Genomic DNA, 72,089 nt, shown 5'->3' on the forward strand with positions numbered 1-72,089 from the left:
TAATGATTGCTTTCCGAAATGCGTTTCGAGCTGTGTGGCCAAATCCATCTTCTGTGCCAGATAACGATACAATTTAGCCTGCTCGTAATAAAAAAAAGCTCACCCGTTTGGCAGTGGCGTTTTTAGTACCGTAGCATCCAGCACCTTCCACCCTGGAAAGTGACGAGATGTGGAATACAAATAGTGCCGTCGTTAAAATTCGGAGGATTTTTTTTGCTGGTAATAGAAAACCTCCCATTTTGGACCATACCCATTCGAAACCGAAGGGATTTTGGGTGCGTTGGCCATGAAAAACAAATAGCTCCACCGCTCGAAAACCAACCAAACGAGCGTTTACTTTCACTGCCACCGGGAACTTGCTGCTAAAAGCAGAATAAGTGTTGCAACAATAAAAATAAAACACTCCAGTAAATCGGGCGTCCGGTGGAAAATTGAAAGGAAACCCATAAAATTCGATCGCTTACGGCTAGCCGGCCGTTAAATGATTCTAATGAAAAGGCGACGAATGGGGGGAAAAAAAGCTCAACGAAAAAAATTTACGCAGCTAGATTTTGATGGCTCTATTAAGGGTCATCCATTATGGTGTGCAGTGTAAATGGGGGAGGAAAAAAGAAAGGACAAACAAAACAAACTTCTCCACGGGTGGGAAATCGCAGCACAAAATCAACAAATGGCGTTGAAGTGAATCGGTGCCGTGCTAACGCATAATTAAGCAAGCTTACAACCAGAATACGGCAAGGATTAGCACCTAAAGGCGGCAAATGTTTGTACGGATTTTTTGTGCATTGAGAATGAATCTTGTGCGATGCATTGTTGTCTATGAAGGAGCATCGTTTTCAGTCCTTCTTCTGCACTTCAATCTTGTTTATTTCGACAATCAATCGAAACATAAATCTCAAAAAGCCCCCGTAAATGAATTGGACCATTTATTTGTATTCATTGCGTTACCCAAAACAATCTGTTAGGAAACATTTCCGAGTACCGCAATGGTGACTATTTCAATTTTTATTCAAACAAAAAATAATATTTAAATTCCCTTGTTCATGTCTAAATTGCGGTACCATGCATTGAGTGTGACGCATAGAACCATTTCCTATTCTAAACCACCATGCAACTGCATTCTTAAAGCTTTATTCAGTCATCAAAAACCCGCTCTCGCTCTCGTGCCTCCTTTCGTGGCCCGTTCTCCATGCCGATGTTGAGTCAAGTGGCATTTGTCGAAGCAGTCGGGCGGAAAGAAATACAGCTTCAATTTTCTGATTGTACAACCGCACAACCATCACCGTTGTGCTGGCAAATACCAACATATTTCTATTCACCGAACAACATGGCACTGTGTTTGACTCGTTCGGCTGATGACTGCTGTACTGGGTTTGCAATATCCCGCACAAAGCGTTTGTTTTGTTTCTTTCCTTTTTTTTGGAAAAAGCAGTAAAACAGGAGTGAAAGAGATCGAGAGAAAGAGAGAGATAGGGTGAGCAAGGGCAAATATTTTTCACTCAAAAGGGAAAAACCTTCCCCAAACGAGCCAGTTTCGTGCACAGTTCAAAAGGCAACGTCATCTCGAAATACCCAACCCAGGTTCATAGCCACGCACACATACAAATGTACGGCAAGGCACTTTGCTGCAAACATTCACAAATGGCCAGCACCGCAAAACGATCCAACCCTTCCTGTCCGTTATGGTGAAACTGTGCTGGGTTGAGGCTGGGAAATCCCAAAGCAATTAAACCGAGCCGAAATCCGTTGATGCGTGTGAGTAAACATAGTCGAACCGGGGTAGTTCCGGGTTGTTCCGGAAAGCTGACAGTCATCGGCAGAAGCCATCGCCATTTTTTTCTCGCCACCCCCCGATAACTACCCCTCCCCGCACCGGTACAGTGCACATTTTGTTGCGGTTATGTTGCCATGTTCCAACGGCAAAGGAATGCAGTTCATTTGTCTCTTTTTTTTTGCTTTGCTTGCTATTGCAACTATTCGGTTTGGTCGGATGTCCTCGAATGTATCGGAACCGAGAGCTGACAGACAATCATAGTCCTGGGTTCCCGGGAAACGGTGTTCATTTCTTTCCATACCCCTCAGTTCTGGCAGCACGCTCACTCGCCTATTATCACCGTCCCGCGGTTCCGATTTCCCATTCTTGCGCGTGGTACAAAGCAATAATAATAAAGACCTTCGGTTTACCAGTAGAAGGATTGCTTCCTCGTGGGAAATTCGCGAAAAACCATAACCGAACGTGCTCCATATTATCCATATAACCCCAGTTTTGGTCGCAAGTTGTTGGTGACATCTGTGTGCCTGTGCGTTGGTTGTGGATGTCCAGTTAGGTTGCTCTTGCAGAAATTTCCCAACCCGCAACCCAGCTTAGAGGCTATATTCAGGCTTTTAAACTTGTGCGCTTCTCAGTTCTGAGTTTATTTCTTCATTTTGACCTGCGTCGGGATCGGATCCCTTGCGTAGCATAAGTTTGTCCACGACGAACGGCACAGACAACCTGGTAGCTTCAGTGCGCCTAAGCAAACACGGCAAATTGCTCTACGGAAGGTGGGTTCGGATTTCCGTTTATCTTAGCACTCCCGTGCAAAGTCAATCCGATCACCGTGGAAGCAGGAAAAACGGATTATTTTGCTAACCCCGTCGAAGTCCGCACGAAAGTTTACGCTAGTCTAGTCGAATCGGAAGAACTAAAGCGATGTTTTAACGGCTCCATCAACAATGCGAAACAGTGAAATGCGTTTTCAAACAAACAAACTATCTCGCTGGCTCGCCTAAACCCAATCCCGGTCGGTCGTTAAAATTTGTCTTCGCTATAGTCTTGGAGAACTCACTGTTACCGTCCCGGGGAATCGGATAAGATAAAGTCATATTTAGGCTAGATGAAGGCTCCTCCATCAACTCCTCGAATGCGTCCCACAACCATCATTTGCCGGGATGATTTCGGTTCACTTTCACTGCGTAACGGACAAAGTTTTGCCGGGCTATCGTGCGCACTGCTATCCAAATCCCATCAAAACTTTTCGGACGAAGGTTTTATTGACAGATTAGAACGTTGGCGTAACATTTACGGGTGCACATTGCGTGGCCCAAATCCACGGTGAGTGGTGAGTGTTTGAGCATAAGCTGAATATCGGTTTAGGTCGAGAATGGGATGGCCAGCCAGGCGCTACTTGACGGGTCAAGATTGACGTCTACGTAAAAGCGGTCTCGTTTGCCAGTATTAATGTTTCATTATTTTATGGCCAATTGGTATTGATGCCCTCCGTGTGGGTGTGGGTCATAGTGTGCGCTAGCTTTCATGAAGGGATGCTATAAATCTAAATTTTTAAAACGTTCCGGTAGGTAAAACCAAATCATGTCATAACAGTTTGGCAAGTTGTTATTTTAAATTGGGACATCATCAACGGTAGCATTTTCCTTTATGAATTGTTAAAGTTAGATCGGCCCGTGGAGAGGCAGAGAACGCAACAATGTGCACTGTACACAGTTCAATTTATGCCCAGATAGCAGATCTGTAATATCTAACAGAGAGTTCAAGTTATGTCCCAACTCTCTAGATATATCAAACCAATACAAATTCTCACCTTTTGAGCTTAGAAATTGAACCCTCGGGTTTGGAATACCCTCGAATAAAGCAATGAATTGCAGTTTGAATGATGAAAAATCTTAACTGAAAAGCGGGTCACTCTATTCTGCTTTCTTCGAAATAGTTTTTGTTTCGAGAAGCTCGACCACAGAGCATATTCGCGATAGAACATTACTGACGCATGTCTAGTCTTATATTCTCGACGTTTATACTTCAATGTATCAAACGGTGGGTGTGACACTGTTCCAATGCTCTGACCAATCGGAATCAGTTATTATGCAACTGCACGCACCACAGCTAAAAATTAATAAATGTAATGGTGTATTTTTGTTATAAAACGCTGGCATCTTTTTGTATAGTTGATTTGGTTAATTGGTTGATTGGTAAATAAGGATACAATAATACATTCATACAATACGATACAATAATATACCATGTATGATACACATGGCTTAAATAGGCTTAAACTTCTTATCATTAAGTTGTGTACAACTTTTAAACAAACTAATGAAAGCTCCACAACATAGTTTTCCATTACTTGATCATTATCATACATCGTCTCCCGAAACCAATACAATCAATAAACATCAGGCCACAATATAATTACGAATTATTCGTGCATACCATTTCCCAACCTAACCGCAATCGCCGCAGCCTCTTTTGGACTGGAGCGAGCAACAACAGTGAGTGAATTATCACGGCTCGTCTGATTCCATGATGGCTCATTTTGGGGATCTGTGTTACGTAAATCACCAATCAGACGTGAACATGGTCATGTGACTCGGCTTGCGCAATCCGAAGCATACCAATCACTAGACACAAGATAAAAGCCGGTTAACGTTATCACCTACCGAGACGAAATAACCGGCCCCTCCCTCCCTCCCTCCCTCTCCAACTTCCCTCCAAACCGTTCGGACGTTAGATATATGTGTATGTGTGCGTGGTTTTTCTTTCGCATTTCTCCCGTTGGGAGTTTTCGGGTTAGCGTATTTCGGTCATTAGCTTGCACGTTCACGTCACCGGTTTACGATCGATGGGGCTAAGAATGCTCTAACCACATTCCGTTCATCCCCTACCGACATTCCAACCCGGACAAAGGTTTGGCCGGGTCCCGGGCGCATGTTGATTTATATCTTTGATGCAATATCCTTCCCCTATGTTGCGCTCCTTCCATCCGCTACTTCCCACGGTGTGTGATCACCGAACCTTCGCAGAGACTGTATTGTTTCCACCGTGTTTCGGATGTGGTTTTTCTCGGAACTCGACCCGGTTCCTTTATGCCGTTCGCTCACCACAAAAACCACAACACATTATTGGTTCTGGCTGGATGGTTTCGGAAGCTTTTTCCCTTTATGAACGAACTGTAGAGAGAAGCAAAAAAGAACAGTAAGGAACAGAAGGAAAATCAAGTGAAAGAAATCGCACAAAACAATCGTACTTCCCGGATGGAACGACCAGCAGCAAACATTCAACCAATAAACAAAACTGCAAAAGCGAACCAAACGACATGGACATGAGAAAGGAAAAAAAGAAGCAAAAAGGCTTCCGATCGTTGCGTTCGAGAAAACCGTATGCCGATTTTCCCGGCTGATTATGCTGGGTAACATTCTCGAGGAAGTAAAGTTTTTTTTCCTTTTGCCTTTTTTCTGGTTAGTAAGACTGATTTCATGTTGTTTTTTGTCCCAAACGAAATTGCTATGGATTGGTTTCGTATGTACATATTGCATGCGTACTGTGTCGATTTGGAATGAAGTTTTTTTTTCATATCTGTGGACCATGGACAAGTAGTATTTGGAAAACATTCTTTATGTTTGGTATCTGCATGTTTTTTTGTCTGAAGATTCAGTTTTTTGTGCTTGTTAAAGCTGTAACTCAAACACAGATGTTTGGGTAGTATCCTTAATTCTTATCCCTAAATCACTTTAGTAGATCGTATTAATTTAATATGAAAGTAGGAAATTGAACAGAAACAAATTCTTCATTTTCAGTTACATCATCGTTATTAAAATTATGAACAAACCTTAATTGAGCTATAACAAATCTAGTGGAAGTCAGTATAAATAAAAGTCGCTCAACAGAACGAATACAAGAAATAATAAAATGACATCATCCAATGTTCTGTCATATCACACCCGTCATACATGTTACCAAACTCTCAGCTAACTATGATCATCCCACTTCCGGATGCTGACCTCTGCAGCTTAACTCCAATGGCAGACCACAATTTTTCTTGTCCATCCCCACCACCATCGAAGCACCATTGTACGACATCACGCAAAGCGAGCTTGGTGTTAGGGACGTAACCATGTGCCACATCCGCTACGGTCGGTCGGTCGGTTTTATTTTCAGTCATAATTTTTCTTCCTTTCCAGGATGATCCTTTCGTGCTTATTGCGGCGAAAGATTGGCCATAGAAAGTCAAACCGTACCCGGCGGTTGGCGTCATCCCTGGCATGTCCTTAGGTTGGCTGGAACGTGTGCGATGATTTATGGCTACGGTACAGCAGAGGTAACCAATGCCGGGAACTACTTTAAAGCATTTTGCCCAACGACCGAGACTGAGTGGCGAAGCAAAGCGAAGGAAGTATACACAACAGTGTCACATTCTATCTCATTGTACCCACAAAGCGTTCCGGGTGTGGAATATTTTCCACACTCAGGCGATATCCAGTAACTTGTGCCAACTGCAGGACTCTCCGTGTTGCCATGTAGACGCGACAAAAAGTCAACACTAGGTAGAGGCGGATCAGTTTCAGCGCGTTGAAGACACGCGTAAGATGAGAACTTACTGGCCAATCTGTCAATCTTTCTCAAGGTTCGGGATGAATAACGAGAAGAGATAAATTACAGCACGTTCAACAATGTTGTTGGTAGTGGCATGAACAAGTTTTGGTGAGCAATCTCAAGATCTTTTGTTAAAGACTAAGCTACCTCTTTCTTCAAGGGAGTTTGCATATTTTTATCAAGAAAAAATGAACAATTCGATCGTTCACATACAGAGAGTTACTTTTAAAGATTTCCAATTTTCTGCCCAAGCTTCTTGGAAAGATGGAAACATAATTTTTCTTTCCAATAACGACTTGTCCAGACTTTCTCTCGTCTTTGTAACCTCCTTCCTGACCTGCTTATATTTCAGTCTTGTGCGAAGGATTAGAGACTGGTGCTGGTAGTGAGCATCACTCCATTTCCGGTTTAATCTATCTCTTATTTCCTACCCTTCACCGCCACACACGCACACGCGCCTCTCTGCAGTGCCGCGCACTTTCTACGCAGACCCTAATCCCTGGGGATTAAATTGTCAAGTGATGAATGGTGTGCAATATATTAAGTCGCTGCCCTCTGTTGGTGGGGCTTCTTCCGGTATTCCGTCCGCGGGAAAAAAGGGAACCCGCCCGCTGCCCTATTGGGTTTTTGGGAATATATTTCATACGCTGTGTCACCACTTCGTACCAGTTCTAGGGCTGAAACCTTCCCACTTCGCTATCGGCATCGTTGGGCGTAATCACGTAGAAGAATGTGGGTAAAAAAAAAGTCTACGACGGCAACGCTCCTACAGTCGTGGCCTTGGCAACAGATAAGTTTGCTCGGTGTTGCAGGAAAGATTCATTTTTTATCATTACGTACGGTGTTGGGTACGTTGAGTGGACAATTTGACAGGACAGCGCGTTGACAGCACGAAACGATGTGGAGATATGTTTCGTTTTGTCGTCTTGCAGTGCTCTATTAGTAAAAGACGGAAGCAAGTGAGATGAAGAGAATATACCTTATGAATTATAGAATAGTATTTCTAGTGATTTGGACACTTTTTATCCTTTGTTTCATAGAACGCAGGTAATTTTGATCAGAACAACAAGATGGTCCCAATTGAAGTGTCAATCTTAGCTTCTAGATCTAATAACTACTTACAGCCAAATACATCTCTTACATCCAATATCAATCAGAATTGCTGAACTCTAGCTCTCGCCAAAAAAAACACCCTTATTTCACTAGTAAACCTCTCATCTTAACCATGTAGAACATAATAAAAATGCGATGCGTTGAAACATCCGTTCAAACTACAAACTACAAGAAGGGTGGAAAAATCTTACCACACGTTCTCTGACGTTCTCTCGTTACCGTTACACAGCGTTGCATGAAAGGGCATAAGCACGTGTCACTTCAAACCCGTAAGGAACCGAAAATCGACTACAGTGTCGTTTAATCTCTCGCCGGTAGAGAGATTCTTTGGCTCGGATGAAACGGAACATGGCACCTGCTTCTAGCAGACGTTCGTTAAGGTGAGTTGTGTAAACGCTTGTCATTTGCAACACTACCATGTTCCCATGTCACTGCTGTGCTGTTACTTTTGGACGGAACGACCAGGAATGCGTACATGTTACCCATAAAACCTCGCTTGCTACACACGGGGTTCAATTTCTTGTAGTTCACGCAACAAAAACCCCAGGAAAGAAAAATCCGAAACCTATTTGCGATAGGTTTTTTGGCGTCCTGAAAGCGTCCGGTTCGGTACGTTAGCTTTCGGTGTTCCGAGTCACAGAAATACGTACGCAATTATCCATACCTGTTTCCAGCCCAAGTCAACCGGTCGGGGTAGCCCAGCGGGAATGAGAGAAGCTTTGCAATTTCTTAACAACTTCCTGGCAGCTCTTTCGGTGACTGTTCTTACAACGACAAGCAGACCAGGTAAATCCCCAACGAGAGAAACCTCACCTCACGAGCTATTGCTTCTCGCCTCCACACCGCTTAGCGACGTTTGAGAAAATCCTTGAAGGAAATTGATAAGGGATAAACGTTCGAGTGATCGGAATTGGGATGCGATGAACGAACGCCGGTGTCGTGTTGAGCAAAAGCGGCTTACCGATCCGATGGGTGGGTTTATCGTGCAGATGAATCGTGTACTTTAGTGGGGCTGGTAAAGAAAAGAAATCCTAACGACTAACGAGGAGTGGTGCGCACCACTGCCTCAACTGGGTCCCTTTCTTTACAAGCCGAACGAGACTTAGTGGAAGCCACGTTTTGGCTCTGCACTGTACCCAGTGCCACCCACATGCACGTCACATTATTCTTTATTTTCATTTAGGCTTAATCCGGTTCAGCCTGCAGGGAAGGGTTTGGGTGCTAGGGTGAATGGACGCCGTGAGGGCTTTTCCGCAAGTTCTCTTTTGCGAACCGTTTATTTAGTAACTGCCTTTCGTGTGGTTAGGTTTTTTTTGTTCGAGGCGCAGCCCCCTCTCCTTCCCGTTCCTACCACCCCCTTAAGGAAGGGGGGTACTGTTGTTCGCTCTTTAGGCTAGTCTTTAGGCAAACGGTGTCCGGGGTCCTTCTTTATTGCACAAACTCGCCCTCCTTTCAGCCGCCGATGCGACTGAAACACCGAGCGACGAGTTCATAAAGTCTTTAGCACCAGGGGCAGACGACGATGGCGTAAAGCAAGCAAAGGCCCAGCAAATAAGTACGGCACGTGTGTGAGAGATGTTGTCTCGGAAGCGTAAATAAAATGTGTAAATAAGATTTGTTCGCTTCGGGTGTGCCCGAGGTAAAGTGTCCCAGGAAGCCGGGCGAGCAGAATGCGGCTTACGGGTTCCCCGAGAAAAGCCTTCCGGACTCAAAAGACTAACTCTGGGCTGGGCTTTCTTGCACCGTTTGTTTATTTTTTTTTTGCATTCTCAACACCCATGGGTCCGGGTCCTTTCCAGCTTCTTTCGCAAAACAATACAACAAGAGCGGTTTGTTTAACAAGGAGAACAAGGTAACAGTGAGGGAATAAAAGCGAACTACAAAAGCGACTGAGAGGGCTTTTGTTTCAAAAAAGGGTGGCTTCCCCCCCACACACAAAATCACAAGCCTCCCTCCCTCTTTTGCATTCCCACATAACCGCTTAAGCCTTTACGTTAAGGATCACTCCCAATCAATGTGAATCGGATCAAATGGAAACCACCCAACGGTGGATTATACGGCATGAAACGGTACGGCATATACGTGCGGCAGCAACTGCAGCCTTTGCGTACTTCCGAACGTCATACTGACGGAAATAAAAGGACAAGCGTGAGCGTGTTGTGTGGAATTGTTTGTAACTCTTTTTGCTCCTTTCGTTATGCTGCCATTCAAAGCGAATCTGATAGAGGACGGTGTGCAGTGAATGTATACTGCAGATATTTGATCCGGGGTTTTGGTTTGATTTTCCACGTTTTAAAGCCCACGTAATATGCTGACTGTAGATAAAGCATATTGAATTTTACCGTAACGACGCTCCGATACAGTTGGGTTGGTTTGAAGGTTTTGCTTCAACGAGATTGTTGATAAACTTAGACTTGAGGGTTGGAATTGTTTTGATGATTTCGGAATGGAACAGTCCTCAATAAAAAACCTCGATTTTTGTTATGTCATCAACCAGTCATTTTTTTAAGAGAAGACAATATCCTTTCTGCCTACATTGGAGAGTGTTGATGTCAGATGTCATTATCCACAACAACGTCAAAAAACCTCATCAGTAGCTCGTTTGCCATCGAAAAAAAAGGAAACAACAGCGGCAAAAGGTACATCGACGTTCAACTTTATGATGCGTTACCGAAATCAGTTCCTACAGAAAGGGGCTCTCCGTTTAAGCCCACATCATCTAACATTCGAAGCTCCCAAAATCCCAGAAAGCCGTACCCATCAAACCGTCAAATTGTGGAAGATTATGGAGATTAGGATAATTTTCATATTTTTATTCACCATCGCACAAAACCATCCCCGGGGCTAGGGTGGGACCAGTTTCTGGCCCATATCACGCCCAGTATCATCCATTTGTTAACTAAACGGAGAAGGTGGAGCAGACCTTGCTTGCGACTCCCTGCTCATGGGTGAGGTTTGCTATATGGTTATTGGAGGGGGTTTTTTGTTAACCTGTGCTTATCCGAATACTCCCAGCGGACGGCCCAACATCCTAAAACAACATCTGCCGGGTCGGGCGGACAATCGGAACAAATTTCGGGTTCATCATGCAGTCGCTTTGTTTGGTGGTGTGGGAGGAAAAAAAAGGAATAAGCTTCAGTGTTTTTGGGTACCGGAACAGCATCCCTTCGAAATAAGGGAAAACGAACCTTCACGTAGGGTTATTGGTGGTAAAATTAGATTTGTTTCGGATTTATCCACCTCTCACCTCGTACGGCTCTGCCGAAGATCCACCACCGGAGTTATCTAAACTGACACAAGCGTTTCAACGATAAACTTCACATATGGCATAAGGATGCGCTGTGTTAAGTGTCATGGACGTAGGTGATTGGGGATTGTTTTTTTTTTTGGTCGGAAGTTTGGTGCAAATTCAAACACCCCAACCCGAGGCCGGTGGTATCATTTTGCTTTCCGTCACGTTATGAAGTCCATTTTCTGTCGGTCCGCCTACGTACCAAAGTTCAGCAAAACTTCATCACCAAAATCCTGCGCGGCATGTGTTCACAGGACACAGTCATAGGAAGCGCATAAAAATGAAAGCGACGCAGACAAAAAAAAAACACCCCAGTTCGTTACGAGTTTTCACATCGTTTTCCTCCTGGTTTTTCTGTTGGCCCCCCACTACCCATTCTTCTAAATATGTTTCACATTGAAAATCCTCCTTTTTGGCCATGTTACACGATCATTGCTTCGTTTTGCTAAATGTCACCGGATGTTTTGCGTCATTGATAAAGCTTTTTTTCCTTTCGCTGTTAGATTGTTGCCTGGTCGAACTTCTGCAACCAGGCTACCCAAAATTCAAATCTGTACATGCGAACCGGTGGATAACAACATCCCACGCTATCCCACCCCATATGGACATGCCATAACCGAGAAAGCAATCTAAAGCTAGTTTGTGAGATGTTTGCAATGCTGGCAGTGGAACAGCACGCAATGAAATGACACGTTTCTGTCCAATATCGAAAGCTCAATAAAAAATCAACTGTCGTAAACGGGCGAAACGTTCCATATGTCCTCTCGGTATGGAATGCTGCTGTCGTATGTGTATTTGTTGTGATGTTTTTTTTTAACTCGTTTCCGATTTGTACATTTGGTCATGCTCACATGGTTTGTTGTTTCCGTCGACTTGCTTTAAATGCTTGAAAATTTTAAATTATGTGTTGTACAAAATATAAGCAGGACCTAAACTGCAGTTTAATTGCTTGATTGTGGTTTAAAAACGAATTATAGCATCTTTTCGCTACAAATTGCACACCTTTTGTACAAAGCAACCTTCGAATTTCGTCCATTAAAACCGTTTCCGATAAAAAGTACAAAGCACTATGCTGTTCTGCATGGTACACACACCTTGCGCTAATGAAGCGTTTAGGAAATAAATTTTCCTGAAGCACACCATGGCAAAAAGGTTTCCCCGGCAACGTACTCACTCGGAGAAAATTCAATTAAGTTGGCCAAAAAATAAACCGGTCCAACCATCCAGACGTCCGCAGCCAGCAGTGATCAACATCTGTGGACAGGTTTTTATCGTTTCTTGGCAGCCCGGTAGCTCCCCCCCCAAAAAAAAACGGCCCCGGCATGGATGGCATGGCTTGTGCAAGTGTTAGCGGATGCAGAATAAAATGCTCCAAAAACAGCCCGTCAACCGAAGTATGTATGCAAATATAAGCCGCTGCTCAAACGTCCGAGCAGCTTCCACTAATACATAACTCCACAACCCGGTGTTGAGTTGTCTTATTTGGAAAATGAAACAATAGCCCCACATCCGGTGTACAATTCCTTCCTAGTAGTGGTCCACGTTTTACGCCACTTCATGTCTAGGGTTTTTTTTGTGCTTGGGGTTTTACTGCTTGCAGCTGCAACACGGCAATGCATCAGCATAAATATGTTTCAGTCCTGACCGGCCCCGAACATCAGCTCACAGATGTGGCCCTGGTACACGGAACTGTGCTGCATGGTGGAGTGTGCATTGCGCACGTACATAGCGACCACCGTGAGTGCACCGAGTGCAGTGTAAAGCTGGTTATGACTTTTTCTTCCAACCCGCCATACTTACAACTGCTTTCTCGAGTCAAAGATGTACAGCGTGGGAAGGTGTAAAAACAGTGCACCGTAGTAATAGAGCAGCTTATTTCTCGTGAATGTTTCATTGCAGCTCGTTTTAACCCGTTCATAAAATAACACTATCGGTGTTTTTTTTTGGTGTGTGTTAGTTTGTAGTCGCAATGCCGGGAGAAGCATAAAAAATCGTTACTATTTCGTTCCAGACAGGAGCCAGGTGGTCGAGCGTCCTTTCGAGTTTCGATTGGCGTTTTTGGGTAGAATGTGCAGTACGGAGAACTTTGAAGTTAGCGCTGCTAGGTGCTTCTTTCAGCTTGGTGAAGTTTACTTTCAACATATTTCCCAGTAATGTTTTTCCTGTTGGAAGGTATGAAGTTTGCATGTAAAAGTATTGTTTTTTGCTCTCTCTTTCTCGCTCTTCGTAAGTAACCAAACTATAAACACGTAAACCGTTCGTGTAGTGTTGTCGATAAAGTTCTAAGAAACAAATGTTTGTTTGGCACCACACGCAATTCTCCACTTAGTCGTTTAGAACAACTTAACTAGAACTTGCTCAAAGTCCTTATGTTAACATGTGTGCAAAAGCCCAAAATCGTTGCATTTGTTTTCTTTTTCTGTGTTTCAAGCTTTATGAATCAAGTAACAACATTGTTGCGGAACTTAGTCAACGAAATCCTTACGTTCCTGAGCCCCTTACATTGAGACTTTGTGGCTAATGTTTTCTAAGCTACTAAACAAAAAAGTTTTTAATACTTAAGAGACTTCAACAAAGTGGTATGTGGTGCAGGAAGTGGACTATGATTTATTGGCGCAAGCATTCGGTTCATAGCGACCCCCATTTGCATTGAAGAAATTTGTTTGCTTTGGAAATTTTGTCTTCGACTAAACCACGCTTCGATCGAAGGTGATACATGGCGTACCAACGTAGTGCACATTAGGTTTCACAACCTAAGGTACCTCGATGGGCTAGAATCGACTGAAGGAAGCAAAGCTCGACGCGTGACATAACCAGGGGCGTTGAGTTAATTGAGCCCTTGCATGAGCCACCATTAAGAAACACTTTCTATGTTTGCGTAGGTGCAACACACACCGACTTTCCGTCTTGCATGCTTTTTGAAACGCTTACAAAACGACACACCAGCAGCAATCTTCCTTGTCTGCTTTCGGAGGCGTCTCCGTGCTGACAACGTGTCGGTGTTTCATCTTGTCCATGGTGCGAAATGCGCACCAGACGGTTCGGTGTGTGTATGTGTGTGTTTTGGTGTAGAATTAAGTGCCTCTTAAGTAAGTAAAACAATGAATAGTAATATGTTTATGTATGTGCTTTCTTTACAGATCGGAACCCGCTTCTTCCTTTCTTCGGCTAAGGGAAAACATCCGACAGAAGGTAAGGGAAAAGTTTTCCATCATACCGTACCGGGTAGATCTAGGACGTTGGTTGTGTGATGCTCACAGGTGAAGAATTTAATGACATTCATAGTGACTACACGTTTATAGTTTGGCTCGGGTACCAGATAGTAGGCAAATTGTGCACAGCCAAACATAATTGGGGTTTCGAGGGCAAACAATGCATCATAAATTGTGCCTGTCATTAAAAGTTTGCTCGTGTAATGACTAGATAGCTTTAAACTTCATTTCAGCAATTATGGATGCTGAGGAGCTGTTTTCTAACACTTGATAAACATTCTTTAGAGTGCTGTGCTTAAATATCGCAAACACATTTTGCAAGGGAAGCTACTTTGAATGAGGATTTACAGGAGATGTTACCCACGAGCTTTTCTGGTGTGATGTAAAAGTACGAGCTTTGATGCAAGGCCTTGAAGACCACAACACATATTTGTAAACTATGAATTCAATATAATGACTTCATTACTTACGATTCACCTTTGGATTTATATCGACCGAACTGCCCCAACTCCTGGAAAGAATGGACATTATGCCAAATTCGAGGACTTTTGAGCCTACACTATATTAGTGTTACTATATTGTACATAATAATTACTTCAATCTACAAACATCGCTTTCTTTTGAGCTATAACTACAGCCTCACGTACACAGTCGCCAAAGGTGACATCCGTGCAAAATTTATTGACATGATTTATTGCAGCTTCCCTTTGTGCGGCACACATTTCACACCTAGATCGTAGACGTACCGTTGACTTAGAGGACACCCGGGACATTCAGCAGTCCCAAACTTGGTAACCATTCAGGAGGTTGAGAGTTCATCATGCCTGAAAACCGCCCGTTGCCACCACCAGCCGTCGGGCAAGGTGCAAATATTTACACGTCCGCTTTCGGAAACGTCAGTTTGATTATTCATTTCTCACCCGGGAGCAGCTCAAGATCTGTGCGACACAAAAGGGAGCCAAAAGAACAGTCTTTGAGAATGGTAAGAAAAAGTAAACTTTTTTTGCAACACTTTTTGGGTGCTTCTACAAAAGGGGAAAGATGTCCTCTGCAGGAACTGCAAACTTTCTTTTAAGGCCAATTTCCCACTGCTGGTGGCGCCGTACCGAACGATAATCGCTTCCGGTTTTTTTTACGCAAACATTGTCTTTTGTCTGCTTGAAGCCATAAATATATATATGTATAGTCAGTCGGCACCAACACCGCCCACCAGGATCGCCAACCTATTGAGAATGGAGCACACGTACGGAGGTCTAAGAGTGAGGAAAAAAGCACCAAGGAATAAAACTAATAAATATGCATGTCTTCCCGGGGTGGGACAATTCCCTGCACGGTTGGCAGGAAGAGGCTCAAGGGTTTGTTGAAAAATGAGCTACAAAAATCGCTCCGAACTCGGAAGTTTGCACTCCGTGGGGAATTGATACTGCTCGTCTGCTTGGTGTACCGGTCCTAAGTCTGCTGGAATGGTTCTGCCAAAGAAGTAGTCAAACGAGCTGCCACAATCGGATTTGTGCAAACGGTAGCTTAAAGGGAAACTGCCTCCGGATATCAGGATATGAGAATGTACGGGTGTGCTTTTTCCCACTTTTGCCCATGCCTTTCCACCTAAAACTTTTGTTCATGAAAGGCATGCTGGTTGGGTCGGCTTGCCTGGAATCGCGTTGGGTAGTGGTGTTGTGTGAAAGATAAACAGTCGCTCCTTCATCACCGCTACACGTCTCCGGTGCCGTATGATGAAGTATGGAGCGCTCCGGTTGAAGGTGGAATGTATGAAAAAATATTTAAATTTCATTCCCAAACTCGCCCCAACTCGTCCCCACCATACACCGGAGTAGAAGTTTTCGAACCTTGTTCTCACCCAGTGTCACAGTACCCTTTGCTTTGCAATCTGCTCCATGCTCCTCCATAATGTCAGCCTCGACACGAGTCTAAGTCTTAATCTTTCGTTTTTCCCTTACGAGGCATTTTTGTGGTGGTAATGGTTTGTACGGCATATGGTTCTTTGTGTTGTCTTGATAGTTTCAACACACCAAAGCCGGGGGGCTCTGTTTACGCGATCAAGTGCCACGTGACGAAACCCCGGAAGGACACGTCGCTGGTTCGTGGTGAATGCTACGAAGAAGCCGCATGTCTGTTTTGTTTCGTTAATTCAATTGTTTTATTATGAAATTCAATTGTTTCTCTCAAGGTAGTCTCTCCCTCCATTGAGGACGGAGGACGGAACAAGTGGCTTCAAGATCGCGCAATAGATACCGAGCGTACTTGTGGTATTTCTATGATCCCTGAGGATGCAGGCACTTGGGCGAATGAGCAGCACGCACCTGAAGCTGAATAGAAGCAGCCGCTTCTGTGCTTCAAAACAACATTTTACCATCCAACAGCCTTAAGGGCTTGGTGCTCTTTTCATTGTCTGAAAACGAGCACACACACACACACAGCAATACGCTTTGCTTATCCACAAGAGGCAAGACACGAGTTTGCTCGGAAATGGATACGCCCTGTCGCTCTTGACAGGTACGGGTGTAGCTGTCGATCCCTATCGACAGACAAACTTCAACGAATCTGCTACACCGATCCTGCTTCAATCACTCCTCAAAAGCTGCCCCGTGAGTTAGACAGCATGTACTACTACTCAGCGTCTTCTATTCACTTTCCCATCCACCGAGCGGATGCAATGGTTTCGCTTGTCTCATTATAATCCACAAATTGCACCACCTGTCTGGTTCCGGGACTAGGTGATGCGTTCCCGGTCGTCTTGCCGGGTTCCCGAAAGCTAACCGGCGATAGCTTCACCATCACAGCAACTCAATCACGGTATCCTGCATCTTCCACTTCACGGACTTCACTGCAGCTGGATGCTTCATCCTGAAACGATAACAAATCAAATTAAATTTCTTCCACATGCTCCAGGTGTACCTCTGCTACCGGTTACCGGGAACGAAAGAAGCAGAGTGTTATTTTAGACACCATTAGCATTGTACGGATGCTTCTTCTTGAAGAAGCCGAGCTGCTGCTGCTGCCACTGCTACCAGCTGCGAGAACATGCAATTCTCGCACCTGTGTCCCTGTGCGCATAACCGGTTGCCATTGCCCGTAATGCATCGTTCTTCTTCCGGCTTAAGGCTTCGCCAGCCTCTAACGTGTTTAATTTTGCAATGTCCAACGCTACTCCGTGTCCGTCCGTCCGCTCAGCAAACCGTCCAACCTGTTCCTCTTCAAACGTGATTAGATCAGATCTATGACACTGATTCCGATTAGCCATTCTGCTTCTTGTCGGGCACAAAAACGAACCCTTCTAGGGTTTTGGTTTCGTTCGTCTTCGTTGCCTGTGCAAAGAACGCAATGTGTGTTGCATTAGTATTCCCCGCCAGGAGTGCTGGCACGTTGTGGACATAAAAGAGGGTCTACGAACGTATTCCCATCAACGCCTGCTGCAATCGGAGGGTAATTGTTTCATGTTTAAACTAATTTCCGACACCCTTAAGTGGGGCTCTGCCGGATCGGTGACACAGCGTACGGTGGATCATCATTTGGGTCAACGGGCTATCATCGATCTGCCGGGAAGGCTGTGGCTGTGGACATTATGAGATATATTATTCCCTGCTAAATTGAATCACATGCAAACGATTTCAACATCTCCTTACGAGGTTGCTGCTTGGTTGAGCAGGCTTTAATGCTGTATGTTGTTTTATGAATGTGTTGTTAAATGCTCTTTAAATACACACTTCATGCATGGTGACAGTTTTCAATCCCCTGCGTCCGGGCCGCTTTTATAGACATACATAGACTGCTTTGGTGGTATTTTAATCTGCAAGAAACAAAATTAATGGATAGTAGAATTTATTGATGTTACAAAATATCATTATCGGAATTAAGTATCATTTTGAGGTAGTATGTTTCTCACACAAAGCTGCACATAGATAACAATATGCACAAAGAGAGCAAGAGAGCGAGCACCAAAGCTGGAAACGAAATGGCGAGGGAATCGTTCCCTGTAGCATATCAAAGGACTTCACCGCATAAAGAAGTCACATTCCGAGCTTTGTGCACCAGCGGTACTTGTTAAATGGCTGGAAATGTTGCCATCCGCCTTACCATTCGCCCATAAATTAGAAGATACCTAAGGCACTCAGGTGACCTCCCGCCTTATCCGCTTTCGCCCTCGGTAGCCCCACACGTTGAACACATTAAAGGTAATTTACAACAAATTTTATTCCTTTCTCTCTCTCCTTATTCGTTCTCTAGTGCTGTGTTAATGCTTTCGTTTTTTCTCACGTTTGGAGTTTCTTTTGTTTCAATCCACATCCGGTAAACCCGAAGTATGCACAGGAATCCCTCCCCAGAGACCGGTGACGTGGCGAGGTTGGTTCGCACGGGCCGGCCCTAACTCTGACCGTTGTCACCTACGTGCCAGTGCTTGGCGCTGGATGTGTAATGCAGACAAATACTAAAAAAAAGTCGTCCCATGCTTGCTTCCTAACCGCAAAAGCTGTAAATAATTTATATCAACCACTTTGGCCACGGTCTTTTCACTTTTTTGCTCCCCGGGTTATTGCCGACCAGTGCTTCCGTTTTCGCAAACCACCAAGGTGGTTTTATATCCCTAGTCCCGAAACGAACCAGGATGGTTTGTGGGAAGTTCCTACAGGTGATCCCAAGATCCCAGCGGCGGGGTGGGGTAGAAGGTAGAAGAGTTTTTAGCTATGGTTGGTTGTACTGGTTTTTATTTTTCTTAGCTCTGGCGGTATCATTGCTACTTGTTAACCGCAGCTAAGTTGGGCTTGCCTTTGCAGGACTACGATGATGCTAACGATGTTCCCGGGACTTCTAGTGCAAATGTGTGCCACACCGGTAGTTATCGTTTGTGCAAGCGGGAAGTTGCACTTTGCTGGCAACACTTGCAACAGCATAGAACAGGGCTGGACATTTCTACCTTTTTTGTGGTTAGTTGTTTGTTTTTTCTTCCATACTCACAATGATGCAAGTCTTTTAAAAACGATGAGTTTTTCCCCACTTAGTGGAGAAAGTTTTCGTAATGTGATGTCCAGTAAGTGGAATGAAACATGACCTTGCTCTGAGAAGCAAGGATGTGTACCTGAAAGTGTTTGATTTCTTTTTGTCATTATGGATCGCTATCGTGATGAATTTTATATGAAGGATTTTATTAAGGGAATTATTAGAAAATTAAATATATGTCAGAAACAAAACTCAATACATAATATATTTTTAAACATTGGTCTTGCTAGTCAAGTTCGCATATCTACGCGAAACATGCTGTGTTTTGTCGACTTGAAGCCGAAAAAATAAAAATTTGTTAAAAAGTCCGAGTTATTTTATTGTTTCTGATTGAGACTCAAATGCTTATATAAAACAAATAAATTGAAAAACGTGTCAAAAGATACGAACAGCAATAAGTTATAATTTACAATATTAATACTAACTGCCTTTCGTAGGCCTCCGTAAAGAAGATTTCTTTAGGAAAAAATAACTGTCGCCCGATTAAAATCACATCTTTTAATCCCTGCCAACGGTATCAATCGATCATGTCGCGTTCAATAAAAAGAAATAATATTTCCACATCAGTAAACTTGCACACATGATACCATCTCCTAAGCTGCTTGTAAGAACACTGCAAAATTTCGATAATTTCGCAACCATGTTTACTCGCTTTTCATTTCCATCCATTCATATGTCACCGCCAGCCAAGTAAGCACCCTCGCTAAAAAGTCAACCATTTTTCATCTTTTGCAAATGATGAAGATGTTACAAAAAAAAAAATGCAAACCCGAAAACGATCAAACCCAGACGATTAGAGTGTTCAAATATCTTTAAAAAAAGAACTCTTCTTTCCTCGTTTCGGTGGCTCGGTGTCGTTGTTCTTGCTACGCGGCATACGGCTTCAGGGCTTGTTGGGAAAAACACATTTCGATCCATGTGAAAGGAAGCATAAGAAAAAGTAATAACGCCACGTAATCATTTCCCTTGATGGGACGTCAACGTTTGACTTTCTGTGCACCGGTTTCGGCACACGGGCGCGAAGAGGAGGTCTTTCCGCTTTGCAACAGTCATCATCCTAATCGTCAAAACCACATGCTTGCTGTGCGAGAATTCGTACGGATTTGCGGATGCTGTGCCAGATTGGTACGGTCGGCCGGAAGGAAGTCACAGGCTTAATAGGCAGGGATGTTTCTTTTCTGTTTTATCATGCACGCCATTCAGCATGAAAGGAGGTTTAAAGAACAGTGGTTTTGGATGATGTTGTTTACATTTTTGTGGCTCCTTGGATTTTGCAGCTAATTTAAACGTAGACAAAAATCAACGGTGAACGAGAAATCTGCATATCATCGGTAGAACGAAATGCGGACGAAGTCAATTATGAATTGGGATATGCAGAGGAATTTCAACTTATATATTTAATAAGTTGTATATTATAATATTTCCTCAAAAGAACAAAGGAAAAAAAATACTTTCAAATTGTATGTCAGATTATCAGACTTTGGACATAAAAATTAACTAAATGAGAATGCATAACAAGCAAACAAAAACTCCTAAAACTCTTAAAGGTTATCCGAACAGGCAACTTCCGTTAGTTGAAAAAATTATTTAAAGTACACTTTAAACAAATAGCATTTATTACGGATGGAAAACAGCTCTCTAAATGTACTCAAAAATGTCAAAAATGTACTCAAACAAACTTATAACTTTTAGCGCAAAACATCAAAACCATTCGCTCGGTTACTGTTTATCATGCTACTGCAACATTCACGAAATGCAAAACATTAAACGTAATTGTGCAGCTATGTGTTTGAGCCTTTTAGGAGAAACAAACGTCAAATAAATCCTAGCTCGAACAACAATCGAACAGACGCCGCCATGTTTCATACAATCGCACACTGCACTTGCAAACTCGAACAGACTCGAACAGTGAAAATGCTGCAATGTACAATCACTCACTAACAGTAAACTGTATTGGGACGAGATTGAGCAACTTCAGGCGGAACGTACAGACGAAAGTGTGTGTGGCTGGTCGGGTGGAAAAAGGACGAAGAAAGTTTTCCCATTTTCAAAGCGCGTAATTTAAAGCCCTTGCAAAACGGGGTTTGGTTGCCAATGGTTTGGGTTGCAAACAAGCTGCATCAAACCGCCATGCACACAATGTTGGCCATCCCCCCCGTACACGTTGCATGCACGGTTCCTTTCTTTTATTATTTTGCCCTGCGTACGATGCACGGTGAAGGGTTGCGCTGCACGGGAATGTAAAAGAAGTTGTGCAAATAAAAACTAATAAAAAAGTTTTTTAATTGAAAAGTGATTTTCCACTTGGTTTCGCTATGCCAGTTTTCCTTCCGATTCCTTTACGGGTCACTTTCCACCCAGGTTCACCGATCGGAACAAAGATCTTTAGACCCCGTAAAAGCTGCGAGCTTGCGGGAAGCGGTGTGGAGCAGACAGTAATTGCAAATGCGCAGGGAACGGATACATTTTTTCTCCTCCGACCCTTAACAAACCACTCTTCCTTCCTGCGTTTGGCGTTGCGTTTGGCGAAGCTCATCCTACGTCGGATGCGGCTAGTAATGCAGCTAGTTCCGTTGTTCATTTGCCCTTTTATGTGTTGTCAGCGGCGCGTTCTATGGTGGCAATGTGCATTTTACACCCCCAGCTTCAGCTGGAAGGTGCCAAGTCATTTGGTGGTTGAAAGCCCGGAACGAAACTTCTGTGGACGTGGAAGCGCAAGGGGAAATTGTATTTTGCACCTCGACCAAACGATCCAACCCAATGATGCCGTGGGTATTTTCGTGCGGGAACATTTTATGACCAGTAACCAGTAACATCACCAGAACTTCCACCGGATCCGGGTGCATAGAATATAATTAAACTTTAAACGAGTAGAACACGTCAACCTTCGGGAAGGACGTAATTTAGCGCCTTTATGCTCGGTGGTTGGCTGGAAGGAATATGGTTGAGAAAAAATAAACACAATCTGGTGAAGCTTATGTGACAAGCGACACGCGAGTAACTCTCTGTGGGTGTAAGTAATTGCGTGTAATTTTTAACCTTAACTTACTGGTCATGGTTGCACGTGGTAGATAAAGAAGCAAGACTTGTTGCCTTGACTTGATTTTGCCTGAAGATGACATTTTGCTACAAACGCGAATGAAGCTAATATGCTTAAGAAAGATTGAAGAAAAGTTTTAATGAGAGTTCACTTCTTTGAGAGACAGCTTTAGTGCAGGTTAAAGGGATTTCTTGCGAATTTGTGAACGGAATAGAACGGAAGAAAATGTTAATAATATTTTACGTTACATAAACTAACAGCAACAAGCTAAGTTACTTTTAAAACCGTGAAACTAAATTAAAAATGAACATAGTTTATGATCACGATTCCTTGCTTCTCTTTGATATGCTCTACGTGGAAGTTATATTTATCGCTTATTGAGCTAAACATCGTTTAGTCTGGCAATCTTTTATTGAATACCGAATTTCAGAATACCTTAAAAACCGAAGAGGAGAAGTACATTAAATATGACATCTGTAAAATGAAACCTATTTCTGAGAATCCAACAACAAACATTTTAAAAGCATCGACGACGATGCAATGTTGGATAATAAGACGTCAATGAAACTAGATCTAAACGATGCTTGCTTGGAGACTGTTTATTTTATTTCCTCTATTGAGATGATAAACAATGCCGGCTTCTGCATCGTGCTTCTGAAGAAAGTGAATCAGTGGTTCCTTTGAAGGAATTTCCTTCAGTTAGAGGTAATGTCAGGAAGCACCTTTCAAAAACTTGCACTTTCATAGTAAAGAAAGTGTCACAAGAAGTTCGTTGATCGTTGGAGCAACTTAGATTTGACATATTCTCCAAGAATTCACTGTAGTAAAGATGCTAGTTAAAGATAATATTAAACCCAATACCCCCCCTCGCCATTATCCCGGTGTAATCCAAATATGACAAACGGATCTTTTAGGAGCCTTTCTCAAACGGATGATCTTCTCCAATAACTTCTGACTTTGAGAAAACTCAGTAGATCGTGAAGATCACGAAAGAACGTATTCGAATTAAGTTTCTTAGAGATTCTTTTTTATGCTTTACACCGCCATGAAATTTAAACAACCATTTTTGCAGCATAATTTACAAAATGTCCAAATCTAAACAATGAATAGATCAACTTGTCTTCTGTTTTCATTTGGATTGTAATAAAACAAACGGCGCTGGGGAAATAAGAATTCAAAACAACCACCCTAAAGCTTTCATTGCTTCTCTCGGTGTCGGTATTATGGAAAGAATTTTAATCAAAATGTCCAAAGAAAAGCGCGTAACCAACAGAGCACTCTGGCAAAGCTATTTCTGGGGCTTTGGCTTGCTTGAAAAAAAATAAATATCCTAGCTAAAGGGTTGGTCTACTGTGCCGAAATAAAGCACTCCGCATTTGACGCGGTTGAATGTCGGCATTAAACTCACCATCCATCGCCATCCCAAAACCCGAATCCAAAGTAGGGGTGACAAAATTCGCTGAGACGGAACATAAAACAAAATGTGTGCCACAACAATGGGCGCAGAAAACATTCAACCACAAGCACTCGGCCCAGAATGAACGATCAACTAAAACCCCGTGGCGTCAAATAAAATTCCCATCGTCGCTCTGGCGCTGGTGAAAAGCTGAAAAGTGTAAAGCAAAAACAAATAAATAAATAAATTCAACTTGAAGGCATTTCGGCAACACAGGCGGAAGCCGTGTTTTCTTTTCTGTCGAAGATTTTGTGCTTGTTCCGAATTCTTCACCCCAAAACGATGCCCAAGCACGTGGGCAATGTTTGTGATACCAATTGATGCACAGGAAAAAAACGAAGAAAATACCAAATAAATAAACAAAAAGCAGAATAACAAAAACCAGTAAAAGGAACTGATAAAATAAACTTTTGCAAGGCATTCCCCGTACGGTGGGCTAGAAAGCAGAATGGAAGCAACTTCCGCAACGAACAATATTCAATTGCTGCAATGGTCGAGTGCTTTTGCTCCGTTCGATGAAAATTAAAATTGCTTAGATTTTTTTCTGCTTTCGCAACATTCCGAGAGTACCCTGCAGCAGAATCAATTTCAATTGGTCACCATTGGGTAGCGGTATTTGGTGCCACAAAGATAAAAGAAACAAACAAACCCAAAGCAAGCTATTTCCGCGGAGTGTGGAAGGAAGTGGATGCTATTTTCAGCTTGGTATTTAGAAACAATTGAAATTCATTATAAGATCAAATCGAAACAGTAGCTTAAGGAAAGCTTAAAGGCAACAGCGCGATAAAACCAACGCCCGGGAAAACAGACTTGTCCAGAAATGGTTTCCCCTTTTAATCGCCGTGAGGAACTCATAGCTGGGTTTAAAGGTTTTCCTATTGTAAAAAGCTACCGACAATGTGTATCGTACATCAAGAAGTTTTATTTTGGAGCGTACAGCACACTGAAGCGAGCTTTTAAATAATTGAAGATGATTAAAAACTGCCCTAATTGGAGCTTTCGTCTAGAATCGGTCGAAGCGTCCGCTAGCAGCCACCTAGAAAGAGCACCTAGACCATCGTAGGACGCATCGCTGACCAGGACTGAACGGAAGAAGACATTTTCTCGCCATTTAATTATGCATGGTAATGAAGAGCACATAATTCCTGCTTATCAGCCACCGTGTTCCCGACAGTCCTTGCACCAGTAGCCTGAGCTTGCAAAACGGATTTTCTTGAAGGAAGGTTTTGGGTCATGTGCCGTTAAATTTTAATATCAACCAAGTATCATTTCCATAGAAAAAGGTGCTTCTTAGCCTCGAGGAATCCATAGGTGGATTTATGTCCACCACATTTCCCTTGCATTCCAATCACCTCGTGAAACGAAATTAAAGCAAAAACCAAGCAGAAACTTCATGCCTGACAACGTGCTGGAGGTTTTGAAGACTGCGGTTACGGGCATACATTTTAAATGATTCAACAACCCGACCGGAATCGGCAAGTGTTTGTGGTAATGGTTAAACTTCCACCCGGTGTTACATCAACTGTTCGACGGTGGAACATTCTTGCCGAAAACAGCACCGACACCAGCACGACAGTTTTCCAACCCACTCGTTCGATGCTGTCAGATTCGGTTCGATCCGCAATGGTGGCTTGCTCAAAACAGGGAGCAAAACACTTTTCAGCCCAATGGGATACGAATTATGCATCAAAGTGTATCGAATCTGTTCTGCTGCCGGTAGCACTTGTTTTGGATTAAAATGGAGCAATAACTTCAACATCAGCTCAATTCGGCAGACAGAGTGGGAAAGGAAAAACTTTGCCCGGGCCCGAGCATTCTCGAAGCATCAGACGTTAATTTAATTTTCAATAATTGATTAACCGGATGAGCGATGAGTTTTAATGGCATTTCTAGTGGGATACAGCTAGTTGGTGCCTACAAAACCTGGTAGGCACGGCAATCCTTTTCGGTGTAGGATGGATGGCGTAGCCACTTTAATTGAAGTGTTGGAATTTCGGCTTTTTACGAACAACGCGCTCGAAACCTAAGCGATACTTGATCAAAGATTCATGACCGTTAGTATGAAGATTAATTACCGATACAAAGCGAAGTCTTCGCCGTTTGGATGGTGTTATGCTTTGATTGATGTGAGCTACACACTTGTGCAGGAAATTTAAAACGCTCCGCTTTATGATATTAATAGGCCGAAGGATAAGGGCCAGAAATGTTGCATGATGATTAAAATGTGAATTTGTAGTCTGTTGTGTGTTGAACTGGTTTAAAGGATGTATCATTGAAAATATTGAAATTGCCTCAATTATGGCTCTTTCTTTGTGATAAACAAAAAGATTTGATTGTTTCATAGTTAATCTTGGGTGCTATTTTGCAATGCTACAGTAGCTATTCTAAAGAAAGATAAAATTTGTGAGATGAAATTACGTCGTCAAAAAATGCCCATTAAGCCAGAACAGTTCCTAAGGTATCAAAATATATATAAGTCTTATGTCAAAAGACTATTTGATGTAGATCTTCTTAGCAAAAAAATTCTACTCCAGCTTGCAAGTTAACACGACATGGTTTAAAATACAATTGATTGATTGCAAATCAACCCATGAATTTTCACAGGTTGTTAAATTCACAAGCTACATAAATTAGTTTGTTGAAGATGCGTTTAAATTTTCTTTAAGATCTCTTCACAGATTATCGAAGAATAGTTGCATATAGATTGTACTATAAAAATGGTCTTTTTCGAGGAAAGTTTCACAAATCAAACCATTTGGAAGTTTGTGGTTGAGTTTAATTATGGAATACAAGGAAGATTTATTGAAATTTTAATTTGAATATGGATAATGATGTAATTAACCAACAGATTCATTGTGAATAAGACGATTGTTGTTACTTGCTGTAATCGCAAACTGAAAGCTCATCTCGCAAGCAAAAAGCAAACACAGCCACACATACCCCGATCAACATTCACCGTGGCCTCTCATGAATACCATCGTCACGTTTGCTCCGCTAGTGTCGCCTCGGAAAAAGACACAAAAGGCGCACCGACAACAACAGCGAATGCTAATGATGACATATCCAAAGGGAATGAAGTGTCACGCGCGCGAGTCGACTCACCGGCCGCGACCGGAAAGCATAATAGTCACACGCACATACACAACTTAATATATGCACTCCAATTATCAACGGCATAAATTACCATCGGTAACACACACAACACGGACGGAACCAGTTGCACCCCGAATGCTGGACTTTCGCTCCTTTCCGGTTCCGTACGGCTGACGTGACGTTCCACGGCCGGATATTGGAAGAAGCCATCCGTTTTCGCCGGTTTGGTTTGCTGATGAAACGCTCATGCATATTTACTTACTCATTAAACTAATTGAAACTAATCTCGCACGGTTCAGTGAGTGCAAATGAAAAATTTCCCATACAAACAGGGAAACTACAGGGCGTGGGAAATCCTAATGCTAATGCTGTGACAACAAACTACCACCATCATCCATTTCGGCACGACGGGAGTTCGAGTTCGAGCTTGGCTCGGGAGCAAAATGGAGGCAGAAAAAAAGTGAGAAAATCCGTACGACATCCACACGCTGTAATCAGGATTTCCCGCTGGGAGGAAACTGATGGCCACCCTTCCCCCGGTGGCTTGGTTGGTTGGTGTGTTTATGGTTTATGTTTGCCGTGCTGCTTGCGGGAAGCTTCCGCTTTTCCGGCGCTGTCTTCACCAGCTGTCTCGTTAGTTTATGCGTTTGGGGTGGAAAAGGCATTAAAATACACAAAACAACGACTCACCCAACACAACAAGAGCGGAGTTTGTGCATTTAAGCTCCAGTGTCCGGGCAAGACCACCGGTCCGGGGTGCTTCTCGCTATGGGAGCTACAATTTGCCGCTGCAAGACAGTGAAGAACAGCAAAAACACGAATCCTGCTGCGGATAAAAAATGAGGTTGAGGATCGTTCTGAGGCGGTCAACACCACCATGTGTGATGTCATGTCCACTCTGCTCCATGTTCAACAGCTTTCACACTCAAAGTTCAACCGAACCAAACCAAGCGCAACAATAAAGAAGAAACAAAAATCCAACCGCCTTTTTTGCTTCGCTCTGGTGCTTTTATATGCATTTGTGTTTGGTGAATAATTAAATCGCGGTAAAAATTGTTCCTCCCCGAACGACGTCACAACAAGACAAATCCATTATGGTACAAATATGCTACGCGTACGCTTAATGTTACTTGTTTGTTTGTTGAAATTTTTGTTTCGTTTCACTTTTTTTCTACCTTTGCACTCACACACGGTCGTTACACTTCCGCGATCGAGCAGACTCGATGCGCAACTATTGCGATTGCGACCAACTCAGCTGGTGACGTACTGACGGTGGTCAAAAATGGTCATAATCAGCATAAATAGGTGCTAACTGTTGTTTTATTTTCTACTGTTGTTTCATTTTCGTATCGTATCCAATATCTGTCTCGGTTCAGCACAACGAATGGGCGGTTGGGCAATTGACCGGACTGGAATGTGCTGATGCATTTGAGTTCCATGTTCCATTCTGTCTTTCCTCACGTGTTGCAATTGGAAGTTACAGGCTACTGGAGAAAAAATACATGTTTAACTTAAGAAAAAGAAAAAAATGTTTCTAATTTTATTTTATCATTCAAAGCGCCAGAAAAAAAAAACATTCAGCATGTAATTGTCCAAAGTTCAATATTTGTTGCGGCGTTCATCATTTTGGGTTTTACTATTTTTGTTTCGAAGAAACGTACAAAAATCCACTAAAATTAACTCGATAAAGAGCATTATTCAATTCCAATAGAAGCACATCAAATTAAGCGATAATCAAGGGCGATTTGAGATACACTGAGGATATTTAGGGCCAATTTCATTGTGTGTTCCTCTAACAGTTATTGTGTTTATGCTTTTTTTATCTTAAGACTAGAACTTTGTTTTCAAATGAATGTGAGGTTGATAAGAACTTTTTAAGCATTAGTTGTAATAACTTCAGTGTGGTCGTGGCGATACAGTTTCACGACCATAGCCCATAAAATAAGACTCGACAAACTTAGTTCTGTTGCAAGTTTCGGCAATGCTCTATGTTTGTTTCTTCACAATGAGATTTATATTACTGATCTGAACACAATTCGAATGAAATGTTAATGTTTAATTGGAAAGATCCTATCATGAAACTGTAATCGAAATTGTAGATGTATTATTAACTGTCATTCTTTCTTCACTTATCTAATTACAGATACAGATCAATGAAGAACTGTTTGCAATACACGTAAGTATAAACTTTTCTTGAATAAAACAACAAATTATTATTAATAATTGATGTGGCTGAGTGGTTGTGGGAATGTGGGAAATTGAATTTTCTTGGAAAAAATGTACGGCTCAAAGAAAATTAACAAAAGATGTAAACTTTATCGCTTCTTATTTGAGTCACCATAGTTTATTCCGAAAGTTAATAAATATCAAACAGTAGAAAATTTAAGTATCAACGAAATGTTTACCTGGTTGCGGGAAAAAACCTCATTCCAATCATGAGATGATGGACCATAAAATGACCCCTCCAATTTTGATCAGCCTGCAAATTAATCAGATCTCAACGTACACATACACACTGCTCCTGATGCTGTATAAATAATAGCCTTTCATCAACATCATTCATACCGGATACTGTTTGTTAACTTTTCGTGCAGAAAAGCGCGAAAAATAAAATCCTCGCCACCGTGCGCAAAACGATTGCATTATTAAGTGACGGACAACCCAGACGGTTGTGTCCGGGGTGTCTCGGTTTGCAAGTTATTATGAGTCTTATTTCCGTGTCTCATTTCTCATTAACGGAAAACCTTTATAATGGCATTATTCTACCCATCCGCACTCCCGGAGAAGGGTTGTGAGGGAGAGTAGAGAGGGGCAGGGTGTGGCACAGTATGAACTAATTATGAAATCAGTGACAATATCCCATTACCAGTGGGTGAGCTCTTTTCGCCACTTTTTCCGTTTTATTTTCGTTGGGCTGTGTGTACTGTTGCATTATTCATGCCATAGAACGAACGGTGGAGTAGGATTGGGTGAATGTTGAAAGGTTCCATATGCCCGTCGATTCACCGCACGGACACCGGATGAGGAATTAATTATTGGCCGCATATTGATCGGGGCGGATTGTTCCACATCCCGGCCCAAATGGAAACGATTTGTCAGGTTTTTCGGTTCGAACTCCTGCTGGGACAAAGAGAACTCTTTCCAGTTGCAAAAATCATCTGCTAATGCCAGCTGTTACCAATAGTCGGCATTCGGTCGAAGCCGTACCACTCCCAATGAGTTTTCGGCCATTTCGGAGGATAAGAACGGAGCACTAAACCAGCTTACGGACGGTTGCGTCGTCTAACATTTCGGTATTTTATTATCACACATCAAAACATCAGCAAAGCTTTCACCAACTGGATGGACGAACTGACGATTTTCCTTCCGACTTGCAGCTCATTCGTCAGCTTCCGTTTCGAACTGTTCGAACGCCCGGTATCCTCCGTGATGGCCACCCTGATAGTGATGATGTTCTCCACCGTGGGCTGGTACACACGGCACGTGCGCTACGTGTGGTGAGCAGGAAACGAGCAGGTTCGCACCGCACGGCACATGGCCACCCTTGCCGCCGTGATAGCCACCATGATGCGTCGGTGCTGGTGCGTGATGGTAGGTCGGGGTATGTTTCGTGGCGGGTTTCGGGTGTGGTGCATAGCCACCGTACTGTGCCATGCAGCCCAGAACGCACACGGACAGAAGAATGGCCACGGTAAAGGACTGCATCTCTACAACTGTGCGTGGGATATTGAGTAGAGGTTTTTTCCAAGCTGACTACGGTAGAGCAACACTGATGATGGAGTAGAAACGTGACGACACTATTTATAGGCCGATTTTTCCCACCCCGAAATGGCCTAGAGCAAAACGTCTACGCATGACGTTAAATCTGCTTCCATCGAACATGTTTAATTGATTGTGATTTCCAATGTTTCTTTTCCACTTTTTGTTCCAAAGGTTTGGTTCATTCACCGTAACAAAAAAACAACAATATCCCGACCTCGGAAAGTTAGCTGGGAAAATTTCGACTTAAACACTGATTAAGCACCGTACCATATATTGAGGTTTGCTTGATGGAGACAAACCGTTGAACTCAACAGCCCAAATCATAGCACTTTCGGGTTTGCGAACTCGCATATCGCGCCTGTTTTTTGTGCACTGAAACCGATCAATCAAACATTTATTGGTTGTTGTGCAGAATGCATTTGTTCCTTTTATGCCACGCTGTACATTGACCGATTTGCGAAAGCGGCATTTTGTGATTGTGTCTTCTGCCAACACTTGCACTTTTTCTGGCGCGTGCTGCAACGAAACTTCCAACTCCCCACCACTGCTTTTTTTTCATTCGCCGCCAACTACGATTCATGCTGCGTCGGGTGTAAATTGATTCGCCATTCGATATTTATGACCTATCTGTGCGTCTGTCTGTGGTCATCGTCATCGCGGCCATCAACACGATTCGCCCCGGTCATTCGCTACCAAAGCTGCTAATCGTTTTTCCACGATATGCATGTGTGTGTGTGTGCGTGGGTGGACAAAATTTGAATGGGTCGTCGTACGGGCGAGCAGTACAGCATCGAACTCCGCAAAAATTATGTCCCCCTGTTCGGATGTGGTGGGCCTTTTTTTATTATTGTGCGGTGGTTACCAACGGCAAAGCACGGACGCCATAAATTGAGTCAACAGCCTGAACGAATTGTGGCGATAAACTTTGGACCCATATGCATATCCCGATGGGTTGTGTCGATGTGCATTATTTTCGTTGCTATCGTTCGTAACTGTTTTGTGTGACTTGGAAAGTTCACGCATTTGTTTGTTATTTATTTTATTAGTTAATACGAAAGCTCTTATACTTTATTAACGCAAGTATGCAAGTAAAAACAACCTTTCAAATGGTTGATTTGCTACTTTGAACAAGTGCTGTATTGTTTTTATCCATTAGGTCAAAATGTTTCTGTCTATTAAGAATAACGCCAATATCTTATAATTTATTTCATAATGAATCAAACAAATTGTCGAAAAACCTAACTATATTTGAGAAGAAGCATATTTAACATTATTCAACGAACACTCTCACCATTTTCATTGTAAAAAAGTCAAATATCGTGCTTATGAAAAATTTGTTCAAATTCAAATCAATCTCTTAAAGTTACCTCACACATTCGCAAGACGTAAAAACCCATTTTTCCCGGAATCAACTAATACGATCCGCTCATGCAAAAACAAACTCAGCTTCAATTGTTTCCTTCGTATTCCCATTTCCTTCCGCTGACAGCAAACAGTTGACAGCAAAGATCAATCGATCGCACGGGGTAATCCTAGAGCCATCGAGATGGATTTACTTTCACTTCTTTCCACGTAACGATGGTTTTGGCCCAAATTCTACACCAACAGCAATCACGTCCCGCCTTTTTTTCTCTTTTGCCTCGCACGATCGCAACCATCAACCGTTCCCGTGTGCAAACAAACTTTCCATCGAGCGGTAGAAATCGAAAAACATGTCAAAAGAACAAAAGGCAACGAGGGGGCTCACTTCAAATATCATAGACGAAGGCGAGATTTTTTTTTCTTCTTGGAAGGAATCTTTACCCGAGAAAGCGCTATCTTTAAATTAATGCCATACCAATTGAATAAATGTGTGCTTCGGGAAATTTCCACACCCACAGGACAGCAAGCCAAGAACTCTTTCAAGTGTGCTTTGTTGATACGAAACGAGATTGGAACCGTTCTTGTGTGGTATGTTTTTTATCCCATCTTTTACACTCTTCTGCCGTTCCATCAGATGATATCACGATGCTTGAAACGCGATATCGAGACGCTCGGTGATGTTGAGGCTTCAGCCTAGCACAAGATTAAAGCAAAGAAAAACGACATTCGCGACACAAAAGGAAAACACACACTAAGGTGATGAAAAACTGAACACACGGTGGTGGAGCATTTGGGAAAGATGCCTAAGAAAACGAGACAGTAAATAGAACGCCATCTCCGAGAACGTCTTATCAGCTCCTGCGTGGCGGAACGGAAAAGGGGAAAAAAGGCAGAAACAAAAACAGAAACTCCTTCTGCGATAAGAAAAACAAACAAACACTGTTGAGAAAATCGAACCAAGAATACGGGGAAGAAAATCGTATTATCGTACACGCAAAACAATCGTATCGAAAGAAAAAATAAGGCTAAAAGAAAAACAAAACAAACGGAGGAAACTTTCGCCCCCGTAAAATATTCGGCAAGAAGCGATTTGTGATAAGTAAAGCAAAACCGAAAAATGGAGACGATTGTAAAAATACGTAAATCGTAAGACAGTAAGTTTTCCTTTACGATCTAACATGAAATCAAACGCAATAGCGCATCGAATTGCTTTGTGGTTCGCATTCATCCACCTCTTGTGGGAGACATCCGGAATTATGCGGACGGCTTCACAAACTTTAAGAATGGGAATTATTATTCAGCATAGAACACCAGCTTTGATGTATACAGAATGCAAAAATGAGAAGGAAGCCCCATTGAACATATAGATAAATGTAATTGAGGATGATTCTGCTTCTACTAGTAACAAACAAACAACTGATTGATGCAGGGATTGCTTATTTTTTATCGTAATTTTCGAATTTTGTGGGTTTAATAACAATCATTTACCAATTTGTGGAGTTTTTCATTATCCTTAAGACATAAAGTAAGGGGAATTTGCTTTAGAACAAATAAGTAAACTCGTAGGTAAACATAACAACGTAAGCATGTATAAATATATTCAAGATTGCAAAAAAAGACTAAGCAAATGACAGCGACAAAATGTCTGTCGAAATAAACAAAGTAACATCCTGTCCAACGCTGTGCGTAAGCCCTCCCCACGAAGTGTTATCCTCCTATGCCATATTTTATTGTTTTCGCTCCAACCTGCTGAGGCTGCAGTCTGTCAAAACAAGCCCCCGTTTACTATCCCCTTTCGACGGCTCATTTCTTATCGGTTTCGGGTTTTGATTGCCACTTGTGATTTCTTGCCTTTATTGGTCCTGTTTTTGTTTTGTTCCGTTGCACAACTTCGCTTCCTTATCGAAGCCGGAAGGCGCGAAAGAGATCTATCACTGCTGAACGGCCACGGAAAAACGGACTTCCGGAGCGCTGTTGGTGGGGATTCGAACCCCGTCGGGGGAGGGAACGGAACGAGATGAAAGAGCGGAGGAAAATGGGAAGCGACAGGGGGTTAACGGTGGTTGCCATTAGTTTGATAGTATCGCTTAACAATCGTACCGTTCACAATTCCGTTTTCCCCCTTGCTAGCTAATGAGGGTAGTTTCCGTCTTGTTTTGCCCGGCACAAAGTTAAAGGAAAAACTCCATTCGCAGTTTGTGTTGGGCCGTCTTACGATAACTGACTCGCCAAGGCAAAAAACCCCACGCGGCACACGCTGTCCGACTTCGGAATGGATCTCATTTGTCAGCACACCCACTTGAGCTTTTGCTCGGGCCTTACCACACCGTTGCCCTGGCTATCCCGGTTATAAGTTTTCGTCCTATCAAGCGGTAACTCGTCAAACTCGTTCCGGCTTCGCTCGTCCCGGGAAAGTTTTTCGTTGTTCTCCCCCTTTTTCTCGTGCTCGAACATTATGACCGAACGCGCTCCGATACGCATCAAATTTTCTTCGAATTTCCCATGCCCCGAAGATGATGATTGGGGATTGCGAAGGACCCACCAGGGGAGCAACCACTGGAAGGAAGGCAGGGACCCATAATCCGCAACATATTGGTGGCAGTAAAATGTGAAGTGGGTTGAAATTAATTTCTGCCAACATGTTTTCGAAGGCTTAGCAAAAGTTGGGCCCGGTTCGATTTCCGCTAGACAAGCGCAATTTGCCCGGGTATGCCCGGGCACTTGTTCCCCGGGATCTGATCGAGATGAGCCTAATTTATCCTGATGTGTTTTCTGTATCTTGTTGAATTATATTTTTTCTTCTACTTGTTGTTGTTGTTAGTGGTTCCCGCCCCGACTCATCTCATTTTAACTTCGCTCATGCGTACCGGGAAACAACTTCTGATGAAGCGATTTTATAAACCATTTCCCCTTGTTTCGTTTGAAATTATTTCACCAACAAAAACACACCCTTCAACGGGTGTTCGTGTCGTTTTGCCCTGTGTCTATTCGCCTCCGTCAGCACATTGCTTAAGCATATAAGATTAAGAAGTTGCTGCCGAACGGAGTGCCTATAGAGTGGAATGGGAATTTGAGGCTTTGCCAGCAAATTGATCGAACCCGATAATTCATCCATCTGGAAATGGATGCGAAAGTTTCGTATTTCATTGATTGTAACTTTTGCGCGAGAGAACCCCTCTATTTGTGCTGGATGAGAGATAAATATCAAACGAAATTGGCTTTTAATTAATTGAAAATATCCCACCAAAGTGTACCATTCAACAACCGATTAAAGTATTGGGCCCATTTTAAAATGTAGGAGATGATTAGACTTTAAAACATCAAATTGAAAGGAAAATTATGCTCAAATGATATTCAGCTTAATGATCACAGTATTCTTACGCTAATCTCGGAACAGAAAGGGAAACCCGTTTTTAATGATTTGTTCAAAAATAAGCTACACAATCGGCAGAAACCTTTGATGATTCAACAAGAGTAATAGCCAGAAATTTGTTTTCGCAGGTTTTATTTATTACGTCGCTTTTAATTCCCTACAGTTGCTGATCATTTAACCATTACCATTGTCGAAGTAAGATTTCAAGTTTATTTATTAAGATACATTGAATTCGTGAAACGTGAATCATGAAGATGCCTAAAGCAGTTGTTGCTTCTATTAAAATATCCTGTTTTTAACAGAATCGTTAAAAACAGGATATAAAAGTTAGTTTATCTGATTGTTCATGAATTTCAGAAACCCTATACGCGCTAGTGTTGTAAAATATTATCGTACTTATGTCGAACTTAAGTCGAACTTAGCCTGAAGGAATAGAAAAAGAAAGCTCAACAAGATTATTACTAAGCACAATGCATAAAATTGCTAATAGCTATTTTGTGTCATCTTTATTCTGTTTAAAAAAAATCTCCGTAATATTCATAAACAATGAACAAAGAAGAGAACTCTATCCTGCTTGCCTCAGGCTATGAAACAATCTTTCATCGTAAGCTTTTGATGGAGTTCTATACTTGAAGCTTTTATTCAATATAAAAAATGAAACATTTTTATGAATTTTTAAACAACACGCCCAAAGTTCGGGGAAGTTTTGTTCTTTCATTTACTTTGTATTATGTCTCTCCCGCTCCCTCCCTCTTGTGCTCACTCATATGGTTTATGTCTCTAGAAAAATAAAACCATTTCTAGGTCCCGACGGCTACTCAAAAATGCGAGGCAAAGCCATGAAATAACAGCATGCATAAACGCTCAATCCATCTATAGTGGCTGTCGTGGAAAAGTGGGAAACGCGTGAAAAGCGCTAGGAAAACGGGCCGGCATCGATCAACTCGAGCTGCTCGAGATGAAATCATTCGAGACGATCGAAAACCCATCGAAATTTGATTGAATTTTTATTGGTGTTAGTTTTATGACACATCCCAGGCAGGGTGGGATGGGGAAAAAATGGGAAAGGACCCACATCTTCTACCCTCGTTTCACCCAGCGACATGTCAGCCGCGTGTTCTTCGTCGTTCATGTTGTGTATCGCTTGATTTGGTTTATGCCTTTTTCATCGCTTTCACTCTCTATCTCTGGCCTTGTAACGGGTTTCGGTGGAAAAAAACGCGAGGGATAAAATGGGACAAACGTGGCCAGGATCAGGCAGCCGACTGTGAACTATCGTCGTACTTTGCTCCGTTCGCAGCAACCGTGCAACCGCTCGTCGCGCTCGTGTTCGAGTGCCCTGTTGAAAATTGAATCTGACAGCGAAACGAGCGTTGTAAGCGATCGGTAAAGAGCAATTTAATAGCTGTGGAAAAGCAGTAAAATTGTCCTTTCTTTGCGAGTGTGCCTTTTTTCCCTCTTGCTCATAACGCAGAGGGACCCATTTTTATGGATGAAAATTTGCCACTTTTTTACGTTCGCATTCATGGTGGCACAATGGGACGATTTTTCATCATCGGGAGGCGCAGCGGGCGCGAAACGCCACCGACCGCGATTAAATGATGCGAAACGTTGATACAAGACAGAAATATATACATGCAAACTATTCGCCAATTTTGATTAGTGTGCAAGGAAAAAGGACGTCAATTTCCGGTGCGACGGAACGCCGGCACACCGAAAGATGCTGCATCGACCGTGGATAATTTTCGACAGCACTCGGTCGTCTTACGACGTGATAAAAAGATCGCACACAATAGTGAGGTCCAGCATAGTTTTTGGAAGACATTTCTGCCTTGTTTGTCGTCCGTCCGGGAATAAAAGGAACTCCAGGGCAGCCGATAGCTTCCTTAAACAGAAGAATGAAAGAACTCGAAAATTGGGTTAAGCTTCGCAACCACCGATGCCAGCAGATGCAGGAAAACCATGAACCACCGGCAAACATAAACCACACACTTTCGCTTGGGGTGGCTTCGATTTTGTGGGAACTCATAAACTTTATGGACCATCTTTTTCGGGGCCACCCCTATCCGACCCATTTCTGTTGCCCTTGTTCTCGAGCCACGCTGTGAGATGTATCAAATTTTGGGGGAGTTTTTCTTCGAGAAAAAAAAAATCTCTTTATTCTGATGCCAGAGAAAGCTGTGAAATATGTAAATACAATTCATAAAAATATGGATCCTGGCACGGATATTTGTGTGCGTGTGTTTGTGTGATGTGCACATGCATAAATATCGGTTCATTTGGGATGTGGAGGTCCCACTTTTTTTTCCTTTTTTGCCCCATCATGATGTATGTGCATAAGGGACGTGAAGAAAGAAATGAAAGTCACCGGATCGGAAGATAATTTGGTTTCCTTTCTTTCCTTTTATTTTTTCGATGGTACCGTACCGGAGTGGCAAGGGTAAGAACTCCACACCACGACGTGCTTGTTGACGGGATTCGATTCTGTGATTTTCCATTTTTTGTTTGGCAATATTGGGCAGGAGAAGAGTTTGTGAGTGCGAGAGCAAAAATCCCGAACCGTGGTAATCTGCTGCCAGCAGCATCATCATAAACCGCCATCATAAACAGGCAGAACTCGATGCTGAATAAACATGATTTGCGAGGATCATCAACCAGAACCCGGAAGATGTTTGACTTGCGTTGTCTGTCAAGGAACCAGCTTCCTTGCTGGCTGCATTCGGGTTTCTTCACTTAAGCAGCCCGAAGGCTCCCCGAGACCAGGTGATGAGTTCGATGAGCCCCAAAGAGGAAAGAATTGCTCCACAGCAACGTATCGACTAAGCCGCACTTGGGTACGTGATTTCACCGTACCGAGATGGGGGGGGGGGAAAGAAACAGAATGCTACAAACACAGGATAATGCAACATCTGCTGCGGAAACTGCTGATACTCGTCAGTGGATGACTACCGCCGAATGGTTGATCATGTCACCTGGGGGTGAATAATTCATCACCGCGACAGATTGCTGTGCGGGTTTTTTTTTTGGTATATGGTTTAAGCTGATCAACCACGGCTTTATGCTGTTTTGCTGCATTGTGGTGCGAATAACAGTTACCGGAGGGTATTTTTTCGGTCGGTGCTAGATTGCAGGTTGCTTAGCTGCCGAGTAGATAAAACAGGGCCCGATGGGGACGGTGCGGTATCTTTCCAGGGCAATTGGTTTTTGATAACCATATGGAACGCTTCTTACGTAAAGCGTTTCGTTGTGCTGAAGTGCAAGGGATGGATCTGCATGGAGCGGTTGAAGCCTGGCATGTAACTCGAAACAAAACAAAGCTCAAATTGTATTCTGGGAAAATATTTTAGCTAAAGCTTAAGTGGAGCACAAGAAACTGGTGACAGTGATAAACAACGCGTATAATCTGAAACTTAGATACTATATTATTAATGGTCATATTCCATGAAGTAAAACCCAATTTATTTAGGTAAAGTTCATTCAATTTTTATGCACAATGAATTTTGTTGGAAAAAATTCAAAATAATATCATAAGTTCACGTCAAAATACTATTTGATTGGGTGGAGAATATCTGATAAATATTTGAAATAAAACGATACAGAGGATATCGGGAAATCTGGGGATTGAGATGCTACATATTTGAAAGAAGAACACAATTGAATTTTAAATATGTTTGTAGTTTGCTCCCTCAGTCAGCTTACCCCATTACAAAAAAAACACACATCTGTAAAGTAATTGAAATTTACAAACAAACTGTTAAGCCCCTTACCTCATCAAAAACCAACAAAATAATGCCCATTTCGCCTCCCGCCCCCGAAACGGGTGTTTAATTGAAAATCTTAAAACAAGTTCCCGTGCTAAAATTAAACACATTATAACCGTTTTTTTGCCACCGCACCACGGTCACGACCGCACGCGATACCTTCGAGGCTCGTTAGTATTCTTCGTTAATATTTCAACAACTCGGTAGCATAATTGAGGTTAAGTTTCGCCATTGGTTAGACACCGCAGACAGAAGCACCCGTAGCAGCAGTGTAGGCGGTAGGAAAAAAGAATAAACGGTGCCTTGAAATGTGAATTTAATGATCGGCTGCTTATAACATCTCGCCCCGGACAAAGGATGGGTGGGTGGAGTTTATCATAATTTTCATATCATTACTTCTGTGTGTGTGTGTATGAGTGCGGGGGTAGGTTTGAAAGTGATAGTGAAAGGAAGGGAAACGAGTTTGAAGAGTATTTTATTTGACGTAAAGGGAAGAAAAATTAAACGATTCTTTACAGTTGGAACGAACCTGAAGAAAACCTCGCTGAAGCTTGCTGTTCTTCAGCGCTGCAAGTGGAAGAGGACGCTCAGCTCCCAGAGTGGATGAAAAATGAAACATGACTAAATCATGTCTTCTTTTAGCGCTCTTGGTTGGCGTGCGCAAAATAAGAAGCCCATGGTAAAGCTCAGTCTGCATACAGATCCTAGCTGGAAGGTGACGGCTTTTCTTGGAAGATATGGTTTCCCTTCATCGCGCCAAGTACGATGCGAGAGAGGGCAAGCTTCTATTGCTTGTGCACGACCGTCGACAACGGTATGATAATTGGAATATTTTTTATGCACCTTTATCATGTTTATTTTTTACATTTCTCCATTCTATATTCGCATGGTAGCGATACCCGGCAGCGTTTCCAGGAAAAGCGTTTGCCAACCGTCTTTTATCCCCCTGAAGGAGCATGTGCCAAGCATTCGTTGCAGGCAATCGGTGTACCGGTTTTGGTTGCGTTTCGTTTCTTATTCATGCAACAAACAAGCCCAGCATGCTAATTAATGAAATATATTTATATGTATTTATAAGGCACAGTATAAACGGTCCCTTAATGGATTCTCCATAACCGAAGGCTTGCTAATAATAGTACCTGCATTCAAACGGCTCAATGTGAGTGTATTTTTAATGTGTTACTTTACATCTGCTATTTCTCCACAGGAACCAGCCTGGCACGTTCACTCGAAGGCAAAGCCACCTGGGGCAAAGAATATGTCCGTGCTTTCACCTGAAAGACCTTGGTACAATATCGTTTCACTTTTCGCTAAACAGATCCTCCCTGCGTTAAAACAGTGGCGCTGGTAAGTAACGTAACAAGACCCGTTCTAAAAGTGAACTATGTTCAGATAACAATTTCTCTAAGCAAACACTTTGCATCGTTCTTGGAGCTTGAGTAAATGAATTCGTTGAAAAGCAAAGCTACGAATAAAGCACATGACTGTAAGAATGAGGACGAACTAAAGCGGCATTCGCATTGCTGCAGCTCTTGATTTTCTTGTGTTGGTGTGGGAGGGAAATCTCCTACTAAGAAAACACAGCTGACGCTAATGCTTCACCAACTCATCGCCTATTGCGACACAACAGCGCGGACACGGAGGAACAAAAAAAGGAAATAACACAAAACGCCTCAAAGAAAATTCCAAAGCAGTCTGTTTAAACTGCAGTGCTTCAGAACAGCAAACCCCTTCGCTGCTCTTGCATTGGTGCGATGCACAGAAGGCTAAGCGCGAAAAAAATCTGACAGACACGTTGGACGTCCATTGCCGACCGAATGCAGAAATCTCGCTCTCTCCGCCAAGGAGCCACACGATCCCTCCCCGTTGGCAGACTCTGGAAAAATAAATACGTGATGAATGGAGCAGCAGCAAAGAAAGAGTAAAGCGAAAGCTCTCAGCATAAAATAAACATAGCGTTTGTTTTCTTTCTTCCTTTCTTGTTTTGTTTGCCAACATGCAAGGATTGGTTGTGGCCTGATTGAGAAGGACTGGAGACCTTTTTTTACCTACCTCTCCAACTATCATTTGTTTCTCCATTTGCGAATCGCGTACGGCCCCATCCGGGACTGGTGGATCTCGTCACCGTCGTCAAACACAAGGACATAGAACAGAGCAGAGTAGAAGCGAATCGCTTAAATAAATTTGTTTTTTAAAATGAATTATTTCCGCCCTCGGAGCTTCTGTGTCGTCCTGTTGCCAGCGCTGGGTCACCACCAACGTTCTGCAGTGGATTTATTTGCCCGTTGTAAAACAGCTCACCATTGTTTAGCTCGTGCCAGTTCATGATGTCTGCCGGCCGACTGGACAATGTTGATGAAAGAAATGGCACTAAATTGAAAGTAGATTTTGTACCACTCTGCTCCACCGGTTGGATAACGGTGCCGTAATACGTTCAGGCGGGTTTGGCAAGAATCATTTAAGTGCTGCAAATCACTGAAGATGATCATGGATGAGGTTTGTTTTGTTGCTTAGTGAAGCTACGCACGGGGTAAATTGGGTTGTTTAAAATAAGCACTATTATTATTTATCGACTATTTATTTTACTATTTTATTTTATATTCTATTTTACTATTTATCGACTTAACACATTGCACTTGTAATCTTTAGTATAACACTAGCAGAGACATGAACAGCATTCGTACAATATATAAGTATTTATCATTATCAGAATTAATACCGAGATCAGCGAAATATTTAACAGCAACATTGTGAAAATGATTCTTGAAGTGTATTTAAACATTGTTCAAGAGGTTGCTACAAGTTTTTTTTACCGAGTCGAGGTGGTCAACAAACTAAAACTAGCCTTTTTGAACTTTTGTAGGCTTTGATACTGAAAACAAATATTAGATTAACGAGTGCTTATGAATATAAAGAATGACGCTATGTATGTACATAGAAATACTCATTTCTAAAGGTAAACAAAATCTGTATCTTCTTTAAAATTCAACAACATGTGCATGACATTACAGTCAAATACAAAGTTTTGCAACTTTGACACATCCGCACTTTCCACTACCGGACAAGTTCCTCTGGTTCCTGGAACCATTTTAACCGCTACAGCCATCAAACCCACCCAGGCTAATTGAATGGGCAATCGACGAAAAAGGGAACAGCATCGAGAACAGTTTTGCGATCGGCTCTTTGAACCAAAGTTCACATCAACAACACCGATTTCTTCGCTCACCCATACCATACCACGAAAACCACCGAACATCCCACCACGCAACCTCGTGGGTCGTTTTCATTATGCAGCAACGGACATGATGGAACATGATGGCGGAAAAACTTTTTTTTCCCCGAACGCAGCATGAAACTCAAAAAGGGAACGAAAAAAAAAACCTCACACATGACACATTTCAACAACCCGTAACACTGCTGCTGCTGATGGGCTCACGCTGGGTGAACCGTTTTGTGGGAAAGTTTTTCCATTAAACCTATCTGCAATCCACCCCAATCGATACCCCGTTCGAACATTACCCGCTTGAAGGGTGTACGTGCAACGGCAAATGTTTAACCGTGATTTTCTCACTGTCTGCAATGCATTGGAAAAAAAAGAAAACAAGCTGCTCAGCTGCTGTACGATCGTGATCAAAAGCAAACATTTAATTTTAATTAAATTCATTCCTCGCCGTTGCCATGGTACCGGCGTCCCGTGGGTGCGTTCCGTTACAGCGCTCAGCATCAGAACTTTTGGGACAGAACACATCGCAGAACACGGGATGTAATGTTACATCATGTTAGTTTTGTTACCCTTCTTTCCGATGCACATCAACGCGATCAAATATGATCATTGATTTGTGCTTTCGAAACTGGCGCTTCAAAGCAAGGCACGTTTTAAGGGAAATTAATTCCAGCGCTGTTTGAACTAGAAGCTGGGGAAGAGAAGAAAGACTGCAGAGTTATCGTTTTTTACCGGTGTTGATTTAATGAACGATCAATTGCAGCTGTTCAAATTCCATTTCACCGCCCTTCGGCTTACCATGTGGACCACTTTTTCGGATACCATTCATCCCCAATGTTTCCCAAGCCACCCGCAGAATGAAATGTAAACAGTGGATAACTTTGTTTTCGTAATTGTAATGAATTCTATTTTCCTCAAATCAAAATTGCAAATCAAACAGTGCACAAGATACTAGGCTAGTAGCCACCCCACCCCAATGCTCGGATGGCGGCTGTTCGGAGGTCAGTTCTGTGGCCGCATCGACTCCTGCACCATTACAGCGGCCGGGTTTGTGTTTTCGGTCCTTCGAGCCGGATCCGTTCCGTTTGTCCATGTGTCCATCCACTTTCCGGGTTATGCTCGTGTCGATCGATCAGCTTAGTCCTCCAGCTCGAAGGCGGATGCCTGGTCGGCCTCGGAGAAGGAGCGGTATCCGTGGTGGGCAGGTGCGGCGTATCCGTGGTGGGCCGGGGCAGCGTATCCGTGGTGAGCTGGGGCAGCGTGGTGAGCGGGGGCAGCATGGTATCCGTGTCCACCGTGGTGAGCTGGGACGCATGGCACATGGGCTACGTTGGGAGCGCAGCCGACCAGCAGGTTAGCACCGCACTTGACATGTGGGGCCTTGGCGGCGTAAGCGTGGACAACCGGGGCCGAGTGGTGAGCGTATCCTCCGTGGTGGGCAGCGGGGGCAGCATGGCCATAGCTGGGGGCGGGTGCGTGGTATCCACCCTTGGCGGGTGCCTCGTACTTGGCCGGGGCCGGGTAGTCGGCCATGGCACCAACGACAACGACGGACAGGATGACGGCGGCAACGATGGAGTTCATGATGCTAATGTTGTTGGTGGGTGGTGTTGAGGTCTTGAAGTGACACTGGCTTGCGAACACTGTTCGATAGTGAGAACAAAACGTTGACTGATACTGTACCACCGGCCGGCGGTCACTATTTATAATCGCTCGCTCGAACGCCCGAAATTCAACAAAAAAGCACAAACTTTTCACCAGCGTCAGCAAACTTGACCCAAACGCTGTACGGCACGCAACTTTGTTTTTCCCCACGGGGAAATCGGTCCCGTAAGCAGGAACCTCAACCGGGTTTGTTGCTTGTGTGCCATTCGGCTTGCGTTATTGTTGTTGTTTTTGGTAGCGCTTGTTTTTTGGTGCGTTAATGTGGTTCATTTCCTTATTTTTCGCACACCGTCACTAGGGCCACATTCGGGTGTGTGGCAAAAAAAAGCTGACGGCAAAATTGGAAGCCAAAGGTTATTTCTGCATTGCCATTTTTTTGAGTGCGTTTCTGTTAATTGATCAAATTGGGAATCATTTTTCCAAATAGTTTTTTTTTTGGTAACCACCATGAATTCAAATGGTTCAATTGTTAATGGAACAATTTTGAATGAGATATGCTACGGAAAACAAGGTGCGCTCAACGCTTGTCAGAATAATAATTGACAATTAATAAACATTTTTGTGTATGGACATTTTCACCACAATTCAGTAAAAAGCAGCTAACAAGTAAATGCAAGATTTTATGTAGTACCAAATGGGTTGAATTATTAGGTTAACTTGTATTCGTTCTAAAGTTTAAACTTCTAATTTATTTGTTTATACCTCATCTGCTCTGAAAGATGAAAATTAAGTTAATTTCGTAAATTTTTACCACGTCGGTGACTTACAAGTTGAAGTAGTCAATAAATTTGTTCTATAACTGCATTACTTGAAATTAATGATAGGTTTAAGATATTCCCCTGATTATTATTTTAACTTCAATTTTAAACCATAATATTTATCTTTATATCATACATTCTTAACTCGGTTTAAACTCATAATTAATTGAGTTAGAATGGTTACACCATCTTTCAACGATTTGAAGTGCATATCTGCAATTATCTAAAATCGATTTAAAATACTATCAAAAAAGTTATTTAAAGTCTGTGACTTTTTTTAGTTCTGATAAGTTTATTATTTATGCTAACGAATTGGAGTGAAGCAATACAACCTTGTTACAAGTTACATCCATCAGTATTGCGTACGATTTAAGCTACAACATGTTTGTGCTGCGTATGAAAGACCAGTTCGTTAATATCACTACAATTACATTACGATGAGGGCGACAAGTTCAATTTACATGCAGGAAAGTTAATAAAACAATTTGCATAATTTTTATAAAGCACACAACATTCTCCCGCAATCATTTAATTAATTAAGGGCTAATTATTAATTCGTTTCAAATAATTTCCACATTTTAATACGGAGAAATCGTTTTGCACGCAATTGAAAGGTTTGTGCAGGGGAATTAGGTTTAAAAATGCTTTAGGTTAAAATTGTCTTAAAATTAAATTAAGTAAGCAATACGGCCAAGCCACTATTTACTTTTTATGTATATCGTTCATAAAAAATGAAGAGACTATTTTTTTCAACCTCACGCTATTTCTGGCAACCTGAATGCAAAATTAATAGCTAGCAATTTGAACAACCGTGGAAAAAAATTCGCACAAATATGTGTTTTCCCCCAACCGGATTGACAAACACAAAGATGACAAACGTGCGTAAGCTTTTTCCTTTTTTCCCCATCGATCGTACCTTGATAATGAAAAAAAATCACAGCAAACTGCTGATAGGGGAAACTGATTGCGTCCATGCGTTCGATTGAACGATCGTTCGCACGATATAAATTGTCGTTGAGCAACCGGTCAAAGTATTAGTCCACTATCAGTAACGCCAACAAGCGCACACAAGCTGCTAATTCCAAACGCGTACAAGTAGAACCGCATCAGTTAGAATCATGAAGTGCATCGTTGCTATCGCTACCGTCCTGCTGTTGGCCGTCGGATCCTCGCAGGCTGACTACCACGCCAAGGGCTACGGCAAACCGGCCGCTCACTATGGCGGTGGACACGGAGGCCATCATGTGCCGTGCGGATCGAACCTGCTGTTGAGCTGCCACCCGAACGTTGCCCACGTGCCGTGCGTTCCTGCCCATGGCCATGAGGGAGGTTATCATCATGCACCGGCACCGGCCTACCATCATGCACCGGCCCCAGCATACCACGCCCCGGCTCCGGCCTACCACGCACCAGTTCATCATGCTCCGGCACCGGCCAAGTATTAAGCGGACGCCGCATACCAGTGGATTAAGGCGTGTGTGGACGTATTCTGACGGCAGTATTGTTATCGACTGATGGAGTATTATGATTTATTAAACAAATCTTACGTAAACCTAAAGCCAAAGTGGTCTTTGTCATCAATTAAGGGTGGTTGTGAAAGAAAACTGGGAAAAGGGAGTTTGGTTTAGGGAAATTCGATGGTTTCTTCAGAATCGGTTGAAGGCAAAGGTGGGCATTGTTGGGCAGCTAAAGCAAGAAACAAAAGTATTAAATGATTGAAAGAAGCTGGTAATTCATGCAAATTATACTCTAAGAGCTATATCTACAAAAACGATTTTTGACTAGAAGATGTTTGAAATTCTTCACCAACTTATGGTACTGATGGTACTTAAGCCAACATACTATCTAGTATAAAGCCAAATTTTGATTTACTCCTGAGTTTGATTACTTTTGTAAAACTGTTATACACCATAAAGTCTATCACCAATTGGTATTGGTATCAATTGGTAATTGTAATGGATTTGTTGGAATTTGTCTGTAACAACGATAAATATTACATGTACAATAACGATCAATTTTTAAAATAAATTATTAAAACAAATACGAGCAAACTTTGTGAATTTTAATCCTAAGATTTGCGTTGAAATGCAACACACATTCAACAATTGTTTTTTTCTTGTCTATTTCAGGTGCCTAAAGGAAGGGAATTTTAAGCTTCTTTCCATGTGTTCAACTTCCAACTATTGCAGGTAAGCGAACTTCTGTTTGTAAATTAAACTCGCGCTCTTTTAAAACTCAATCAGCTTTTAAAGCAAATAAAGCACTGCATTATCGACAAATTGTTGCATCCGATGTTTGCTTTTCCATTATTTTGCTACCGAACGGACAACAAAAGCAGGAAGTTTACACCGAACCGGTCAAAGTGCGTTGATGATGACCCGCGTTCTGTTGCCGAGCAGTGCAATGTCGTAAGCGAAACGGAAACAAACAAAACATACACAGTGCGACAAATCCGCAACGGTGCATTCTAGCGGCCACTGGCCAACTTCCCTTCCAGGGCAAATAGGGTGGTCAACGAGAAAAAAAAACACCCTCCCTCAACCAGCAACATGCAGAAATGCGCCGTTTGCACAAACTAACCACAGAGAGCTGCACTGTTGCTGTTTGTGCTGCTGACATCGGCATCAAACATTTAAACCCATCAACCCGCCCCGTTGTTTTCGTACCCCGACCGCTAACTTTCCAACCGGGTCTTTTATTTTCATCCATCAGTCAGCCGTGTCCCCGTGCCCAGCGCCTTGATGCCACCCCGTTCCCCTCGCACATGGTAGTTGAAACAGAATGTCAAATCAGCTGATCGGACCCGGACTGTGAACTGTGTAGGATAACTGGACAGTTGGTTCGTTGGTTGGGCAAACAAAGCATTGCGATGACCATATGGGGCCCCCGTATGCGTTACGGATGCTCCAGAGCGTACTGCATAATGTAATGAAATGCGCTAGTCGAAAGCATTGTTTGTCCTGCTGAGTGGACTCTGTGTATGTGTTTGGTTTGCTGCTGCTGCTGCTGCTGCTGCAAACGATTGATGTCCTTTTTGCTGAGAACTAAGCGGTCATTCAAATTCCATTCTTTGCTCAGTGGAAAAAAACCCATGGGCTAACGGTGACCATCTGTCGGATGACAGGTTGAAGAGCTTGGCTAAATTAAATGCAGATCACTGTCAGGTAATCTCGCAGCATTTAGCAAACATTCCTGATTTTAATGTAAATTAAAGTGCAACAGTTCCACGAAAGATGCCACCAGTAAGCAGTTAGTTAGTTTGTAATTTACTTAAAAAACACATTCGTCCACATGCTGTTAGGAACACATGCTTATCGTTCTTATACATTCCCAACCACGTAGAAATCATTATCAGAAAAATGTACTTTTATAAAGTAATAAGCATAAATTAGATCAAGTACACCCTGAAGGTGTTGGCATCAGTAGCCCATTTCTCCGTTCACTACAACTTAACTTGCCAATGACTTAAAAATGAAAAGCCTCTGGGAACTTCTCAGCACATACCATACATACACAAAAAACAATGCTACAAGTACAGTTTTATCGACTTTTGCATCTTTTTTTTCGTCCTCGCTTAGCATGCATCTGACTTTCCTCGGCTTTTCCACGGCAACATCCGACCCGAACAAGAAGGGAAATTGTCGAGTAACGCAACATTTACTCTTTAAGTTACGAGCATACGACGCACCAGACTCGGAGTGGATTTTAAACAGTTTGGTTTTGCTGTTCTTGTTCTTGTTGGAACACACTCTCGGCAGGCATTAATTCGAATAAAACTCTGCCACATTTACACACTCACACCACGGTCTGGGCCCGAAGCCATCCCCACAAGCACGCCGTGGGTGGAATTACTTTCGCTTTAAGCTGTTCGATGAAAAAACAGCAACAAGACCCGCCAAAAAGTGTTGGTGCCCAACGCCCAACCCTAAGGCTTAGGTTTTTGCTTCCCATTTCCATCCCGCCTTAACGGGGAAAATGCTCCCCACGGAAAAAGGAAGCGAAATGGTCGGATAATAACCAGAGATTACGCGTTTAGCAACACTCGTACATTACATTGGGAGAGAGTTTTCCGCCCGAAAATGGAAAAAAAACGGATATTTTGGCATTTAAATTGGAATGGTTTTTCAACGCCTCTGGTGTTACCCTACCACGCGCGATGCATACGGCCAGATGAATTGAATTTTATAGCCCAGTTATGAGCAACGGTGGTTTCCTGTTTATTGCTTTTTTTTTGTTTCGTGGTGCCTTTCCAAAATCAGCAAGGCAGCGGTAATAAAGATAATTGTGTAATTTCTTCCTTTCGTTTCCGAATTAGCGAACGCTTTAAGGGCAGTTTGTATTTGTACGTATGTGTGAGATTGTTTTTTTTTCGCCTTCCGTTCAGTTGCACTTGTTTTGACGCAAGTGCCGCAGATGAGACAACAGCATAATTAGCGAATAACCCACGGATGATGTTTGGTTTTAAAGAATCGGGGCACAATTTTTATTTGAATAACATTGTCCTTCCCGTTGAATGTTAAAATATCAACAACTTTAGCTACAGAAATGGTAGTTTATTTTGAAACAATTTGCAAACATACATGATATTTGCTCATTTTAACAAGCGTTAGGACAGGAAAGTGCAGTACATTGGTGGAGGGCACAGCCAGTTCCGGAACGTGCCGGTTACGGCTTTGAAATAGAGTACACTCTTTGACATAAAGCAAATTTATGCTTAAGAGCCTCTGAAACATGATATGCAATTCGATCTACTGAAGAATATAATATAAATTATACATAAATTGAATAATGGATTGTGTTTAAGTTTATTATCTGAATACTTCTCCAGACATTACTACAGCAGTTGTTGGGTTACTACGACTTTGCAATCCCGGAATCTCCGAAACGCGATTATTTTTAAGTGCTTCGTTGATCATGATGCATCTAGGTTGAGTGGTATGTAGTTCTTCTCCTGAACCACCGTCCTCAAATGTGGGTACGTTGTCAGGTGGAGTGAGTAGTTCGGTGCCTTTCCAGCACAAGGAATTTGCTGAGCACCTTCTCGGTCCAAGCCGTACCGGTCATACATTTCGATTTGACCTCACACTCTGCGGCACTGGAGGTAGCCAGTTGAGGCAGTCGTTCTTCTTATATTGCACAACCTTAGAGAACACACTGTTGCCTTGTACCACTATTTTTGAAGAAGCTAGTAGTAACTAGAAGAGCATTCCTTCTGTTCCAAAATGCCCGAGTTTGTATGGCAGATGGTTACAGTTTTGGCTCATGGTTCAGCGTGCGTTGGTAGATTCAAGGTAAATGAATCGCTCCTCTGTTCTGAGCAACGGTCTATTTCATCAGTCAGTTGCGATGATCCTCCATGGCAATCTTTTTATCAATTTCAACCGTTTGCACGAGGTTAAAAAGGTAACTTTTCACCGTAATGCAAACATAAAATAAGAGAAGATTTCTTTCCACCAAAGAACCCCGCGGGAAAATTACCCAAAAAACACGAATATTGTTTGATTGTTCCACTAATAAAGCCTTGATTTATTCATGTCTTTTCTTAACAAAAATGAAGAAAACATCACACTACCGTGCTTGTGTATGTGTGTCACACACTCCGCAGCACACTCAGCAGCTTAGTCCTCCATCTCAGCCTCGAAGTCGCTCGATCGCTTGCCATAGCCGCCACCGTATCCGTGGGCGGCCGGTTTGGCGTACTCCTTCTTCGCCTCGTATCCACCGTGGTGAGCGGCGGGCGCAGCATGATGACCGTACTCCTTCTTCGGTGCCTCATGGTGGTAGGCTGGGGCGGCGTACTCCTTCTTCGCCTCGTATCCACCGTGCGCGGCCGGGGCATGATGGTAGGCTGGGGCCGGGGCGTGGTGGTACTCCTTCTTGGCCGGGGCGTGGTAGGCAGGGGCCGGTGCATGATGGTAGGATGGGGCCGGGGCATGATGGTAAGCCGGGGCCGGTGCGTGATGGTACTCGTGGTGTCCACCGTGCGCCGGATGGCAGGGCACGTGGGCAACGTTGGGAGCGCAACCGACCAACAGGTTGGCACCGCACTTGACGTGTGGGGCGTGGGCAGCGTACGTGTGGGCTACCGGTGCCGCCGGGTAGGCCGGTTTACCGTAGCTATCGGCCGCACACACACCGACCAGGGCACAGACTGCAACTGCAACGAGGAACTTCATGATGGGGGCGTAGTGTACTGTCGGTTGGACGGTTAAACTCACGGTACTGAACCGGCTGTTGGTGGATCGCCTACATTTATACCGACATTTCAGCCGACACCGCACTCCACGCGATTGTGGGTCAGTTTTGGGTCGTTGTTGTGCTTTGACGATGCACGTACTCCCCCCCCACGTAGGTTCGTCGCTCTTTTCTTCTGTAAAGTCAGCAACCACGCTTGTCGCGAAGCTAAGATTGACCCCAATTTCGGAAACACACTCCGTTACCCGATACCCGGTCGTTTGGACGGGTGGTAGCGAAAACGTATTGGGTAACTTGGGACAGAAAACACTCCACTCTGGCACATTCTTGCTACCGGGTGGACCAGTTTGGTTCGAATGTTTGATCCACAATTGCTCCTGGAAGCCAACGGAGTACCAGCGGACACCAGCTAAATGAATGGTGCTGATGTGAGATGTTCACTTCCGGGGAGCAAACTGTAATCGCAGCGCCACTAACGAGCTTTTCCCATTATGCTGACTTCATCGCTCATTAGTCAAACCAGGGGTGTCGTGTAACTTCGATGATAATACCATTTTATCCAGCCTTAAGATGTGTGTCCACGTGTCTTTTTTTTCCCTGTGAACGAATTAATCAAATCGTGTTTTTACAGAATTTTGTCGACGAATGGGCGCACCAGCACGAGATACCGCGCACGGTTGGGAAGGTAGATCGCAATAATCTTCAGCAGGAAATGAGTAGGATTATAGTGCCGGATCTCTACCTCGTCAGGTCGTTTCTGGTGGCCAAAAGAAACGAGATAATTGTGTTAAACTGGATGCTTCTAATGAACGGGCGAACACTAATCCCGAGGGAGCGTACGTGAGTGAATGCGAATAGCGTGCGGATACGTGGTTGGGAAAGCGCTAAGAAAAAAGAACTACTGCGGAAAGTCAACGGTTGTAGGTCCATTTGGAAATGAGACAGATTAAGGCTGCTCGCAAATGCAACAGCATAATTAGGAAAATTTCTCGCAACGCAAGAACTGGCAAATTCTGCAAATTCATTCGCTGCCGGGATGGAATTTTGACTTGCACACTTTCCATTGCTTCCATTTTGCTTTAAGCTCATTTCAACTGTTTGATCTGACGAAACGTTCTCAGGGTGCAGTTAACATTAAGTTAACAATGTAAATGATTTGTTGAGAAAAATATGCTGAAATTAGCTCGTTTTTACTATAGTCGAACCTTAATTTATTTTCTTACTTTGATAGGTTTCCGTTAGCTTGTTCTCTTAGAAATCGAACCCCGCACATTTTAATGAACAGTTTGCTCTTTACACAAATTAAACGCAATTTCAATTGAAATACCTGCAAAAGCTACGTTACTTCACGCTTACACTTCCTACACTACTCGCCGAACATTTATGTCCAATCAAATTTTTCACTTTTTGCAGATTCCCATTAGAAACGATTTCGTCCACTTGGCAAAGTACAAAGCAAATGCTCTCAGAACAACAAATAAAAAGCATTTTAAGCGTGCATCTAAATGGTGTAAGCACTGCATTCCTCTACCGTTCGAGACTGCCACCGATGATTGGCAAAGTAAATGGTGTAGGGAAAGTAATCGTTCTTCTCGCCATCCGATGATCCTTTCGACCTTCGAGAGCAAAAGATGGGTCGTAATTGAAACTGTTTAAGCGTCTTTTTTAAGCCATTCTCCCATTTACTTCGAATACTGTCTGTCGTTTTCATGCTCTGGTATGTTTGCTATTTTATTTCTCTGCACTCATCTCGAGATCGGATTTCCAGCGTCAAACGGAAACATCTTAAAACGAGCACCGGGCAAGTGTGCGCCCTAAAGTCGATGAGCATAATGACTGTTTGCTACCGTTTTGAAAGACCATCCAATTGGAATCGAATTGGCTTCCTAGAAGAAATCGCAATGCAATTGGCACTGCAATTGCAATAATTATACGGCTTGGTTAGGTGGTGCGCTAATGCTCCACCACCGAGCCGAACCGATAAGTGGAGCAGAATTAATTCTCACTCTGTCTCTTTCTATCGCCCCCAACCGGAAGGAGGGTGTGTGACGCAAAGCGTTTCAGCCAATGTTTGCCAGCCATACACATCCGGGCTGTGGTTAGCTTTTGTGGTGTGATTGGGATACAGTTGTGAGCATGACTCGGGGTAAGCACTTTGCCTGCATTAGTAGGGAGTAAATTTGAAAGCGAATCATTTTAATGAAAACGAACTCACTTCTGGCACTTTGGTGATACTTGGCCGTCGTACTTACGACAGCTAGGTTGCTAAAGTTTAAATAGAAATGTAATTTCTGGATAAAGTTCATTCAGGATCCTTACACCACCAGTGGTCTTGTATGTGAGAACTTCTACCAAACAACATAATTCGAATTAATGGATAATTATTTACCTTTATGAGAGTTTTGAATGTAATATTCTCGGCAGTTAAGGCATGCTAAAGCTAAAATAAAACCGAACAAAACGCTTACTTTAAACTCGAATTAATCCAAACCAGTATTTAACAACATTTCGGTGTATTACAATGTTTTTATAAATTAAATTATTTAACATTACTGTTGCAGTTTTTATTTCTGCTGGACAGCAAACGTTTTAATTTGCATATCCCGCAAATGTTTCATGTTAATAGAAAACAAACATCACAGCGAGCGAAACATAGAAAGTCAGTTCCTTGCCGAAACCGAATCAATGTTGGAGCTAATTTAAACCTCAAAAAAAAATCAATTCCATATCCTTTGCCCAATATGAGTGCTCGCCCAATAATCACTTTGCCCCAACGGTACCGAGTCTGGCCTGGCGGTTAATTACATTTGCTCGTTGATTGGTTCTTTCGTTGGCATAGTAATTTTCCGAAAATTACTTACCGTAGAGCTCTCCACTGCTATCAGGTCCCAGACGAAGTGACATCGATGGATGAGGCGAGGGATAAATTAAAAATTAAACTCCCCACCGCTCAAATGAACTGTTATTAGCGATCGATCGAAATTGGCCCAAAACTAGCAAGCCATGGACGGGCAGAGAGAATGGCGTGGCAAAATGGCACCACGTCAAAACGAACAACACAGATGGCACCACACTTTGGAGGATTATGGGCGGTAATGAAATAACGATCACTTTTGTACGAAACGCGCGATTCCATCTTCTCGATGGGCTTTTGCCACATGGTACGGGTTTGGGATGCGCATCAGATGCATAATTTGCTTGCAATTTGTTGTTTGTTTTTTGTTGTTTGTTTGCTGAGTTTACTTTCATACTCATCTTTAAGCTGCGCACAGTTGAGGAGGTCAATTTGTAGTAAAGGCACAGGCAGGCACAGGATCTGGTTTTATTATTCTTTCCACTTTCATGCACTGCTCCGCTATCTTATCAATATCTCCCGATGTCCTCTGATGGCCATTGATCGGAACGACCTCGGAAACAAGAATGGGCGAGATCGGAAAGCATCGTAAAACAATGTTACCAATAATAAAATTATGTACCAAAGCAAATCGTTAGGGTGGCTTTAACCTACACAAGACGCCCTCCCTCTTGTGAGTGTGTGCAAGACGCTAGCGCTTAGACGTGGCCACCCGCAGTGCTCAAGGATTTCTTTTTTATTGTTTCTTTACTACACTGACCGCCCACCACTCTATCGTAGCTGTTCCATCTTGTTCATCTCAATCTTGCAGGTCGTTTGAAATTAGTTAGCTCAAGTTTGCCCGCAAAATCAACCCGAAGGGCAAATGGACCGGTCCAGCGTCCCGAAAACGAGCTCTTTCTCTTTCTCTTCGACTGCGGCTACTGCGGTACAGCGGTGACGGTCAACTTCTGGTGCACGGGCTACCCACGGGTCGGTTTGGTTCGTCTTATCTACGATAATGTTACGGTTATTGTTATGGTTTGCGCTTCCGTGCCCGGGAGGTCGAGTTCCCGGCCCAGCTGCCGGTTCGTGATTATGGTGATGAACACAAAGAGAATTATGCTCCAAGGGATTCTCCGATCATCCGTGATGTGAAACCGTGATGTGGGGTTGCGTGTGTGCTGAAGGGATTGTTTGCAAGGAAGTCAATTCTCGTTTTCGGCATGATCCCAAAGTGAAGTGAGCCAATTCCGTGCTGCGGCCATCGATTGAACGAATCAGCGTTTGAATCACCGGATATAGCTGGTTGACATCGGGTCAAATCGTAATATTGTGGACGCAATATTTTCCCTTTGCGAATGCATTTGGTCCCCTTCAACCAGCTGTAGCAGTGATTGCAATCAACAGCATCGTACCGTACTGTGAATGGAATTCCAACCGAGACGGATAGTGGAAAACACTAAACAATCCAGTGTAAAACGTCCAATCCCGCGTCAAAAGTGATGTGAGAGTGTTTTAGTGTGGTGAAAGAGAAAAACTAAACTACTAATCAATTTACATCAAAACCATCATTTTTTTAAATAATATATACTAAAATTTCCCTTTTAGAACAATGTCTCATAAGTCTCAGTTTTATTAAGCTTAAATTTATATCCTAGTACCGTATAGCATATGTAGTATTGTATTTGCCCATCTACAGGATGCATCTCTACTTCAAAATTTTGCCTTCAAAATGTTAGGGACTTTTCAGACATGGATGCTTCTTTGACTTGGCAGACTGGTAACTAGCTTGAACAGATCAAGTAAGGAAACCAACGCCCCTGTTGTGATGATGAAACAAAGTATATTGGATGTATGTTATTGGTACAAAGCAATATAATATAAGCAAATTATGATTTTTAAGCTACAAATACTTAATTAATAAAAGTGGCAAATTATACCGTAGCTATCATTTGTGTTTATTATTAAAATGTTTAATTAAACTTTAAAATGCCTCTTATTATTCTACGTGTCTGTATTATTGGATAGTTTTCTTGCTGTAACGTTTGTTGAAAATACTCTCATAACAATCTTTTTAATAGGATTAAACCTAGACTTTATCTTTTCAGCAATTTGTAAAGCAGTTTTAAAAATGTCAACTCAAAATTAATTCACAACACCAATCATTCGCTAGGCATGAACCAATTGCCCTCCAACAAATCAAAACCCCTTCACAAAACACAAACAACAAATCAGTATCCAACAACACGTACACCATCCGTTTCCCCCAAAACGTATGCAACAGCGTCCAATTTGTTGGCGCGGCATTATGGAACATTCAGGCAAAACACAAAAAAACGAAGAGCACACAATTTTGCTGATAGAAACGAAACTCGTATTCAAATCATCGTTTTTCATCATGTCTCCGGCTGTCTTCCGGCACGTCGGAAAGACAACGATGAAAGAATATACCAACCACGGAGCGGCCACGGTTTGCCGGGCGGAATACAAATACAATTACGCCAAACTAAAGCGAACGGCGTCGGCCGCCGTTGCCTTCCGCTGGGCGCAAAACGGGTCGATGTGAAAATATATCCCCCTCTCAATAAAACGCACGGAACCGTGCCACGAAGTATAAAATGAAAATTGAATTAAGTGTAGCCGTACATCGTCGTAACGAATCCGGCCAAATTAAAAGATACACATGAACCACATCCTCCGGAGCCTATCATTCTTGGGTAGCTTCATTTTTCAAATCCATTTCAATTCGAGGATCATATCCCGTACGTACGCTGCGTCGAAACCCGACCAGGGAAAAATCGGAAAGACAAACGGAACGACAGTGTGGAAGTTGTTAAACTCATTCTCGGCACACACAATTTTTCCGGTGAGCTATACCTAGCTTAAGCCTCTTTGTTGTGCCTTTGTCTTCAGCGGAACGATCCCCGAAAACCGGTTGGAGTCCAATTCTTTAAATTTGATTTGTCGTACCACTCCTTTACCGTAAGTGAGGAATTTGTTTGATTTTAAGACTCTATTCCATTTCGGCTTGTGTTTGTGAATGGATGAAACTTCACGCTGGAAGTTTCTCGAGAAATGTTCTCTTTCAAAGGCTTTTAGAAAGGATTAAATTTTGCTTCAGTGCTGTGGGAACTTTCATCCTTTCAATTTTTGGCTGGTTGAAGCGGGATTCTCCAAGCAATGTTCAAAGGAACATTATGCTTATTTGAATAAAACGATAACCAAATTTTACAGCAAATAAGAAATCAAAAGAAATGTAGGAAATGTGGAATTTCTCAACATGAATGAAAATTTGAATAAATGAAAACAGTAGAAAAATCAAAATGAAATAGTGAGTATAAAATAACATGCAATCAGTTTATAATTTATACAAATGAGCATTTAACGTTTTAACAATACCAAAGGCCACCTGTTTAAATACAATTTTGTTTCACATTGACAACACTCTGTTGAATTGGGTTTTGAAACGGAAACTGTTACTTTCATTGTACAACCATCTGAGCCGCGCTTAAAGCATTATCATTACCGTAAATGGCTTTAAATCGTAATGTCAAGCGTCAAAAATTCTTCGTCACGAATCTTTCAACCAGACGTACTTTGAATACAAATGAACCTGTACAGAAGGCACACCCTGCACAAATACACAGCACCATATATAAACCTTGAGTGCAGTGCGTATAGTAATGCGCCCATTTCTGGTTAAGTAGTCCATAAAACGTCTCCTTTGCCATCAGAGAAGGCCCTGATTTTTCACCAAACCCAACACGCAAACGCCTGGAAGGTGAAATGTTTATGCTTTACGACCTACAAAGCAATTCCGATTCGTATCACAAAGGGACAAAGTGCTGGTATTATTGCGTTACAGCACCTGCAGCAATGTTTCGATGTAAACCCCACACGGTGTTACCAGATGCATCACATATTTTAATGACTTCTTCTGCGTCCGGAGAGGGAAGAGCGGGAGACTTGCCTTGTGCTGCTGTGCTGTGTCACAGGAGCGAAGCAAAACAAAATCATGGCAAACATGGCGCAGTTAATTCGGAAAGGTTCCAACTGAAACGGTGCATGGCGGAACTGTTTGTTGTTTTGTTAATTTCGCAGTTTTTAATACGATTTTACAAACGTTCCATTTAATATACATCGTTACGGAACGGTTGCTGTTTTGTTTAGCATATAAAAGCGAACGCGAAAAAATTGTAAATAGAATAGGTGTATTTTGGCTAGAATTATGTAAACTGTGTATTAAAATATGTAAATGACGTCAGCATCGTAGAAATGATGGGCAAATTTTAATGAGAGAAATCTGCAATAATACATTCGTAAACATAAATAAAAGAGTCCAAAATGTAATGTAAAATAGTTTCCAAATAATAAACTACAAAGTTCTATTAGAACATTATAGAAGGCAAACATATTTCAAAGGCGATTATGAACGATTTATTCAAAATTATCATTGAATTGTTTTGAAATATAGTTTGCTATTTTAAAGCAATTGTATACATTTATTTTTTTGCCTGTAACCAACCTGACATGAATGAATGAATATGACATGAATACACCAACCTGTAATGACCTGTATGCCTAACAATATTCCAATTATTATAGCAATTTTTCTATAACACCTATTCATAGTAAAAACAGTTTTAATAAGTTGCCGTTGCGAATATTTTCTACACAAAACAAAATTCTTTCTTTATGAAACCCCTCGCATCATTCAAAAAATTGTCTCAACCACAGCAACCGAACACATGTTTTGTTAAATGGTAATGCCTTGTGAAACGCAAAAGCAATAAGCGGCGAACATCTTCCAGCCATAATCCATTCATTCCGCATCGAATAAACGCCACCGTGGAGGTGGAGCACGCGAAATAAATAGCTTTTGCTATTTCCAAATCATGCATTCCATGCCTCAATTTGACAGATTTGACCCAACAAATAGGATCCGGACCCAGCATTAACCGGTGCCGGTCCTCGTCGTTCGATCAACTGCCTCTCCAGCTTCAATACATCATGCCACCGAAGCAGCTCGTTGATAGATCACCGGATCACCTTCTTTCCCGCCTGACAATTTCGCGGTTTCCCCCCTCTTCTGCATCTCATCGACAATACAAGCGTTCATTTTTCACAACCTCAACCCACCGGATGGGGGATAGAATTCTTAAGAAGAAATCGAGGCATTGGCCGCTAGCGTCGTTACTCGTAAATGTGATTATTTACTCGTAATCCAAAAATCATCCATCTTTGACGGTGAAACGTGAATGGAATTCCATTTTTCGTCCATCGCACATAATTGGAGATACACGCCCGCGGTCCCGTCACCAACAACCACATCCTACGACCGCACCGTAAACCAAACCATTACACCGACACACGGGCCATCGCCATTGCCATCGATCGGGCGAAGGGTGGAGCAAAATATTCACGCGGTGGCACCTTGCCAATTGTGTGGCTTTTCCGGAAAACGTCGACCATTCCAGCGGCTTTGCGGCTCAATCAATCCGGCAGAACACGCGGAATAAACTCACCATTTTTATTGGGGAAAACTTCACATTCCATCCTGCGCGGCTAGCGTGGAATGCACGTGAGTCAATATTTCTTCGTAAACCTGGTGCGTGCGTGTGATGAATCAAGAACGAAGGAGTTGACATGTAACAGACAAGAACCAACCGAGAACAATAGAATGGTGAGGTGTTGCCACTCACAGGAATCTACCCTTTAGGACAATCGCCTATTGGTGGGATAGTTGAAAGAAATGGGCAATACTTCGCTCTTGTGCTTTTTTTACAACAAAAAAAGCTGATAATCAAAATAAATAATCCAAGAAAATTCCAATATAGGATTATTAAACCATCGAGTAACCCTAAAAACAGAACATATTTGCAACTGACCACATGGCAACAACTCGAACCTTTGCAGTACCATGAGCGTCTAACCATGGAAATGTGATGTTGTTGAGTTCCACGCACACAGGTCTCACATGTTCGGGACTTTTTTCGTGTTGGATAGCCAAATGTTGCTACATCACGCTTCTTCCGGACCATGATAGTTTACATTCTAGGCGCATCGTCAGGGCCGTTGCCGGAAAATTGAATCCTTCCACTCGGTAGTGCTGCTCCAGAAAACGTTCTTGTATCGGTGTACGAGAAGCTACCGGTATTAGGCCGATCTGGTGTCTCCGTCCAGTAAATCGATTTTGAGCGTAGTGTAATACGCACAGTTGCCTGTGTCAAGCATCCAAGCGGATGTACTGCGTGACCCGACACGATCTGGACAGTGTGAATTTGAAGGATGAAATACTTCCCATGAAATCGTTTCGATAAGAAAAGTCCGAAAATTGTTAATAATTTATCATTTAACGAAAATATTAAATGAGATACAAAGAAAGGTAATGATTAATTAACTACGTATCGCTCTTTTGCTATATTACAGTTATCAATATCGATTTGTGCTGACCATCATCATCGTACAAAAATCCCATAGTGTGCTACAATGCGTATAACCTGCTCCTACGGCAAATCCTTGGTTATATCCACAGCACTAGCGTATCACAATTGGTCACTATTGGATGAAACAATTGACCATGACAGGTTTCCCAGGATGAGCCGATGTTTTTCATCGTACCGTACGCCTTGGTCAAGGCCTTTTACGCACGGACCGCTTCCATGCAAACGTTGTAGCACAGAAAACACTTGAAGCAAGTGATTCTGACCAAACGATTAACACGACTGCATCGAAAAGACGACCTTTCGACGCTTCCAGCTTCCCGACCCAACCCCCCTGATGAGTGTTTCCATCGAGGAAGGACCAACCAACATCGACCAACATGCCGTGTGTTGGAAGCTTTTCTACGCTATGGGCCCTTCATCAACTGTGTTCTGTACGTTACCGGGTCGACTGTTTGAGAGGATTCCATCAACGGCACACAGACTGGATCCAGCGCTCTCGCTATTGCTGCAGTCGAGGATAACAATAAATTGTAGCAAGGGATTTTCGGACACTGGTTGCCATCGGACTGAGAAAACCCGGTCGCTTACAGTTGCGGGCGTACAGGTTTAAGGCATTCGATACGACATTTGCAACGATCATCTGGCGTGTAATCGATGCAGCTTATGCTGTCCTGAAAAGATTAAAATCATAAAATGATACTGCAGGTACGGGGCAAGCATTTGCCTGACTACATTCGCTACTCACCGTAAGATAGCTGCTGACGTAATACTAACCTTTGCTCTTTAGTGTGGTATATCTACCGGGAAGCTTTTTTTCTTGCAAACTCTGTCTGTACAAGCATAACAAAACAGCAAACATTTTCCCGCCCTCCATCCAAAACGGAACACAAGAATTGTATTACAATGAACTACGGAATGTGTACATCCATAACGTAATGCGTTTCTTTTTTTTGTTGCCATTTGCTCCACAAAGCATGTTCATAGCATGCCTATCCCCATCCGGGATCCGGAGTCCCATCCGTTGCCATATTTCACCGGAATGTCAATACAATACGTACCGAGCAGACGCCATTTGCTACGGTTCCCTCCGGTGAGTCCCACCGATCACTTCTGGCGCTCCCTGTGCGACCTTCCCGTAGAGAAGATTATTTCCTCCTCATCCAACCACGCACAGCAGTACTTACCCATCAACCAAGCGAAGGTTTTCTTTCCATTTCTCACTCATCGATTGACTGGTTCCCTTCGGTAATGTTTATCTTGCAAAAAAAAAACGATTGTATGGGGGCTTTTTTATGCTTCTACCGCTCTACTGCCTACCGGGATTCTTAGGATGCTGTGAGCCGGCTTCTGTCATTCAATTTTGCACCCGCTACTACTAATCCCATTTCACAAAAATTCAAATGCTCTATGTGCAAATATGCTTTTTTTCGCTTTACATAAGCAGAGGCCAAGTAAGCTACGGGTTCGTAAGTCGATTTGTCACAATTGCCGAACGGTTGGTAACAAATGGAAGAAAGAGAGTTCAATCAGTTAACAGCTTTCAACAACCTTCAGTGTAAGTAAAGTATTATGTCTTTTACAGCTATCTTTCATAGAAAAAACGGAGACGAAATATGCACTTAATTGCCCCATCAGTGCCATCAACGGGTGTCAAAAGATGACAGATAGATGACGATTTTCATCTCTACCCTTCGATGTACACTTGGATCAGATTAAAATTGTTTTGACACTTACTTCGTCCTTTCGTTATGGAATTTCATTTTTCACCCACCCATCCACCTTTTCATCACCTTTTCCAGGGAGAGAAGAGAAAAAATCGTTTTCCCAATCTAAACATACAATTTTTGGAAAACAAAACAAAAACACTCAATTCAAAACGTATGCTACTCGATAAACAAAGAGCGACAGCAGTACTAAATGGGAATGGAACAGAAAGAAAAAAGTTGCTACGTGTGATTGTTTTCTTCGTGTTTTATGTACACTGCTGAAAAACACTTTGTCCCAGCGGGACCAACCCGTGCCCAGGGAATGTCTGTTTCGTTAGCTCGCGTTACCCTTCAACCTCTGCTTCATTGTTCCCTCAAAAAAGGTTAACAGGACTCAGATGGAACTGTTTCTGATACTGCGGAAGCTAATAGACGTAAGTAGGGCACACGCACAAACTGACACGATGCTGATAGGGGTTTGGATGTGCTACAAATATGCGTAGAACCAGTGGAAAAAGAAAAGCGCACCGAAGTAACAATACGTTGCGTAGGTATGTAGAATGTGCACCAATGCCTCAACATTCATCCCCGGGAACAGTGTATCCCCTCGGAAGGCGTTCGTTTATTCGTCCGGAATCGTACCTCGCCGGTGGAACGGTAGAACTGAAAGGAGCCGAAAGTATCCAAGATGATTATGTGGCATACCATTCCATCGGCGTTGATCGGGTGTGGCATGAACGGGGAATGTTGTTCTACATACCAGCAGCACCACGGTAAGAAAGGGTGCACACACCCGGGCCTGAAGGCTAACGAGCTCTTGACGAGATACACTCACCATGGCGATGAACCCGGTGCCGGTGGATGGAATTCCATTTTGTAGTTCGAATTATAGGCCCGGGCATTGTTGTTTTTCTGCCAATGGAGACTCCAAATGCTAGCAATGCGCTGTAAGGCGAACCTTCAGTGATGTAGCACGGTTTTGTTATACTTTAAAGTATCCAAGGACAGCGATTATTACGTATGTTTTAGCGTGTTGTTAGGTATCCTTTTTGGGAATTGTATAAAATATGTAAACCACGGTATTTCTATATATCTTACAGTTGCCAAGTTATCTTACACTTACCAAGCAATATATCTGAATATAATGTGTTCTAAATATGTAAAACTATGATCCTTATTGACCCCGTTTCGAACTTTCTTAACAACATTCTTATTCCATGTACCATACATACACATTAGATACGTAAGGAGATGAGTTCTTCGAAACGTCCATAATTCCAGCTAAGGTTAATAAATTATAACCACAGGGAATATATTCATAACTGTAGCACACGGTACGATCACGGTAGGTTCTTGGATTCCATTCCAAGAACCAGTTCTTGATGTCCACGAACATTTTTGATTATATTTCTCAGAACTGTAAAATGAAAAGTTGAACATTCTGGAAACTGGAAAATTATTTTGAAATGATAAAAGTGCGCATGGAACGGTTCGTTATTTAACACTTTATAAATCCAATTGTTCTGGCCTTAAAGAAAACCTCGAATACGCCGATGATGCTTATTTCTCCTGTTATGTTTAGTAGCGCCCTCTTCCGTCAAATCACGAAACCATTTAAAACGACAGGAAGGATCAAAAATGTCTATCCAAGTAATTTTTTTTATAGTTTTTTGAATTTTGGAAACAAAACTTTAAAATATCCCTCTTAAGCTGTAAAACTAATTAAATTGTTTCATAATATATTTTCATTTCTGTAGATCGATGGTCCTTTTATTTAGTATGAAACTCAAATAATTATCAAACACAATTCAGCTATAGGCAATACAAAACATATTTCACTGAACAGCTAAAAGCAAGTTTCCCATCAATTATCGCATTGTTGGACCCGATTGTCATCCTATTAAAGCACGTTTGATTTTTAATTGACGGTTGAATGCCACGAACCACACCATTTAAAAACCTTTGCTTGTGCACTTTCAATCAATATTTTATTTCTAAACTTTTCCGAATATTGAATTCAAATTTTCAAACTTTTTACCACACAAGGCTCCTCCAGATAACGAGCGCAATATCCTTCCGCAACACTCGCGGCCCGCATTGCCCTACGCCACACAAACCCGTGAATCAATCCATTTGAAACGAAATGGAAAATCGAAAATAAATGTGATGAAAATCGTTATTAAATTTCATCGAAATTTAATTTTCCCACCATTCACCACCGTCGTGTTCCTGTCCGTTTGTTCGATCCATTCCGGCAATTGCTACGTTGACACCGCGAAACAGGTAAACCCGTAAGGCAACGGATGATGGCCGTAACGTGGTGGTGTGGAACGTGTGGCATTCCAGGAGGTATGCGGGAAGCCAAAATCCCTAGGTTTAGCGTTTATCGAAATTCCACTAGCTGATACGTTTGGGTGGAAATCGCAGCTAGCGTCCATTCCCCCATCGGTGAAATGATTACATCGATCGGATTTTCTTCGATGCCAGCGAAAAAGCGGTTTCCGAGCGCCACGAAAGTCATCCAAGAGTCATCGTCCACTGGCTGTGGTGGAAAAACCCCAAACGCAGGGGGGGGAGGGTCTTTCGATATGGAAATATATTTGGCAGGGCGTTTAATATTTGCCAGTTTGGGAGAATAAATTAATTTATGCACGGTCGAAAGTCGGCACTGCAATGACCCGGCCCGTACACCACTAGACACGGCGCCGTCCTCTGCATTTACGATATCCATCAAAAGTGCACCAATTCTTCGCGCGGCCGTATTCGGTAGCGCCACGGCACTGATTGTGATCGTCGATTTTGGTCTATCTAAATTTCACATCAGCACCGCTTGATCGGGTACTGCAAGCGCCCGTAAGTGGGAAGCGAGATGTCGAGATAGGAATTAATTCAAATTTATTAATTTCACCTTCCTGCTAAGCTGTGTCCCTCCGGGCACCGCGGGTTAGAGAATAATCATCCCCCATAACAGTTAACCATCGTTGCCATCAACATTGCCATTACCATTATCATTAGGTAACTGTTATTATCATCTTTATTATCGTTCTAAAGCATGTCCACTTAGAGGCCAAGAGACACAGGAACGAGTTGAAAGAAATTATCTAAACGATCGGAATGAAATATTACGACCTCGAGTACCTCACTCGCTGGACAGAACGTCACGGTTCGTAGGATTCGTCCGACTGGGAGATAAAACGGTCTGTACACTGTTTTTTAAGTACCGTTCACCGATTAAACGGTCGTTACCACGCACAATAAAACAATTTGTTTGTCAGCAGTAGACTACATTTCCTTGTTTTTGGAGGTGTTTTAATAAAATACAAAGCACAGCAATTAATAAAACCGTAAAAATCGGTAGGGAAGCTAATTTCAAAGCAAAACTATAGCCATAATGTGGTTCCTATTCCGTTTAGAAAATTATTCAAAATGTTTGCGATCTCTTTTAATTATTGGAACGTTCCTTTTAATGTTTCCAATTACTGTTTTATTAAAGCCACACTTGGAAGAATGAAGTTGGCAGCAGTAGTCATGATTAAAGTTGTTGGACGCCAAGAAAATAGGTAGAGAAGCAAGGCTAGAGATTATAGATTATTGAAGTGCTTCTTGAAAGGTTATCCTCTTATATCCATATATGTATATGATTATATACATATCTTACATTATATCTTATATATGTTTGTAACGGCATGGTATAGTTGTTGATGGTAAATATAAATAATAGAGATAATCTTTTACTTTATGTTAAGAAAAAATAGCTCAATGTTGCAAAAAAGCGTAAAAACACTGTTTGTCTAATATCCTAATAAAAATATATAGCAGTATACACACATAAAAACGATACCAGCAACTCATGTAATTCATGTAAGAAAAATGCACAAATAAATGTGTATTATCTTTAGGCGTAACATCCATCGCGTCAAACATCGCAAGTACGCGCTTATTTCCATCCTCAAGTGCCGATGCCCTCCATTATCAATGTCCTAACTGAGCGTATTTAGCTACATTCATCTTGTTTTTACAGTAAATGTGAATCCCATTTTCGACACTTCCCTTCAGCCAATTTCGAGCTAAACGACTGTTATCAGTGCAATAACGTTAGATTTAAAACCAACCTGAGACACATTTTGCTCATCGAAACCAGTAGAAAATGTGTGAAATGTTTAATGTGCTTCACTATTACTTCTCCAACGTTTTTATTTCTTTTCGTCCCTCAGCCTTTGGAGAGCGCACTAAATGGACGAATAGAATCGTTTCACATGCGCGATTCGGATGGTGATTCCGCAATGGTATAGCATGATTTTTATTTTTGTGCGCGTTAGCGTTTCACATGCACTGTAGTAACGGTAGTTCCACTGCGGCTGGTGCGGATGGTGCGTGCCAGCGGACCTGGTCAACCAAGTTCGATTTCGACAGGAAGGCGTACAATTTATGTGTCACTGGAGAGAGTGTCATTTAAATGCTGCCCCAGAGTGTAGTGCGTTGGCCACTTTCGCAAGCATTCTTCCGCACCAACCGCACTGCTCCGATTTCGATTTTCCAGATGAGAAACGTGATTTATGGGTGGCATGCAACGGCCACCTCCATTCGCTGTGCGAACGTGAGAAAACATGGCATCGCAGCATGCCATCGATCGAGGTAAGTTTTGTTTCACGTTTTGGCAGACGCTTTTTTGCATTCTTTTCTGTGTTTCTTCGCGATTGAACGATGAGTGAAATAACTGTTGAAGCGAATTGTATTCAAGTGCACTTGCTAACTGCTTGTGCTGCTTCGATTGATCACGACGGCGTACAATGTATACGTGACGCACAGTGGACAGGTAAAGATTTGATTTGTGCAAGCATAGTAGGGTGCACTAGCGTAGTATCAATGAGCGTTCGCAATTGATGCAGTGTGACAACAGATAACGCTTCCTTCAAGTGCTGCTTGATGTTTTTCAGTGATCGCCAACAATATCTATATAATAATATCATCAACTTCAACAAGGGCACATTGAAGAGCTCGAAATAAAGAAGAATAATACATCTCTAAGTTTATAAAACAACAAAAGCTATTCATAGAGAAATCAATTAACTGTACAACATCTAAAACAGCTTTCATTAAGTACAAGTACAATATTAACAGAATTTATTATTTCGCGGTATTATTGATACCGAATCGCAAAAAAAAATCGTCATCCTAAGAGTTTATTAAAAAAAATATCAGATCTTTTATAAATTTTAACAAATTGTATAAAAAAATTGTACTCCTATAGATGAAGAACAACTGTAATACGATATTTTTTTCCTTTCTGCATATTTGTAGCGTTTGCAGTGTAGTTAGTTCCGTTATTTAACATGAAAATTTCAATTGGGCAATACTTTTTATACACTCATTTTCTCTCAACCTTTCTAAATCTGTTCGGTTTTACCATTTTTAAGTTTACAATTATGACAACAGTTTCTGTAGAAGATTATCACAACACAATACAACAGAAACAATCCAGTGCTGATGATCCATTCAAGTCCCATGTTATTTATGCTAAAACAATATCGGCCGAACAAAGCTGATCGGTACCCCACTCACACTCGAACGCCATTTGTTAGATCAATTAAGCTTTTTTACTCGTACCATAGAAATTGGGATTCATCGTTGAAGGGCAGTTGGAGTAGTAGTAGCTCCCGGGACATCCCACAACCATCGCTCGGGGACATTCAAAAATGACTAGTGACCGGAATATCTAAAAGCACTTCATGCTCTTTTGTTTTGCTCGGCCACCCTCTGGCTCGTTTTGCGGGACCTGCTAAAACACGGACCATGCACATACCAACATGTACTTGGCATATAAAGTTGTAGTTTCATTAATTGCCTGGAACTGCGCAAAAATGGATCGCACCCGGAAAGCACACGCTCCCGCCCCGTTGTACTATTCCAGCGTCAGAAAGAATAGCCACCATTCGGTCACGTCTTCCTGGATGGGTAGAAACACTGGAAGGGAAAAACTATCTAACCAGTTGTTGCGCTACTCTAACCGGCCATACAATTTGGCCCCGGGAACAGCCAGGAACCGGGAGAGTGTGAACCTGTAACAGTGCATCCATGACATCCTACAGCCCTTTAACCCCCACGATTCATTCAACGCGTGAGTACTGCCTCACCAGTGAAAAGAATGAAACCTTACCACTGCCTTCGTTATGGTAGAGTTATCGTTTTTTTTGTGTTATTACTTTCAGAGCCATCTTCCAACTCTACAAACCCCCGCATACCATTCGCTACGGGTGCTTTGAATTATTCTAAATAATTTATTCATGCATTCGCACGCAGAAACTTTGCAGCACTGAGGACGGCAAACGGTGGGAAAAAGAGAAGATACAGCACAAAAAAAATGCAGGAAAGTAATTGCAAAGCCTCCAAGCTTTCAGGATCCACATTGATCCGACAGGAAAAGTGGTTAGCTGTCCATGACACGGCACCTCATGCTCTCGGCAACTCATCTTCCAACGTACTTTATTGGCCAATTTGCTCAACACGACACCGACTCATGTTGCGAGTTTTATGTGTGAGGGTTAGTGAGTTAGTGGTGCAATGCAGTCCTGACGGTTGCATATAGTCTACTGCGAAAATGCATTCCAGGAAATTGTTTAGCACTTTCCGCTTTTGTACTAATGTAGGTGGCTATTTGTCTGCTTGTTTGAAGTCGTTTACGGAAAAGCATTTATCAAAGATCAAAGTTGTGCTAACAATTGTGTTGTGTTTTTTAAAAGTTGAATGAAAGTGTTTTGAATTATACAAAACAATATAGAACTTACCAGAAAGACCTTTCAAAACCTTAATTTAAGCTAACATATTTACCTTTAGTAAAAAACATACAAAAACTTTTGGAAAAATTCTTTAATTAACAAATCGTACCAATTCAACCAATTCAGTACCAATCAACGAATAAGCTTACCACTAAGTTAAATAAAACAATTCAAATATCAAAATTTAACATAAACTTGAGACTAGAGTAACCATTTTGTTGGAAAGTAAATAATTCGAATTCGTACAATAACACAAATAGGCAAACATATATTAAATGTAGCAAATACCCTAATTTGTTATCAAAACTACGACTTATACAAAATCAAAAAGTACAAAAAAGCATTCAAAATCCAACATCTAAGAAATTGTTCATAAGCCATTAATGAAGTGTTATTAGATAAGCATTGAACAAGCGCTTTGGGTGCTTTTAACTAAAGTGTTTCAGCTACCCACACAAAATGGAAAATTCCTTGTCTTGTCGGTCACATAAACCTCCCTTCGCTGCAAATGGACATGAGTGGGATTCGCTTGTAAAAGTTGTTGCCAATGATTAGCCTAGGTAATAGCCAGCATAACCTCATCCATGGTTGAACCTCCATGTGGGCCTTTGAAACCACCACTGTTGCAGCTCAGCTATGGCCTCTTGCAGGTCGCCCTCGTGTGGAGTTTATTTAATTTCGTCCATTTTTACATCCATTATCTCTGATTGCGAAGCCCACGTAAGGGCGGAAAAAGTTGCTTCCAAAGGTTTATATCAAATATAGATAGATAGTGCAGCGAACTGCAAGTACTACTTGCTGCTGCTACTGTGGAGATATTTTTGAACGAGGTTAACTGAATGTTGACTGGTTGATGCTTTATAAGGAACTGGAAAAAAAAATCATCGCCCTATTTTTAAATCACAATAAAATTTATTGTTAAATTAATATCGTTGTTTTAATAATACTTCTTAGTGTCGATATTCGATAAGTTTCAAACTACATTATTTTCCTTGTTATCAACTTAGATTTATGCTAGGAACTGTTCAACCGAACGCGTAATTCTGCAAATCTCCCTTCTGGGTCGCTAAAAGGTTGGCTAAAAGAGTGCCCACAAAAGCGGTGCACACCGGAACTGATGCCAGTCTCCACTTGGGATAGTTTGATCATTTTAATTGCGATAATGAATTCTCAGCCGTGTACTTTATGCTCCCACAACCACCAACGCCCAAACGTAACAGTGCTACCATCCAACCACTTACACAATTTGTACACATGTATGGATGTGCCCACCGTCCGTGTGAGTGTGTGTGTGTATGTATCTAATTTACTTTTGTAAAATTATTTTAATAATCCGATTTAAAACGGATTACCACGTACGGCCGTACGTGACTGGTTGCAATTACCACTGGAACACTGGAGTTAGTGCTCCGCGTGCTGGTACCGAGACTTTGGCAAGGCGTTCCTGCTAAGCGGATGTAGCGGCATAAAAGGATTTAGTTCCGGTTTGTTTACGGCGCAGCGTTGATGAAGGCGCTGAGCTTATGGGCAACAATCGGTGGTCAGAGGAATCTAATGAGGAAGTGTACAGTAAAAAGAGGTGTAGAGACAGAGCGAGTGGGGTTGTACGTTTCTCTCAAATGAACTGTTAATTTATACAACTAGTTGTGAAAAAATATAAATCCATTTTTCCATCCAGTTTTAAAGATATAACATAATCGGCTCGTGATCGTTTGTTACTAAAAATAATGTTTCAATAAATCTTTAAATAAAGCATCTTCAAGTATGTCACCACCATTCATACCATTCACGTTTTAATAAAACTTCCACTCAATCAACCACTCATGCCGAAAATATTTAAATTTCAGCAAAAATTGTTGCGCACATGTAGCAATAAACCACGCTCGAAACATTAAAGTCACAAGAAATAGATAAAATTCGTACGTCATGTCATTGCCGAACCTGCCATGCGTACGAACCGTGCGCCGTATATACGCCACAAATATCTGTTTCTGATTTATTCACATGCATTCCCCCGTTCCATCCACAGGTTTTCGTACTGGCTTTTCCTAAACTGGCAAAAAGTCACGATTCCTGGCAAACAATATATCGACCCGGTCGGTAGCCATTCGCCCACAGCTTCCCATCTGCGTTTCCCACAACCCAGCTCTGATGCGTTTGACACATTACCAAAATTTCATTTCCCAACAGCATCAGCACGGGAACGCACATGGAGCACACGAGAAGAACGACCGACCGATGATGGTGATGATGATGACGGCATTATGTGTCTAAGGCATAATGTGCACCCAATAGTGTTTGCCATAATGCCATTGAAAACAATAAACCATCGTGGGTATGTGTGTCCACCCCGTAGCTCGTACTTCTGCTCACGTCACGGTAGGCTTCAACATGCATCATCATGTGAAAATTGTCATCGAAATCGAAAGCACAGTCAGCACACAGGCATGACACGGATAGACCTTCCGGGGGTTTGGGGATGGCACGCGGAAAGGCATTACACTTTTCGATATCACAGCCCCCGAGCACAACGACGCGGCCACAATGCGTGCAAGAGAAATATTATTTTATGGCAATTGGTTTCTTGCCATAAATTTCAATACCAAATATCAATTTATTGTGTGACATGTTCGGTCGGAATATTGAAAACCTGAACTGCATGTAACATGGAGAATCATTCTACAACACATTTAAAGATGGTGTTGTAACGCAGTTCATAAACAGTTCAGTATTATTCTTTATCTCTAAGTACAAAAATTGGTGCAATTTTCTGTACAAAAGGTAAAAAAATCGATTATAAAGCATTAAGGCTGAAGTCGTAAGTGTTCAGAACCTGCGAAAATAAATATGTAATTAAATACATTAAACTAAATCCGTTTTGACATTTTAATCTAAAATGCTCACAACAATATCAAAAAGTGCAAAGATTAATAATTAATTGTTAAACTGTAATTGACTTGATTAACAAAATAATTGCCTAAAAACTTAAGTATAATTAAACTACAATGTAAAACAATGAAACTTCAATGAAAAAAACAATGAAAGAAAACTAACTAAAAAATTATGAACATTCAACCCCTTTTACATTTTCTAACCGTCACTGTACCTCGGAAGCATAAAGTGGGGGTTCCTCAAGCCTAGGCCGCCCCTCATCAACTCATGTTGGAAACCGCCCAAGGAAAGCTGTGCTGATGGCCACATTTGTTCCCATCGGAAATGTAGAAATTTATGTTTCAATTTATGCTTCAACAGGAATTTCAAATGCATATGTTCATCGTCTTCTCTCGCCGCTAGCGTGCGCTCTTCCACTGCGTCACAATCGTACCTGTTGTCGTTACGATATGTTCGGGAGCAAGTCACTAGTGTTTAGTCGCTTTCCGAGTAAGAAAAGCAGAACGCCAAAACGCCTGCCAGCGTGGGTACCCATTTTGGGACGATAAATTTCCCCAGTACCAATGAATGATTCATTATCGTCGCACATTTGTACACTGGCAAGGATATTTCAATACCTTTAGCAGCTTGATTTCTCGTGCCACGTTTGTTTTCGCTTGCTGAGATTTTTATTGTGATACATCCGTTCCGTTGCCCGGATAACGTGCACGTTCGCGTTTTATTTTATTCATCCTTCATCAAATGT

At 42.3% G+C, this 72,089-nt stretch overlaps 3 protein-coding genes and 1 pseudogene across 3 annotated transcripts; 1 reads left to right on the forward strand and 3 right to left on the reverse strand.

Annotated features, from left to right (window-relative positions):
• Nucleotides 1-29,967: 29,967 nt before the first annotated feature.
• LOC128712462 (vitelline membrane protein 15a-1-like) lies at nt 29,968-30,471 on the reverse strand (annotated as a pseudogene).
• Nucleotides 30,472-43,207: 12,736 nt separating this feature from the next.
• On the reverse strand, nt 43,208-43,654 carry LOC128715132 (vitelline membrane protein 15a-2-like). Its single transcript, XM_053810013.1, has one exon. The coding sequence runs from the start codon at nt 43,652-43,654 to the stop codon at nt 43,208-43,210; it is 447 nt and encodes a 148-aa protein (XP_053665988.1).
• A 1,957-nt stretch (nt 43,655-45,611) lies between these two features.
• Nucleotides 45,612-45,938, forward strand: LOC128712463 (vitelline membrane protein 15a-1-like). The gene has a single exon (XM_053807355.1). It carries the CDS (start codon nt 45,612-45,614, stop codon nt 45,936-45,938), a length of 327 nt encoding a protein of 108 aa, XP_053663330.1.
• A 4,173-nt stretch (nt 45,939-50,111) lies between these two features.
• LOC128714108 (vitelline membrane protein 15a-3-like) lies at nt 50,112-50,669 on the reverse strand. The gene has a single exon (XM_053808984.1). The coding sequence runs from the start codon at nt 50,667-50,669 to the stop codon at nt 50,112-50,114; it is 558 nt and encodes a 185-aa protein (XP_053664959.1).
• Between the last annotated feature and the right edge of the window lie 21,420 nt (nt 50,670-72,089).

This window comes from Anopheles marshallii, chromosome 3, assembly GCF_943734725.1.
Source record: "Anopheles marshallii chromosome 3, idAnoMarsDA_429_01, whole genome shotgun sequence".
Lineage (NCBI taxonomy): Eukaryota > Metazoa > Arthropoda > Insecta > Diptera > Culicidae > Anopheles > Anopheles marshallii.

Bases quoted from the DNA above. Each gene is read 5' to 3' on its own strand.
- LOC128715132 (XM_053810013.1), bottom strand. From the start codon at position 43,654: ATGAACTCCATCGTTGCCGCCGTCATCCTGTCCGTCGTTGTCGTTGGT.
- LOC128714108 (XM_053808984.1), bottom strand. From the start codon at position 50,669: ATGAAGTTCCTCGTTGCAGTTGCAGTCTGTGCCCTGGTCGGTGTGTGT.
- LOC128712463 (XM_053807355.1), top strand. From the start codon at position 45,612: ATGAAGTGCATCGTTGCTATCGCTACCGTCCTGCTGTTGGCCGTCGGA.